The sequence below is a fragment of the Gigantopelta aegis genome, chromosome 15 (assembly GCF_016097555.1).
Source record: "Gigantopelta aegis isolate Gae_Host chromosome 15, Gae_host_genome, whole genome shotgun sequence".
Taxonomy (NCBI): domain Eukaryota; kingdom Metazoa; phylum Mollusca; class Gastropoda; order Neomphalida; family Peltospiridae; genus Gigantopelta; species Gigantopelta aegis.
The window spans coordinates 15,245,933-15,318,021 of record NC_054713.1 but is presented as its reverse complement, the minus strand read 5'-3'; the positions used below and the strand labels follow the sequence as shown (position 1 = coordinate 15,318,021).

The following is a 72,089-nucleotide window of genomic DNA, read 5'->3' as shown; positions in this document are numbered from 1 at the left end:
TGTGGGTGTTGTGTCACGGTGAAGTGATTAGCATATTGTGTAAACTAGACACCTAGAGATTAACTAATTAAGTGATCAGTTCTGGGTTGTTATTATTTGTTGTTGTTAATTAACTACTGCGGCAGTACATTTGTCAGCGTAGGTTAATACAGATTCCAAAGTGTATTGTGTTTTTGTTGTTTTCTAGTGAACTAAACGTACTATATTACATATACTTTATATAAGATCGTATCTCTGATCATACCTAGACGAGCCACACGCGGGTATAACTGCCCGTTACAGAGAGATCTAATAGATATACAGTTAGGAAAGATATTTGGATAATCGTGTTTCATTCAGTTACGGGTATTGTAGGATCCCCGTGACACCTACTTTGAACTTGGAGGAGTTTTACATGCATATATACCACAAAGGTTCCAAGCATGCCCATCACGGGCTTAGTCTCTGACAACGTCAGTGGCTAAGTCTGGGAGAGGATGGTCCTACACCTATGCTTCAAACTGTTCATGAGTGTCCAGTGGTTCTGCATTCAGCGCACCAGGCATGTCCATAGAGTCTGTCGTAGTAGGTTTGGTTACGATTGGTTGTTTCAGGAAATTGGTGATGTTAAAACAAAATTTCAAAAATCCCTAAAATTGAGATTGACAGATGTATATTTCCAAGAATTGTTAACAGATATAAAGAAAAGTGACAGACATGAATTGGTCAATCGTTTAAGTCAACTATACTTTTAGAAACATAACGAATGGTAATATATTTACTTCTTTAATTGTTGATAGAGATCCATTAATCACTGATGTCACGATACCCCCTAATTCCAATCCCTTTCGTGGTTTTAGAACAAATTAATGTTTTAACTGCTTACTATCTCGTTCTTTCAGCATCATTTGGCGGTTTACTTGGACTGTTCTTGGGGTTAAGTTTGCTGTCTCTATTTGAAGTGGTCGAATTCATTTTCCTAGTGATAGCAAGTCTTGCGAAAAAGGTGGAAGAAAAGGTGGTATGAAGCAGTGTCACGGGGATTCTATAATTCCCGTAACCGAATAAAACACGATTATCAATATGTCTCTCCTACTTGTATATCTATTAGATCTCTCTGTAACAGGCTGTTAAACCTAGTATGGCTCGTCTCTAGGTATGATCAGAGATACGATCTTATATAAAGTATATATAATATAGCACGTTAGTTCTCTAGAAAACACAACAAAAACACAATACACTTTGGAATCTGTATTAATCTACGCTGACAAATGTACAGCCGTAGTAGTCAATTAATAACAACAATAATAACAACCCAGAACTGATCACTTAATTAGTTAATCTCTAGGTGTCTAGTTACACAATATGCGAATCACTTCACCGTTACACCACACCCGCACGTGTGATAATTGAGAAACGCTTACAGGAGAAGTTAATTAATAAATTAATTAATTACAACACCATTCCTAACTGGTTAATTGTTTATTAACCCTTACTACTCGTTCAGTAACGTGTGATAATTTAGGAACGCTTCTTGGGGAACTTAATTAATAAAGGAATTACAGCTCTATTCCTAACGGGTTAATTTTTAATTAACCCTAACTACTCTTCAGTAATCTTGTAACACAGAATTAATACTTATCACAATAAAGACAATAACCTACAGTTTACCCAGGTCGGCTGGGATGACTGGCTAAGCTTTATATTACCAAATACTCATATAATGTTAGAACAATAAGTCTACGATTTACTTCGTCAGATGACCGAAGACACTGTCTAAAGAATATTGGTATAATACAGTATTAAAATATTTAAGTCACATCAATCACATCAAGGTTATACACAGAGCAGAAATGATATTTACCAAAGTCCAAACGGACTAACGTTCCCAGGAGCCGTCCTAAATTCGTTCTCCTCGATATCTCTAAATCCTAGCTATTTATTCCAAAATCAGAATTGGCCTGGGGGAACAAGGCGGCACCTCACGTATCATCTCATACTTCATCTCTCCTAGCGTAGGTATTATTTCTCTCTGGTCGTCAGACTACTGACGCCATCGTCGCCAAAATCACGGTTGTAAAACCGCACTCGCAGAGGTATTACGTAACTACTCGCCACATGGCCTCCACACCTCGCTAAGTGCATATTGGAACGCAAGAATCGCGCGAGAAGTATTACGTAACAAGTTGTCCACCTGGGCTACGGGCAATAAACTGCACACGGCACCCTAACACAATTAAAATCGCCACAGGCGAAACAAATTAAGAGCATGTACCGTGACAAGCAGTCATAAAAATCAGTTATAAAACTAAATTCATAATTTATCTTTATTTACTAACATCAATATCAGATACTAAAAAAACCATAAGTAATTAAAAATAATTACTGCATTGGTTTTTGCTTTTCATACGTTTATGCTACCCGACGACAAATAACATAATGACTATTCACTTTAAAAACTGTTAAAACTGCTTCATTAAATATAATTTCAGGAGGGTGACTAACAATATTAGGCAGCTTAGAGATCCATCCATAATGTATGATGGGTGAAATGTTTGGTTAAGGAACGTACCGTGGAAACACAGACCTTGGACAAACGATACCAGATACCATGGACCAAATATGCTGTGTCAGAAGAAGATTAATATGCACTCTTGGAGTAGAAATAACTGCGATTCGACCAGATATGGGGGAAGTGCATTATAGGTCGGCAGGATCGCTTAGCTGTATTAGGAATTATAGTTCGTTTTCGTCAATATATATATATATATATATATATATATATATATATATATATATATATATAATTACAAACTTTCCGAATTTATACGATTTACTGTATTCTGATTGGCTGACGTCACTAAAAAACCAAGCGTTATCCTTCCATAAACCTCATAAAAATACGTCATCACGGAAGACCAAGATCGAAATAACCGCACAACATCAACAGTCACTACACGTAAACAAAAGTTAATATCAAGGTCACTTTGCGATAGAAAAACACAAGACAAATCTGCACATGAAATTGTTTCATTTTTTAAAAAGAAGTTATAATAAAGATATATACACTGTTTTTGTTGATTCAATACTTATTTTTATTTTTAGCGGACAATTTCCAATAGTATGTATACATGTATTCCTACGCATATTTACAGAACATGGTTGACGGTAAGAACGAAAGAAATTATTTTTGAGTGTTTTAAGGTACACTTCTTATACTGTTTGTAATTATAAGAATTGTTTCTCATTTTTTAGGAATTTATCGATGTATAAAAGTCACAAATGGTATAAAATCGCGTAGCGTAGCGAAGCGATTTTATACCATTTGTGACTTTTATACATCGATAAATTCCTAAAAAATGAGGAACAATTCTTATATATATATATATTAATATAGTATATATAGATTTTATTTAAAGGGACATTCCTGAGTTTGCTGCACGTTTTAAGATGTTATCTACTAACAGAGACTTTTTAACCATCGTAAATACATATCAAATATATTTTTCTGCATAAAATATTAATGGCTGTATATTAAACGTGTTTCTGATCGTTCTAATATTTGTACTAGGTTAAATTTCATCTTATTTCCTAAAATATTGTTTTTTTGTACGTACGAAATTATTTGAAGACAAAATCCAGTTTGGGCTTCTTACAAATATTAAGACGACCAGAAACACACTGAATATACATACACTGATATTCTAAACAAGAAAATGTATTTGATATGTAAGTTTAATCGTAGAATTATTTTATTAGTCGGAAACATCTTACAATGTAACAAACTCAGGAATGTCCCTTTAAGGTATTATTTTAATGTCAGTCTCTCGTAATTCCGAATGGCTTGTATACTTTTATTACTGTATTTTTTAATTTTAATGTTTTTAAACCTGTGTACACATGGTGAGACTTAAATAAAAATATCTGTCTGCAACTCTTTAATGAGTAATCTTAAAACTTATATTAAAACATATTGTTGAGTTTTAAACCCATACCAACTCAAAATAACATTTTTACCAAATATTTCTACGTAAATAACAAAGTTTCTTAACAAATTACCATCACATTATAGAGATTAAATATCATTTTAATACAGGGGTGAAGCCAAAATGCTAGAACAGCCAGGAAATCAATAATGCAATACAAAGAAACTAACGGTAGAACTGAACGTGCTCTACCTCGGATGATCCATCAGTTGTCGTCATACCAGTATATATATATAAACAATTTAACCTATGCAATTTGATGGTAATTTGCAAAGAAACATTTTTATTTTCAACAATTTTGTTTCCAAAAATGTCGTTTGCCTTGGTATGAGTTTAAACTTAATAGTATGTTTTTATATGAATTTTAAAATTATTCGTTTTAGATTCACAGGTATAAGGCAAGTCATCGGTTCCCCTTTGATGCAAACGGACTATAATAAGGGTATTAACCGGCCTCGTTAGCCCAGTAGTTTAGTCATCTGGTTGAAAGTTTATGTTTAACGACACCACTAGAGCACATTGATATATTAATCATCGGGTATTGGATGTGAAACATTTGATAATTTTGACATATAGTCTTAGAAAGAAAACCCGCTACATTTTTCCATTTGTAGCAAGGGATCTTTTTTATGCACCATCCTACAGACAGGATAGCACATACAACGGCCTTTGATATACCAGTGGTGGTGCACTGACTGAAACTAGATATAGCCCAATGGGCACACCATCTGGTTTAATACTGGTAGGTTCAGGGTTCTCTTCCCATTACTGACTCCAACCCAGTGTGACATTGCACCATGTTCTCTCTTGCTGATCATCAACAACAACAAAACAGTAGTCTCTGTTCAAGACAGACGGCTCAGATAGCCGAGGTGTGTACCCAGAAGAACGTGCTTATACCTTCATTGTATACACCCAAGAACATTAACGAATTACAATAACCAGTCTATCGTTTCAGCCATTAACATCCGTTGCCTCGTTTTCGGTACAACAGGTTTTTGTGAACAATTTTTCGAGACTCTTATTTTGACAGGGACATGGTCAAACGGAGTGATTAGATAGGTTGACGTTTAAGAAGCGAATGGTTTGTGGAAAGTTATAGATTTGAATTACAGGATGACAATAGACAGCCATAAAGAACTTTCGTGTTGTCTTTGATCAAGATATTCTAACCTTAATATAGGCAACCAAATCATCTGGCATGTCCAGATGTTTTAGACAGAATAGTTAATTCCTGTCGACCACCAGCACCAGTTTGCTTGCTAAACAGTGACGCTATATGTCCCAATGGAGATTACCCAACAAGCTACTGAAGGAAGAAGAAGAAGGAAATGTCTTATTTAACGACGCACTCAACACATTTTATTTACGGTTATATAGCGTCAGACATATGGTTAAGGACCACACAGATATTGAAGGAGGAAACCCGCTGTCGCCACTTCATGGGCTACTCTTTTCGATCAGCAGCAAGGGATCTTTTATATGCACCACCCCACAGACAGGGTAGTACATACCACGGCCTTTGATATACCAGTCGTGGTGCACTGGCTGGAACGAGAAATAGCCCAATGGGCCCACCGACGGGGCTCGATCCCACACCAGGTCGTGTTGCACGTGGTTATATATACTAAATGGTAGATGTGGAAAAGATAAATATGCAGGTGATGTAACTAGTAAAGACTGTAGCCTAACTGATTATGTTATTGGTTCTCATCATATTTTTGAAATTGTAAAAAAAATTGAAGTCTGTGAATTTGACCCACTTCTCTCTGATATCCACTGTGCATTAAGTTTTGTACTTACCTGTAACAGTACAGATAACACGAATAGACAAGACACAAATAAAGAAAGAAAAAAGAAAGAAATGTTTTATTTAACGACGCACTCAACACATTTTATTTACGGTTATATGGCGTCAGACATATGGTTAAGGACCACACAGATTGTTTTAGAGGAAACCCGCTGTCGCCACATAGGCTACTCTTTTACGACAGGCAGCAAGGGATCTTTTATTTGCGCTTCCCACAGGCAGGATAGCACAAACCATGGCCTTTGTTGAACCAGTTATGGATCACTGGTCGGTGCAAGTGGTTTACACCTACCCATTGAGCCTTGCGGAGCACTCACTCAGGGTTTGGAGTCGGTATCTGGATTAAACCCAGTACCTACCAGCCTGTAGACCGATGGCCTGCCACGACGCCACCGAGGCCGGTACACAAATAACGAATGGATACATGAAGAAACAATACCTGTTAAGATACGTAGATGATTCCCAATAAACGAGAAGCATTTATTAATAACACTGATACAAACCTATTTCAAACAATTTCAGTAATTTTAGACAACGAATCTGTTAATATCCAAACAAGTGTCAAACAAAAGCCACTACATTGAAAAATCTATTTTTAGACTGCCGCGATAACTTTCGGTCACGTGCACGCACGCTTCAACAGCCGTGGCAAACGGCCAAACAGTAAGCGACCTTGGTTTGGTAAAATGTGTCAGAAAATGTGTCAGAATCTACGAACAAAATATCAGTCGAAAAAGAAGATTGCAATAAATAAAAATATAGCTAACAAAGTTAGATGAACAAATGCTATTAAATCTTATAAAAAGTGTATAGCAAAAGCCATTTCAAAAAGTAAATTCATTACGGAAAAGAAAATGCGACAACTACGTTCCGATGACCCAAAGGAATTTTATAAAATATTTAAGGGACCGAAAACACCAGAAAAACATACACTTTCAGCGGATGACTTTTTAAATTTTTTCAGTGATCTAAATAAGAGTGACCAAAATGATAATGTATCAGATTTTAATATAAACGAAGTAATTGATGAAGTAAATAATAATGAAATCATAAACGGAACATTTAGCGAGACGAAATTAAAGGGGCCATAAAGCAACTGAAAAATAACAAGGCGGCCGGCACCGACCAAGTAATTAATGAATATATTAAATCTACTGCTGACTTATTCATTCCAGTTTACGTTAAATTGTTTAATACAATACTAGATCATTCCATTTTCCCAGACGAATGGCTTAAAGGTACAATTATTCCAATCTATAAAAATAAAGGAGACCGTTCATTACCTGAAAATTATCGACCCATAACATTACTCTGCTGTTCTAAATTATTTACATCTATACTAAATAATCGCTTAAAAACATTTATTGAAGAAAATGATATTATGAGTGAAGCGCAGATAGCTTTTTGAAAAGGATATTCAACAATAGACCATATATTCACATTACATACTTTGATAGATATTTAAAAAAAAAAAAAACGCAAATTATTCTGCAACTTGGTCGATTTCCAGAAAGCTTTGGATATGGTATCTCGTACACACTTATGGCATAAGCTACTGGATTATAGCATAGACGGTATATTATTACTATTTTTTTAAATCTACCAAATGTATCAAGGCATAAAATCATTAATATATGCAAACAATCAGAAATCTTCATTATTTCCATGCAACAACGGTGTCCGTCAGGGTGAAAATGTATCCCCAGTCTTATTTTCCTTATATCTAAATGACCTAGAAAAATATGTAATAAATCTTGGGTGTAAAGGAGTTTCCCCCATCGATGAAAACCAACAAAACCCACTCGACATCGGCATTCACTTACTTTGCTTACTTTACGCAGATGATACTGCTATATTAGCTACCAATGCCGCTGATTTACAACACACACTAAACGTATTCGATCAGTACGGTAACAAATGGAAACTAAAGATAAATATCTCAAAAACTAAAGTTTTAATTTTCATTGGAAATGCCAGAGATTATAAATATACTTTAAAAATTGGAAAATATGTTCTTGAAAATGTTAAGGAATTTAAATACCTTGGGGTAACTTTTAGCAAATTAAATAATTTTAAAACGACTAAGGCCCAATTAAAACAACAAGCAACTAAAGCTATGTATTTTGTATTGGTGAAATCTAAAGACAATAATCTATCGATTGAGTGTGAACTTAAAATGTTTGAATCAATGGTTCTCCCAATCTTGTTATACGATTGCGAAATTTGGGGATATGGAAAAAACGATATATGTGATTCTGTTCAAATAAAAAATTTCCAACACATCTTGCTAACCAAAAAATCCACCCCATTATTTATGTTATACGGAGAATTGGGGAAGGTACCCGTGGAATTAAATATTCAAAGAAGAATGGTTTGTTATTGGGCTCGCGTTATTTCAGGGAAACAATCAAAACTATCATTCCTTCTATACAGATTTATGTTGACAGCTCATGTCACAAATAGATTAAATTATAATAGGCTCACTAGTATTAAAAATATTTTGGAGCATTTAGGAATGAGCGATGTTTGGATATCACATACTTTTCTATCGTTAACCTGGCTCTCACAACAAATTAAAGTTAGACAAAATGATCAATATTTACAAACATGCAATAATAGTATATCAATGTCATCAAGAGGCAAAACCTATCAACTTTTTAAAGAAGAACTTATTTTTGAAATTTTTTAAAATATAATTCCCGAAAGGTTGTGGAGATTAATTATAAAATTTAGAACGTCAAATCACTAATTACCTGTCGAAACTGGAAGGTGGAATAACATATTATTTGAAGACAGATTGTGTACTTTATGTGATGAAAGTGACATCGGTGATGAATTTCATTATTTATTTGTATGTACATTTTTTCATAATTCCCGAGTAATGTTTCTACATCTCTATTATTATACAAGACCAAGCACCTACAAATTCAAAGAACTAATGAGCAGTAAGAAAATAAGTGTATTAAAGAAGTTGGCGAAATTTATAAATGTAATTTGCCAGGTTTTTAAACGCCCTGGTAACTGAATAACTCATGTCACAAGCAAAACTGTTTCCTAGCTATATTACAATTATTATTGTTATTATTATTATTATTATTATTATTACTGAACCAGATACTACCATTACCATTATTATTATTATTATTATTATTATTATTATTATTATTATTATTATCAATATTATTATACTACGACTACTATTACTGCTAGCACAATTATTATTATTATTACTATTATTATTACTATTATTATTACTATTACTATTATTATTATTATTATTATTATTATTATTATTATTATTATTATTATTATTATTATTATTATTATTATCAATATTATTATACTACGACTACTATTACTACTATTATTATTATTACTATTATTATTATTATTATTATTATTATTATTATTATTATTATTATTATTATTATTATTATTATTTATTATTATTATTATTATTATTATTATTATTATTATCAATATTATTATACTACGACTACTATTACTGCTAGCACAATTATTATTATTATTACTATTATTATTATTATTATTATTATTATTATTATTATTATTATTATTATTATTATTATTATTATTATTATTATTATTATTATTATTATTATTATTATTATTATCAATATTATTATACTATACTATTACTATTATTATTATTATTTATTATTATTATTATTATTATTATTATTATTATTATTATTATTATTATTATTATTATTATTATTATTATTATTATTATTATTATTATTATTATTATTATTATTATTATTATTATTATATTACTACTACTATTACTGCTAGCACAATTATTATTATTATTATTATTATTATTATTATTATTATTATTATTATTATTATTATTATACTACGACTACTATTACTGTTATTACTATTATTATTATTATTATTATTATTATTATTATTATTATTATTATTATTATTATTATTATTATTATTATTATTATTATTATTATCAATATTATTATACTACGACTACTATTACTGCTAGCACAATTATTATTATTATTACTATTATTATTATTATTATTATTATTATTATTATTATTATTATTATTATTATTATTATTATTATTATTATTATACTACGACTACTATTACTGCTAGCACAATTATTATTATTATTACTAGTATTATTATTATTATTATTACTATTATTATTATTATTATTGTTAACTATTATTAATTATTATTATTATCACTAGTACTACTACTGTTACAGTTACTGTCAATTAATACCATGTACAGGTAAACACATGTACATTATGTATTATCATATGTTATTATTTCATCCTCCTGTAAACCATCTTGTCATGTTTATTATATTTATTATGTATGTTCCTCTAATGCCGTTGTGGAACGGCCAGAGTGAAATAAAGTTCTGTTGGAACAAAAGGCCCACCGTCGGGGATCGATCTCAGACCGATCGCGCACCAAGCTGGCACTTTACCACTGGACTACGTCCCGCCCCTACCACGAAATAAGGTTATATAACTCTGGCTGAACGGAGAAACACTGACTGACAAAATTTGGAGTACCAAAAAAAGACTTCATATAGCCAACGGTATTTTTCAACACAACCGAACTCAAAACTTGAACGCAGAAAAGAAGAACACCTTAAATATAATTTTAAATAATTTATTCTTTTTCTTCTTCTTCTTTTTAAAGTATTCCATTCTATCAACATTTCAGATTAGAAATATAAACTGTATTATTGTCAACAATCATACATGTGCAGGTATTACGTAGAAAACACCAAGAAAAGTTGACCAATCCATTTTTAACTTATAAATTTTTTCACTAAATTGACGATTTTGTTTGTTCATAGGTAAAGGAAGCTGCTCGCCAAATTTAGTTGGAAATTATCAAAAATTTGTTTTGTTTAACGACCCCACTAGAGCACATTTTTTTATTACTCCTCGGCTATTGGATGTCAAACATTTGGAAATTTTAACACATAGTCTGAGAGAGGAAACCCGCTACCTTTTTTTTCCATTAGTAGCACGGGATCTTTTATATACACCATCACACAGACAGGATAGCACATACCACGACCTTTGGTATACCAGTCGCTGTGCACTGGCTGGGACGAGAAATAGCCCAATGGGTCCACCGACGGAGATCGATCCCACACAGAGCGCTTTACCACTGGGCTACGTTCCGCCTCGACACCAAAAAACGACTTGATACAGCCAATGGTATTTTTCAACACAACCGAACACTAAACCATTGTCTGCTCGGTCTGAACTCGGTCCACGTATACTACCGGGAATATTATAAAGTGGAGTGGAGATTTAGATCTGATTTCAGTCATACTGAGTAACCGTTAATTTGATACATTCCGAAATAATAATAAAACATTGTTTGTTTACAAACATCACCAGAATACAAAGAAAGAAAGAAATGTTTTATTTAACGACGCACTCAACACATTTTATTTACGGTTATATGGCGTCAGACATATGGTTAAGGACCACACAGATTTTGAGAGGAAACCCGCTGTCGCCACTACATGGGCTACTCTTCCGATTAGCAGAAAGGGATCTTTTATTTGCACTTCCCATAGGCAGGATAGCACAAACCATGGCCTTTGTTGAACCAGTTATGGATCACTGGTCGGTGCAAGTGGTTTACACCTACCCATTAAGCCTTGCGGAGCACTCACTCAGGGTTTGGAGTCGGTATCTGGATTAAAAATACCATGCCTCGACTGGGATCTGACCCCAGTACCTATCGGCCTGTAGACCGATGGCCTAACCATGACGCCACCGAGGCCGGTCACCAGAATACATTGATTAATTGGTCGGGATTTAGCTCAGTCGGTTGAGTGCTCGTTTGAGGTGCTTGTGTCGCAGTATCGAACCATTTCGGTGGATCCATTCAACTGATTGTGTTTTTTCTTAGTCCAGCCAGTGCACCACAACTGGTCAAAGGCCGTGGTATGTACTTTCCTGCCTGTGGGAAAGTGTATATAAAAATCCCATACCAGTATGAGATTGAGGATGGGACGAGAGAATAAAACACCTCAATTGTTTCACCGATGGAGTTAGATCGTACAACTCGTTCACCCCAGGCGAGTGCCCTACCAACTGGGCTAGATCTGAAATACATTCAGTTTAATGGTGTATCTACTCTCGTTTACGACCAATGTAATTACATGCATTGTTATGACGAATGGAGTAGATGTTAGTCCAATCACTAAAGCACCATGTTTCATTTTAATACATTTAATGGACCTATTTTTTTGTATATTTGCTTCGTTTGTATTGCATTCTGTTAATGTTGATTGCAACTGGGAATTAATCCCGTGCATCATCATCGAATCAATGCATCCTGGTTGTTAGATAAAGTGATAAAGTGATGTCGGTAATCTAAATATTCCCAAGGATTAAGAGCGATGGTGCATACATAAAGAGGGTCCATGACAACACAATCGGTGAATTACCTACCATCATGTGCAGACACAACTCGCGTCTGTGACTGCCGCTGATGAGAGTGAATCAGTACGACCAGAACACAACTAAGAACAATTTACATACAGGTGTTATGTTATGTTATTAATTATTTAAGAACTATTAACAAAACAAACCCCAACAACCTAGCAGCAACAACGTCAATAAAAACACCTTTTTATGAATTAACGCGATCTCAGTTTGTGTGAGGACGTTTCAAATATTTAATCACTGTTACGATTTTAACATGGTGATACCGGACGAACGGAAGATGCCATCTTGGAAAAATATTACAGCTACGTTTGCTGCGGATTCAACAATACACGGTGTCAACAAAATGGGCGCCAGGAATTTGTATCCCGGAAGGAGGTAAATTAATTTATTTTTTTTACATATGATTGTATCCACAGGCCACATTTTCTAACAGTTTCATTTCTTTCCTTTTTTTTGTTTCGTCTGTGGGAACCATAACTAATTTCGTCTTGTGGTTTTGGCATCACATCCTTTTTTTCTTAATGCATAACCCAAACCTTGCAATTGTCTTTCCAACCGAAACAATCCTTGCGTGTCAAAAAATGGAATATAAAATTTGTGATATGCAATATCCTGTTTGACAGCTAATTTGTAAATGTATTTTAATTGAATAAAAACAAAAAAGCTAGGAGCCATTTCACAAAACATCATTTATGTACGTGTCTCGACTAGAAAGAAAGAAGTGTTTTATTTAACGACGCACTCAACACATTTTATTTACGGTTATATGGCGTCAGACATATGGTTAAGGACCACACAGATTTTTTTAGAGGAAACCCGCTGTCGCCACATAGGCTACTCTTTTTACGACAGGCAGCAAAGGATCTTTTATTTGCGCTTCCCACAGGCAGGATAGCACAAACCATGGCCTTTGTTGAACCAGTTATGGATCACTGGTCGGTGCAAGTGGTTTACACCTACCCATTGAGCCTTGCGGAGCACTCACTCAGGGTTTGGAGTCGGTATCTGGATTAAAAATCCCATGCCTCGACTGGGATCCGAACTCAGTACCTACCAGCCTGTAGACAGATGGCCTAACCACTACGCCACCGAGGCCGGTCATGTCTCGACTAGCGTTATACCGGTTTCTGTGTTTGACATCTATTCCATGCAGAAAATTACATCATTACGGAAGATGGAGCATTTTGAGTATAAAGAAACTGAAATATGTGTACTTCAAACTATTTTAGTTAATAGTAATAAGAACTGTAGTTTAGTCGTAGATTTAAGTTTACGCGCAAAACTAGGCTCTGGCCTCCATTACGATGGTGTTGATGATGACGTCGATAACCATCATAGTCGCCACCATTATCAACCTCAGTCGGATCCTATTACTCTGAATTTGAAATTATCCACTAGACTAATTCCAAATAATTTATTTTACTCGACCAATCAAAACACTGCTGACAAAAATCTTTCATCAGCTTATGGCATTAAGAATGATTGCTAATAACAGGTCCTCACTTGAACACAAATTGTTGTCTTATCACAGACCCACTAACGGTAACCGTGACCTTATAAAGAGTTTCTTGTCTGTTTTTAGATTATTCTGGCTCTCGCTGGTCCTCGTAGCGGTGTCAACGCTGTCCGTCCTTCTTTACCTGGAACTGGTTGATTATTATGCTCGACCAACGCTGATAAAAGAAGTCTTCAGGTTTGCAAACCATGACGACTTCCCGGCCATGACCATATGTCCTTTGAAAACGTATGAAGGACGATTCGAGGATCTTCAAGTTCCACCTTACGGCGAAGACGTACTGCGCGATGTAATGCATGCGGATTCCTATTTGGCAGCATCAGCTCTGAACCATATTCATTCAAAATCAGAAACACGTCCACCGACGAATATTTCCAGCTGGTACCACGATGTAATTTCTGGACAAGCCATGGTTAACTGGACGACGTCCAGTACGTTGGTGACTCCGATTGCCTGTCCTAAGTTTAAAGGCATGCATATCATATCCTTGCCTTGCTGTGATGACATTCTGGAGAAGGTTCTCACGGAAGTAGGATCCTGCTACACGATCAACACGACTAAAGTGTTCAAGTATCGATACCAGTCGGCAAAAAACAGGCGTCTGGTAATAGCCTTCTCTCTCAAGTTAGAGCCCAAACTTGAAATCTTATCAGCGAGTGGGATACAGGTAGGTGGATTGACATGCTGCTTAATTAATGATCAGTCACTTCTGTAGACAGGGTAGTGGGTTAGTTACGTAATTAGTTAAGCAGGTAGATTGGTAGTTTAATGAATATTATTTTTGTTGTACTTAAATCCAAAGACATTCCGGCAAGTTTGATGCAGTAAAGCCTCAAAATCATTTTGCCAGAGTGAACAAGAATTCAATATCATTTGGCTCTCATCCAAATGGAAAATCCAATGACAGATTTCAATTTAAATTTATTTATTTTTCGACACAGACTAAATCTATTAGTGGCATCGCTAAACTGTCTTGAGACTAACAGCACAATATAACGTGAAAGGACAGACCAAAACCTGAGATGCGGAAAACGCTGTGTCAATACTTCACTCAAAGGACACAATTCTGCATTACACCTAATCTGATTTACTGCATACATTTACATTATTAGCTTATTAAAGTTAGGGAAACAATGAAGTGAACTGTGGTTATATTTATTATTTTCATTGTCTAAGGTTATAGTTCACGACCGGAGGGAACCGCCATTGCCATCAACGAGAGGAGACTTTGTAACGTTAAACACCATCAGCACATTGCAAGTGAAAAAGTATGAGGTACGTTAGTTTACCTTGTGTATTAGAATGTGTATCGGCCGGCTATTTGCTTCTCAAAGGTTTGCCAATGACCCTAGACTTCATTATTTAAACAGGCACTTTTTAAAATGTATTTTTTTCAATTTGCAGTGTATCTTTCAGTATATTTTGAAGAGTCTCAGTTCCTCTGGCTGTTTGGATTTTCAATATATATATATATATATATATATATATATATATATATATATATATATATATACACACACACACACACACACACACACACACACACACACACACACAAAATAATGATTAGCCAACTATCTTTGTTATTACCAATGCCAAACATGACCGTGTTTTTTTTTGTCTAATAAAATATGTTTTCCCTCGATAGATGTCCACTGTTCGATAGATTCCCTGCGCAAGTCTTTATCCGACCCATACGCTTCCTTCTGTGCTGAACAACATCATCAGCATCATCATCATCATTATCATCATCATCATCATCACCATCATATTCATCTCATCATCATCATCATCATCATCGTCGTCGTCGTCATCAGCGCAATCATCAATTGCACATTATAATACAACCTAATCATCATATCTATGCATTTTAGAGTCAATCACTATCCGACCCCTACGTTTCATTCGGTATCACACAATGTGTCCATGCTACTTCGCCTGAATTTACAAACCCAATACATCGATATGGAAACGGAGATGACATTTATACAGTGGAGACGTGCGAGATGGAATGTTTCGTCAATTTTTCTATAGCCGCCTGTGGTTGTCGACATCCCTGGCATCCAGGTATGTGAAATAGTTGAGTGTAACTGGTGTTTAGTTGTCATTCACTGAGGGGCAGGGTGTAGTCCATAGGTAAAACGCTGGCCTGAAGCACAATGGGTCGTGGGATTTGCATGTAACTGGTGTTTATATTTCTCTCATCCTCGGGTATATAGAACAGAGCTGTCCCATGAAGGAAAGCTATGATTTTGTTTTAGTTTTCTCATCGTCAGTTATATAGGATAGAAATATCCTATGAAAACCCCCACATGAAAGACACCTGTTTCTCTCATTATCAGGTATAGAGGACAGAGTTATTCCATGAAGGAAATCTATCATAGAAATTTCTTTTTCTCATCCTCAGGTATATAGGACAGGGCTATTCCATAAAAAAAGCTATGAAAGACATTTCTATCTTCCATGGGAAATCACGTGCTTGCGCTTAACATGACGTCGTTTGTAATATATAACGTCATATTATGAAGTGTACTTCAAACTATATTTGTTGCAATACGAATTGTGGTTTAGTCGTATATTTACGTTATTATATATCTGACTATATTGTTTTGGATGTAATAAACGTAATTATTGCATATTTTCAGGTACAGAAGAATTATGCAGTATTATGGATGTTTACGACTGTTTCGTGCATGTTAAAGACAGTAAGCACGAATGTTTGCTACCATTATCCAGGGCCGTAGCGACAAAATCCGAAAAAAAATCCGGAAAATTGTAGAAACTTAAAGAAACGTTTAAGGTGTTTTAGACTATTAACTACTCATGAATTGGCTTGTCTCTGACCTGTATAGAGGTTTAATTTATCTAGTTATGAAATAGTTGTATATAATAATACGTTCGTAAAATCAATCACGAACGCAGTTCCTGCGGTGCTCCAAAGACAACAGAGGAATTTACAACCAAATGACCAACTCGATCATGGCTGAAAATACAGAAAGTTGTGCTTCAAAGAAACCACGTGCCTACACGTATTTACTAGTTATTGATACTGACGTTTTACGCATGCAACCTCCCCGAAATGGCTGCAGAATGATATTTGTGTGTGTGTGTGTGTGTGTGTGTGTGTGTGTTTCCCTACCGGGGTGTCGTTAAACATTCTTTCATTCATTCATTATCTGTGTGTTTCTGTCTCTCTATATTTCTCCCCCCCCCCCCCCCCCCGTCTGTCTCTCTTCCCCTATCTGTATCTTTCCGTTATCTCTCCCCCTCTTGGTTTTTTCCTCCCCCCCCCCCCCCCCCCCTCTCTCTCTCTCTCTCTCTCTCTCTCTCTCTTTCCCTCTCTGTTTCTGTTTCTCTTTGTTTCTTTGTCTTTATTTCTATCTCCACCCCCTACGGTCGAAATAACCATATTAGACTTGGAATAGCCGTAATTTGAGTTGTGCTGAGGCGTTGTTAAACAAATATTGCTTTCCTTTCTAGATTATATCATTGAGAATGACACCAAATGTAACTGTCCTCAAGTCTGCGCCAGGACCACTTTTTCCGCCACAGTAACCACCAACATGTTGAAAATTCCAAACCTGAATCTGCCAACAAAACCACTCAAACGAAACATTTACTCAGAAAACACCTGCTTATATAAAGTTTTACCTGAGATTTTGTAAGTATCAGCTATAATACATGTACAGTCGAGCACTGTTGTGTCGATATTGCGAGGACCACATACATATATCGAGTTAACCAAATATCGAAGTCCAAAGTCCAAACAAAAACGATACAAACAAAAAATGTCATGTATTGATATATATATAAATATATCTAAATGTATTTGTATCGAATCGCTGATTTTTTGTTAATTAACAACTAATTAACCTGCTTTTACCAGTCATCAAAACCACAAGTCATGTAACTATTTAGTTGCATTCTTTAACAATCGTTGTGTGCTTGCATTTTGTTTTATGTTCGATGAGACTATTCAATACATTGTTCTATGTTTTAGATAACACTAATATCATTCCTTCATCTCACATGTGAACTAATACAGTAACCACAAATGATATGTTTACTGTCAAATGCAGTGCCGTATTAACCCATGGCAGGGCCTTTAGGCTTCGAGCTTCTTTGGGCCCCTCGACATAGTATTAACATTTAACACTAAAAGAAAAAAAAAAGGTTGCATGGGTGTGAAAGCCCAAGATGTCCCAATTGCCCAAGATGTTCCACTTGGGACATCTTGGGCGGACAGCGGCCCAAGATGTCCCAATTGAGACATCTTGGGCCGGACACTGGCCCAAAATGTCCCAACTGATGAATAGTGTGTTGAAGCAGAAACATATATAGTAGAGGCAAAATAATAGGATTCCGTGACCAATTCACGGGGACCAAGGTTTGGAGGTGTTTTTCACAACTTCAATGCCTTCTTAATAAAATTAGAGGGGGTGACCCTCTCAAAAATGTGGGCTAACTCCGACAGGTGGCAAAATCCAAGGTGGCCGCCAAAATTACTAAAATATAACGTTTTCAGCTTCTGCTTTATGTATGAAGATGATTTTGATCTCTGAATATATGTCTTGAGGGTCCGAGATTTGAATTATATACACTAGATTAGTATAACATAACAACTTTTAATGAAATTCAAGATGTCCGCCAAAATGAATGAAACCTGTTTCTTATATTCTGCTTATCGTAAGAAGTAGATTTTGATGTCCGAATATATGTTTTGAATTTCGGAGAATTGATTTCTACAAACTAGAACAGCATAAGATAAAAACTGATAATGAAATCCAAGATGGCCGCCAAAATGAATAGACTTATTTCACCGACTAGGTTATCAGCTTCTATTTGTCATTTGAAAATGGTATTGATGTTCGAATCTATGTTTTGAGGGTCAAAATCTACTTCTTACGATAAGCAGAAGGTAAGCAGCAAGGCGTCTTTTATATGCTCTTTACCACAGACAAGACAGCACATACCACAACCTTTGGTGAACCAATTGTGGACCACTGGTTGGAAGATATCCACTGAGCTTCACTGAGGAGGTTCGATCCTGTGATCGTGGCACCTCAAGCGAGCACTCAACCGACTGAGCTAAATCCCGCTCCTATTGTATCTGAAGATGTGGACATATGATAACTGGCACTGGCTTATATGTACATGTGTATATATTTCTGTTTGAATATCTCTCTTGTATGTATGTTCGAATTTTAACTTACACACACATATACACAGAGAGAGAGAGGGGGGGGGGGGGGAGGGAGGGAGATAGGGAGGGAGGAAGTGGAGGGAGGAAGTGGAGGGAGGGAGCGAGGGTGGAGAGAGAGAGAGAGAGAGAGAGAGAGAGAGAGAGAGAGAGAGAGAGAGAGAGAGAGAGAGAGAGAGTCCAGTTTTTTCTTTAACTTCCAAAGTATATAACCTAGTCGGTGAATTTGATTGTTTGGTTGTCTTTTTAAGTTAATTAAATATATACCTCACCTGGTGCCAAGGCTGCAATATGAAACAAGTGTTACCCCCACTTCCACTACATACACACCCCTGGACATTTTACTATTCTTTTGTCGGTTGCATCAAACGTACGGTTTTGAAGATTGCCGTGGATCGGACCAACTGGAAGGCCATTGCTGAGTTATGTTTTTACTTAATTTAGTACTGAGAAAAGATTGGTCATTCCGAGACTGGAGATCAGCAGTGTCAACAGCTAGAAAAAGGTACAGTATACTATTATTCTCTATTTTTATTTACAATTTTTATAAGTATTATCGAATATTGTTCTGTAGATTGCTCAACTGACATATTTGTATTAAATTTGTTTTAAAGTGACAAACCCTAGTTTTTAAACAATTTGACTTTTTTGTTTTACTTTTAACGTCATTTTTAACATTTTAAAAATTATTTAGAATATTTATTTTCGTACACCTGAAATGGTTCTGGTCAACCAGATTTTTATAATACCCTGAAATGCATTTTAAAAAATATATAATTCTACAAATGCAAGTTCGTCTTAGAAATAATGGTTATCGAGACAAGGTCTAGTTTGTTTTTGATGGTATTTACCTGTTTAAACATCACACGCTAAATAGCTTCTCTCTCTCTTATAACCTTATCCAGATGTGTTGCATGATTGTATATTAACTAAACTTAGTGTACATTTTCACGGGCTGAAACTAGTGTATCCGTCTTTAACAGTATGCTATGTTAGGGTTTAAAAAAATGTGCGTTGCCAGGAACGTTATGAAAAAACAACAATTAGGTATGATCGGTTGGCGTTTAAAATTATCTTTAACTACATTTTTACTCTTTTCACCTATATATTAATTTTTTTAATCGAAACAAAAAAGGGAAAAAATGGGTTCGGCCGACTTTTAAGCCTTAATACAATAATACATCAATTAATTTGTACATGAATTTTCCGTGACAGTAATAGTAAAGAAGTAAATATATACTATATTTTTATGTTTTGTATAACACCAAAAAAAACCCCCCAGATATGCACATTACACTTATTTATGCAGCATAATAATACATATTATTCGAATGACAATACAGATGCATAGTAAATTTATATGGATACACAATGGCTTGAACGTTAGACAGTTGTTCGTAAAACAATATTACTTTTTAAGAAAAGAGAAACCAAAAAGGATGTTTTTCGGAAAATTTACATACGTGTATATGTCAGTGCCTTTAATTCCATAATATATAATGCCGCCCATCCCCAGAAGAACACCCCAGTTATAATTAATTACAAAAAGAGTTGTGTACTATGATTTCCCGATATAATTATTCCGAATTTACGCTCATGTTACCCTTAGGCATTATAGTTAGGCAGTTATGTGATATGATTGTGGCTTTTGTGGTAAAAGCACCAAAATTGGCACAGTTGATGATCATGACATACTAAATGATTTCAGATATAGGGCCAAGCACATTTTTTTCCTTTTACAGCCATAAAGTGGGGAAATCCAAGATGGCCGCCATATGAATCGTGAAAATCTATTTTACGTCATATCTTTCTGAATATATATCACATAGACATGAATAACATATCGTTTTATATGTTTTCACACATAAGGAAGCCAATGGCACCACTCATTTGTCGCTAAAAGGTATTAAAATCCCGATTAAGCTGATATTCTTGATAAATATAAGTCATTGTAATACTGGTAAGTGTTTCGTTGGATTTTAGTATTCGCTATGTCGATTCTACTTCTAAATATTGTCTCAGTGCCTTCACGTTAATATAGTTCTATCCGCATGTAAACTGTAATTGCTGTTTCAATTAGTTATAATTTCTGGATATTTAGTGGATAACATTGACCACAATCCCAGCTCGAACACTGCTCGTGATTCCTTTCATGGCACTGGCATATCGCTGTTCCAAAATCGTAAAAAAGAGACTGATGGCACCAAGCGAGAAAGAGCTAACTTACAACCAGGGACAGCAAACAAGAAGATACCACAACTTCCGGAAACCTACAGTGGCATTTCAAAAGAAAGATCCAGATATCCCAGAGACGACAGGTCCACTCACATGTAACACTGCTCCTCTGGAGGCGGCTCTTGAAGACGAGACGAAATGGCAGAAAAACACACAGCGACTCGTAAACCAACAGGTCCAAAATATTGATGATCCAATTGCTTGGGCTGCATTCCACTCGAATGAAAAACAATCACGTAACTTCGATGTCACCATCACATCACTTCTGCCATTGTTTCCGGGCGATTCAAAATCAGTGGCCATGATTCGTCATTCGATGGATGTTATCAAACAAGCTGTCGAACATCTGAACCCTGGACAGATTCCTGTGCTCACAGTAGATTAGCCTTTGTTCATAATCGCAAAGCTCATCCAATGGAACAGGCCAGAAGTGTACGGCGAAGAGAACTTTGTCATCCTACTTGGAGGGTTGCATATAGAAATGGCTGCTTTGACCACTCTCGGGGATTTGCTGGATGGCAGTGGCTGGACTAATGTTCTTACCCAAGCAGGTATTGCGACAGCAGGAACGGCTGACTCGTTTCTCAAAGGTGCCCATGTCAAGCGCACTAGACATGCACACCAAGTCACCTCCAGTGCATTATAAAGTTTGCTCCACACAGCTTATGATGTGTATAGCATGGAAACAAGTGCACCACTGTCATTTGATGATTGGTGTGTGAAGAAAGCTGAGGTTTCTCCACAGTTCCACTACTGGTATATGGTCATGCACCTTGAATGTCTCCTCCTGGTCTATGTGCAGTCACTTCGTGATGGTAACGTTTTACTCTACGTTCCTGTGCTGAAGGCATTAGCTCCATGGTTCTTTGCCTTGGACCACACTCACTATGCCCGATGGGTTCCCGTGCACACACGTGATATGACAACACTACACCAACGACTTCCCCATATAGCGAAGGAGTTCGATCAAGGCAGCTTCATTGTTCATAAGACGACTCGCCCCTTCTCAGCCATGGCTATCGACAAGGCACATGAACAAAACAACAAAATCGTCAAGGGAGATGGTGGGGCAATCGGGTTGATGCAAAATCCTAGAGCTCTACTGAGGTGGATGGTAGCTGGACCAGAAATCGCGAGGGCCATAGACAGTTTCGAAACAGTTTGCTCGGATAACAACACTGGGAAAGACCAAGTCAGGCATCATGAGCATACACCATCCGCACAAGTCTCCTTTGCCAGCGAGGTCAGGGCTCTTGTGCAAGTAATCAAAAACCTCGGTAATCCATTCATGGAAGACAGTGGCGACCTTCTAGTTCTAGATACCAGAGACATCCCAGATCAAGCTGTAGTTAAAACTTTTCATGAGATAGAGAAGCTGGGTCAGGACCAATATGACAGCTATGTCACTCAGCGGATAATTGAGCGAACAACACCTGTATCGGATACGATTCCCAAAAACAGATTGGCCTTGTTCAGCCGGCCACCCACAAGGACTCCATCCAAAGCGACACAGATGGTAGCATCGCTCAAGAGTGACTGTGCACTGTTCTCCAGGCTTTACATCGCATGCCAAACACGTGACGGTGATTTGGAAAACTTCTTCAAACATGAAAACCATGCATACCTGCCAGCCTTGTCTCAGTTGGGAAAACTACGGCTTGGTACCAAAGCGGATCTAACCGACTGTCTAGAGAAACTTTGTACATCTGAAGGCGAGCCGCCAACAGTCGACGTCATCATACTGGATGGAGCTGCTATCGTCAATATGCTGAGGCCAGTGGGAGCGAAAACCTTCCAAGACTATGCCACACTAGTGTTCCTGCCGTACATCAAGGCAGTTGGCAAAATCCAACAGAGCTGACATTATTTGGGATGTGTATCGCCAAGATAGTCTAAAGTATACAACAAGAGAGAAACGAAGAAAGGGCGTCAGAAGGCGTGTCACAACAGCCAACTCAATACCAGGAAACTGGCAGGAGTTTCTGAGAATAGATGATAACAAGACTGAGCTCTTTGATTTCTTGGCACATCAAGTGGTGGAAAATCTTTCGACAGAGAAGGAAGTGATCTCAACATGCGGCCAGAATGTGCTTTGTTCTCGTGTTCATCAGGATGTCTCATCGTTGGCACCGTGTACTCACGATGAGGCCGACACCAGGATGTTTCTGCATGTCATGGATGCAGCAGAGAAAGGTTATCGCAGGCTGATACTGCCTACAGTGGACACGGATGTCGTCATCCTGGCTGTCTCGACTGTTATGCAACTCGAGAACACGCAACTTTGGATAGCATTTGGTACTGGCAAACACCTTCGATACATCCCATCTTATCAAATCGCCACATCTTTGGGTGCAGAAAAGGCACGAGCTCTTCCCATGTTCCACGCATTCACCGGTTGTGACACGGTCTCTTCCTTTGCTGGAAGGGGCAAGACAACTGCCTTTGACACATGGAAATCATTCAATGCAGTTACTGCTGTATTTTCGAAACTTGTTGCAAAGCCAGCAAGCTTCAATGATGATTGTATGTCAGTACTAGAGTCGTACGTAGTGTTGCTATATGACAGAACGAGTTTTGAAGCTACCGCTGACTCAGCCAGGAGACATCTATTCACTACCAAAGCAAGATCTATCGATGCCATCCCACCAACTAGCACAGCGCTTTTGCAGCACGCAAAACGTGCCATTTACCAGGGCGGACATGTTTGGGGGCAGGCACACATACAAGCTCCAGATGTTCCTTCGCCAGAGTCATGGGGATGCAAAACGAATACTTCAGGAGGATGGGAGCCATTGTGGACATTGTTGCCAGAAGCAGCAGTGTCCTGTTCAGAGTTGCTACGGTGTGGCTGTAAGAAGGGATGCAGGGGACTCTGCAAATGTGTCACAGCTGAGCTGAAGTGCACGTCACTCTGCAACTGCGCTGGTAATTGTGATAACAATAATAGCCATTAAGTTGTGTTGTTTAGTTGTTCCGTTGCTAACTATTCTTGATTTGTGTGGACACGTAGATCTACACGTATGTAATTACCAAATGATTCGTATTGTAGGTTTTGTCCAGTTATTAGTATCAGTTATAATTATATACAAAAATTACGTTCTTTTGTACAATAAATGTGTCAATAAGTGTGCCACTCAGAGCTAGATTTTTTCTTTGATATATATGGTCTATTCAACATTTTGTTTTGCTTATTTTGTTGATATGCTGTTTTGTTCCTCATCTGGACACATTAAAAAAATATTGTTTCATTTCTATGTTAGTGTTTTGAATAACGATATACATGTATGGGATAAGGTATACACACATGGTTATATATTATGGTGTCATATTCTTTGACAGTAAACTATGTGATTTTTGTACATTTTGTTAAATTATTTCCTAAACCTTGAAAAATTGCTGCATTTTCCATTTTATCGTGAGCTAATTTACATTTTTTGTCTGACATATTGATTTGTGTATATGTTATCATCAAAACGATGATTCCTCATAGCTGAAAACATATAAATAGATGCTTTATTCGTCTTGTTATGTCATTTATTGGCGAAGATATTAGACTTCATAATTTCTCAAAATTTGAAGGCGGCCATATTGGATTTTGTCATTTCTGGGCATCCAGGGGAAAAATTGAGCGTGGCCGTATATCTGAAATCGTTTAGTATATAATAACCTTCAAATGTGCCAATTTTCGTGCTTTTACCACCAAAGCCACAATCCTCCTATATTTGGCCACATATCCGCCTTACTATAAAACAAATGCATCCAATCACGGCCGATTTGTTCTGTTAAATATTTAGTTTTTTGTTGTTTGTTTGTGTGTGTGTGTGTGTGTGTGTGTGTGTGCGCGCGCGTGCGTACGTGTTTTAAGTTTGTGTATCTATTCCATATTCGGGGGTCGGGGATGTGGCCTAGTGGTATTAAAGCACTTGCTTGATGCATGGTCGGTTTTGGATCGATCCCTGTCGGTGGGCTATTTCTCGTTACAGCCAGTATACCACGACTGGTATACCAAAGGCCGTGGTATGTGTTGTCATGTCTTTGGGATGGTGCATATAAAAGATCCCTTGCTACTAATGTAAAAATGTAGCCGGTTTTCTCTCCAAGACTGTTGGTCAAAATTACCAAATGTTTGACATCCAACAGCCGATGATTAATGAATCAAGGTGCTTCAGTGGTGTTGTTAAACAAAATAAACTTCAACTATTCCAAATTCCGACCACCTTAAACTTGCCCCTCCATCCCCACCCGTGATCCATCAGCTGGCGGTGTGAGAAGTTGGACCCGTGGTGCCGCGTGTGAATCTCAAGTGGATATACACACTGTTATCAGTGAACTCTGACCTTTACCCTGACCCGCCTCGGTAGCGTAGTGGTCAAGCCATCAACTTAAAGGCGCAACACATTTGGATACGATTATAACACAGAGAAACTAAAGTCTGTGATGTTTAAACGGAAAAATATCGTCTAAAAATAACTAGAGCTCGTCTTGATAACCATTATTTCATGGACGAACGTGCGTTTTTAGAATCATAAAAAATACATTTTGGTGAGTTACAAAAACCTGTATAGTTCCAGCCAGTGAAAATAGACAATAAGTTTAGTTAATCTACACAAAGGAAACACATTTGGATACGATTATAACAGAGAAACTAAAGTGTGTGATGTTTAAACGGAAAAATATCGTCTAAAAATAACTAGAGCTCGTCTTGATAACCATTATTTCATGGACGAACGTGCGTTTTTAGAATTATTAAAAATACATTTTAGGGAGTTACAAAAACCTGTATAGTTCCAGCCAGTGAAAATAGACAATAAGTTTAGTTAATCTACACAAAGGAAACACATTTGGATACGATTATAACAGAGAAACTAAAGTGTGTGATGTTTAAACGGAAAAATATCGTCTTAAAAACAACTAGAGCTCGTCTTGATAACCATTATTTCATGGACGAACGTGCGTTTTTAGAATCATTAAAAATACATTTTGGCGAGTTACAAAAACCTGGATGACCAGAACCACTTCAGGTGTATGAAAATGAATATTCTAAATAATATTTCTAATTAAAATTATCAACAATACCAAAAAACCTGTTGTGTTTAAAGACTAGGGTCTGTTACTTTAATGCTGGTAGATACTGGGTTTAAATTCTGTTATTAATGGTTCCCAATCAAGAGATAGCGATGTAGCTCTTCGGTAAAGTGCTCGCCTGATGTCCCGATCAATCTAGGATCAATCCCCGTCAGTGGATCCTTTGAGCTATTTCTTGTTCTAGCCAGTTCCATAATTGGTGTAACAGGTCGTGCACTACATTGATTTTTCTTACTTAACTAAAATTAAAGTTTGTTTTGTTTAATGACACCACTAGAGCACACTGATTTATTCATCATTGGCTATTGGAAGGAAATGTTTTATTTAACGACACACTCAACACATTTTATTTACGGTTATATGGCATCAAACATATGGTTAAGGACCACACACATACTGAGAGAGGAAACCCGTTGTCGCCACTTCATGGGCTACTCTTTTTGATTAGCAGCAAGGGATCTTTCATTTGCACCATCCCACAGACAGGATAGCACATACTACGGCCTTTGATATACCAGTCGTGGTGCACTGGCTGGAACAAGAAATAGCCAGTCTGACAGGGATTGATGCCAGACTGACCGCGCATCAAGCGAGCACTTTACCATTGGGCTACGTCCCGCCCCCGGCTATTGGATGTCAAACATTTGGTAATTCTGACATAGAATTAGAGGAAGGGATCTACAGACAGGACAGTACATACCATGACCTTTGATATACCAGTTGTGGCGTGAGAAATAGCCCGAAGGAGATCGATCCTAGACCGACCATGCATCAGGTGAGCATTTTACCACTGGGTTGCGCCCCGCCCTGCCCCCACTTACAGCTAACCCAAAGTCAGATGTAGTGGCTTAGTGGGAGGAGTGGGTGGGGCGTAAAGCCATTACGACGACCTCTTTCTCACCAACTAACCACAAAGAATCTGAAACAGTCGCACTTTCCATATTACAAGGTGCTCGTTTGATGCATGGTCGGTTTGGCATTGATCCCCATTAGCAGGCCCATTGGGCTATTTCTCATTCCAGCCAGTGCACCATGACTCCTATATCAAATATCATGGTATATGCTATCCTGTCTATGGGATGGTGCATATAAAAGATCCCTTGCTGCTAATCGAAAAGAGTAGCCCATGAAGTGGCGGCAGCGGGTTTCCTCCCTCAATATCTGTGTGGTCCTTAACCATATGTCCAACACCATATAACTGGAAATAAAATGTGCCGAGTGCATCATTAAATAAAACATTTTCTTCTTTCCAGTAGTCAATGATTAATAAATCAATGTGCTGTAGACAGACAGCACATCACGCGAGCGTTTTACCACTGGGCTATATCCCTCCCCCTACTGCCAATAGGAGCACTTTCTACCAACACTACAACATAAGCACGATCATAGATTGAAAATAAAACCGTTCCTTGGACAGCCTATGCAGAAAAGTATCTTTCTACCATACCTTAGATAATATTCATGTACATTCTCCTTGGAAAAACCCACGTAAACACAACCAAAAACCCACACAAAAAAACACTCAAACAAAACACCCACAAAAATACAAACAAACACCCCACAAAAAAACCCCTCAAATCCAACTCCCACAAAGGAACAACAAAACACAAGTATGTAACATTGTGTAAAATATTTGTAGTTTATTTTTTCACCTCGACAATATATTAAGAAAAAGATGTGAGGCACAAATGACCAATAACTAGTTACTATAGCAACAGCATGTGGTCTGGTAGTAATAAAACTATATGCTTTGAATAATGGCAGTGTTTCTTCTTCACATACACCTACACAAACTGAGTGAATATTATTACACGGGGGGGGGGGGGGGGGGGAGGGAGAAACAAGAAGCAGCTGGTATGACATTTTATTATATAACATTTAGTGAAATATCTTAAAATATCAGTGAAATAAAAGTGTTATCAGTCACTCAGTGACGATAACACACTTTAAAGTGAAAATTTCACTATTTCACTCAAAAAACATTAAATGTCCTCTATTCAATGCATGGGTGAATCCAAGATTTTGCAAAGGGGGTGGAGGGTGTCAAAAATTCTAAAAATTAATGAATAAATGTTTAATGACGTCCCAGCACAAAAATACACATTGACTATTGGGTGTCAAAAAAGATAAGTATATGAAATTACCCTTTCCTGTCCTGGACGGAGGAGCCAGCATGGGTCGACACCTGCGCCCAAGACAGGTGTGCACAACAGCAGCTTGTTCTGAATGTGCAGTTAAACCCTATGGCCCAACCTGACCTGACCTGACATGATGTAGAATTAAAAAAGAAGAAGAAGAAAGTCATTAAAAAGGGACCCTCAAATGGCTGGGAGGGGTCACTGGGAGGGGTCACGTGATCCCTGTGAATCCCCTCCTGATCTGCTAAAGCACTGATTAAAATGACAAGGTCAAGTTTAAACATTTTAAACAACTGATATTAGTTAAAAATTATTAAAAAATTATAAATGTTTTTTTTTTCCTTCTGATTTATGGCTGCACATATTAATTCATTTACAGGCCACACTATTGATCTGTGGCATATGACAACTTTGTTGTTGGTTGGATCAAGTTCCTTTCCTCACAGACAAATGTATATTTGGTGGCCCAAAAACCTATAATCCTACTGAATATGGAATTATCTACACAGTATGAGGCCCAGTACCAACTCCCACCCAGAACAAGTTTTAACGACTCACTGGGTAGGTGTAAGACTACTACACCCTCTTCTCTCTCACTAACAACTAACCCACTGTCCTGGACAGACAGACCAGATAGCTGAGGTGTGTGTGCCCAGGACAGCATGCTTGAACCTTAATTGGATAAAAACACAAAAATAAGTTGAAATGAAATTAAATGTATTAACTTGTTTTGCATTTGTAAAAGTTGTTGAATGATGCAAAGGCAGGATAGGAACTTAGCCACACAAAACACAGTATTGCACATAACTGTTAAAAAACTTATAAGCAGGTTTTATCAATGTGTTCATATTAATAACAACAAAATATAAAAAATTTGATGAAGTGTTTTTAAATTAAAATTAAGGCATTGTCTTTTTTCTTTCAACTATTTATAAATTATATTTGGCATTTGGAAGGTACTAAGTATATGACTGGCAATACTTTTCTTTCATAAAAAAAAAACCCCATTTATTTATAACTGTGGTAGTACTTTTCTTCAGCTATTCATTTATGTAGTAAATTATGTTTAGAAATTAACTGAATGATGTGTGTTTTTTAACATTATTTTCCAGTTAAACATGTTAAATAATTTACCAATACTCCTCTGTAACATAACCATCCTGGAAAACGCGTTCACAATTTCACAGTGTTTTCAAACTCAACAAGTCCATGATATGTCAATTTGAAAAAACAAAAACAAAAAATGTCTTGTGTTTCAAACTATTCACAATTTTCAAAAAACTTGTCCAGTCAATATGTCAATTTGAAAAAAACAAAACAAACTTTTATGTTTCAGCTCAAAATGCATTCACAATTTTACAGTTTTTACAAAACTTGACAAGTCTGTCAAATTGAAAAAAAAACACACAACAAAAACAAGCTTCTATGTTTTGAACAATAAAACTTCATTATCTCCATATAAGGAGACTTAATCCATTTTAGAATAACCATTGCACATGTAATTTTGCACAAAATATCAAAAAGCAATTTTTTTTTTGATTTATGTAGGTTATCTCATTTCCCCCCATGTTTGGAGTTTTGATCAGTGTTTGGAGTTTACAAATGTTGTAAAAACACCAACCCAACTTTTCAAATAAGAACAAAAGGATTTGCAGTAGATTTTTAAGGATTTCCAGAATATATTGCAAACATGAAGGAGACAAAACAAAAATGCTTCCAGTACAACACTAAATGAGTAATGATTCACAGAATACTGCAGTTTATTATGGGAAGACAAATTTGACATTGAGTAAACCTTTTAGTGTGTCTGTAGAATATAACGAGTCATTATGATGCTAAGATTTACGGATTATGACATATTCGTTTGAGATGCTGCTAGGTGTTGCTAAGCACGGCCGATTCCAGGGAAGAAAAAGAGGTGTGTTTTTAGTGAGCGTGCTCATGTACGTATTTGTTTGAGATGTTTGTAGGTGTTGCTAAGCACAGCTGATTCCAGGGAAGAAAAAGAGGTGTGGTTTAGTGAGCGTGCTCATGTACATATTCGTTTGAGATGCTGCTAGGTGTAGCACAGCCTATTCCAGGGAAGAAAAAGAGGTGTGGTTTAGTGAGCGTGCTCATGTACATATTCGTTTGAGATGCTGCTAGGTGTTGCTAAGCACAGCCGATTCCAGGGAAGAAAAAGAGGTGTTTAGTGAGCGTGCTCATGTACGTATTCGTTTGAGATGCTGCTAGGTGTAGCACAGCCGATTCCAGGGAAGAAAAAGAGGTGTGGTTTAGTGAGCGTGCTCATGTACGTATTCGTTTGAGATGCTGCTAGGTGTTGCTAAGCACAGCCGATTCCAGGAGGAAAAAAAGAGATGTGGTTTAATGAGTGTGCTCAAGTATGTATTCGTTTTAGATGCTGCTAGGTGTTGCTAAACACAGCCGATTCCAGGGAAGAAAAAGAGGTGTGGTTTAGTGAGCGTGCTCATGTACGTATTTGTTTGAGATGCTGCTAGGTGTTGTTAAGCACAGCCGATTCCAGGGAAGAAAAAGAGGTGTGGTTTAGTGAGCGTGCTCATGTACGTATTCGTTTGAGATGCTGCTAGGTGTTGCTAAGCACAGCCGATTCCAGGGGAAAAAAAAAGAGTTGTGGTTTAGTGAGCGTGTTCATGTATGTATTTGTTTTAGATGCTGCTAGGTGTTGCTAAACACAGCCGATTCCAGGGAAGAAAAAGGTGTTTTTAGTGAGCGTGCTCATGTATGTATTTGTTCGAGATGCTGCTAGGTGTTGCTAAGCACGGCCGATTCCAGGGAAGAAAAAGAGGTGTGTTTTTAGTGAGCGTGCTCATGTATGTATTTGTTTGAGATGCTGCTAGGTGTTGCTAAGCACAGCTGATTCCAGGGAAGAAAAAGAGGTGTGTTTTTAGTGAGCGTGCTCATGTATGTATTTGTTTGAGATGCTGCTAGGTGTTGCTAAGCACGGCCGATTCCAGGGAAGAAAAAGAGGTGTGTTTTTAGTGAGCGTGCTCATGTATGTATTTGTTTGAGATGCTGCTAGGTGTTGCTAAGCACAGCTGATTCCAGGGAAGAAAAAGAGGTGTGTTTTTAGTGAGCGTGCTAATGTACGTATTTGTTTGAGATGTTTGTAGGTGTTGCTAAGCACAGCTGATTCCAGGGAAGAAAAAGAGGTGTGGTTTAGTGAGCGTGCTCATGTACATATTCGTTTGAGATGCTGCTAGGTGTAGCACAGCCTATTCCAGGGAAGAAAAAGAGGTGTGGTTTAGTGAGCGTGCTCATGTACATATTCGTTTGAGATGCTGCTAGGTGTTGCTAAGCACAGCCGATTCCAGGGAAGAAAAAGAGGTGTTTAGTGAGCGTGCTCATGTACGTATTCGTTTGAGATGCTGCTAGGTGTAGCACAGCCGATTCCAGGGAAGAAAAAGAGGTGTGGTTTAGTGAGCGTGCTCATGTACGTATTCGTTTGAGATGCTGCTAGGTGTTGCTAAGCACAGCCGATTCCAGGAGGAAAAAAAGAGATGTGGTTTAATGAGTGTGCTCAAGTATGTATTCGTTTTAGATGCTGCTAGGTGTTGCTAAACACAGCCGATTCCAGGGAAGAAAAAGAGGTGTGGTTTAGTGAGCGTGCTCATGTACGTATTTGTTTGAGATGCTGCTAGGTGTTGTTAAGCACAGCCGATTCCAGGGAAGAAAAAGAGGTGTGGTTTAGTGAGCGTGCTCATGTACGTATTCGTTTGAGATGCTGCTAGGTGTTGCTAAGCACAGCCGATTCCAGGGGAAAAAAAAAGAGTTGTGGTTTAGTGAGCGTGTTCATGTATGTATTTGTTTTAGATGCTGCTAGGTGTTGCTAAACACAGCCGATTCCAGGGAAGAAAAAGGTGTTTTTAGTGAGCGTGCTCATGTATGTATTTGTTCGAGATGCTGCTAGGTGTTGCTAAGCACGGCCGATTCCAGGGAAGAAAAAGAGGTGTGTTTTTAGTGAGCGTGCTCATGTATGTATTTGTTTGAGATGCTGCTAGGTGTTGCTAAGCACAGCTGATTCCAGGGAAGAAAAAGAGGTGTGTTTTTAGTGAGCGTGCTCATGTATGTATTTGTTTGAGATGCTGCTAGGTGTTGCTAAGCACGGCCGATTCCAGGGAAGAAAAAGAGGTGTGTTTTTAGTGAGCGTGCTCATGTATGTATTTGTTTGAGATGCTGCTAGGTGTTGCTAAGCACAGCTGATTCCAGGGAAGAAAAAGAGGTGTGTTTTTAGTGAGCGTGCTCATGTAGGTATTTGTTTGAGATGCTGCTAGGTGTTGCTAAGCACAGCTGATTCCAGGGAAGAAAAAGAGGTGTGTTTTTAGTGAGCGTGCTCATGTAGGTATTTGTTTGAGATGTTTCTAGGTGTTGCTAAGGACAGCCGATTCCAGGGAAGAAAAAGAGGTGTGGTTTAGTGAGCGTGCTCTTGTATTCAGACATCTGACACATGCGGTCCATCTCAATCTGGGGACAGCGGGACACCTTAGAGGAGACGACACGATTCACCTGAAAAAACAAATCAATGAATCAATACGTGTGTGTGTGTGTGTTACTTTTAATCATGCTCATATACCACAGAGGTTTCGAGCATGTCTGTCCCGGGTTCCGCCTCAGGATAGCCCGAAACCCAACCCGCGTATGGTTTTTGTCAAAAATTAATCCATTTAAAATTAATGTCAGGTTAAAATTACAATTTACTTACATTTTCTTGCTTAGAATATGATAAATGGGTGAGCAGAAAATTTTGCCAAATTATCTACTAAACTTCAAAAAATGCAAAACACAATAATTTTGACATAAAATTTCTTCCAATTGATTTATCCTTTACACTACTGGATTATATGTGAAAAGGTAAATATTATTTTTGTAAGTTCTTAAAAAAAGTCAATAAAATCAGGCCTATTGTAACCAGATATCTTTCGGCTACATGTGAGAATGATCAAAGTTTGATATCCATTAACTGAGGATTTAAAAAATCAACACTTTACATTCAACAGTGCTGGGACATAGCCCAGTGGTAAAGCACTTTCCTTATGCACGAGCAGTCTAGGATCAATCCCCTTCTGTGGATTTGATGGTTTTAATTGTTCAGTGATAAAGTGCTCACATCATGCGTGGTCGGTTTGGGTAGGCTCATTTGGCTATTTCTTCTTCCAGCCCAGTGGTAAAGCGCTCTTCTTATATAAAGTTGGTCAAGGATCGATCCCCAGCTGTGGGATGGTGCATATAAAAGATCCCTTGCTACTAATGGAAAACTGTAGCAGGTGTCCCTCTCTGAGACTATATGTCAAAATTGCTAAATGTTTGACATCCAATAGCCGATGATTAATAAATCAATGTGCTCTCAGGGACGGCACAGTGTAAAAAATAGTGGTACAGCTCAAGGTTGCCAGACTCTCCTTTTAAATTCACCTGTGAAGGACATTTACACAGATACAACAAATACACACACACACAGATATAATATATACACACACACACACACACACTATATATATATATATTAAGAGTTCAGGCGCAAAACGCAATATAAACCATTTTCTTTCTTTTTTTTAAAGTTAAAGCCATTATTGTATGTTAGTAAGGGCTAATCGTAGGCCCGCTGATTTGCTGCAAAACGTGATTCATCCTTATGAAATTGTATTGGGTAAATCCCGTTTTTTTATTATTATCAAAACGTGATATACGCCAATTAAAAAAAGTCACTTTTACTAAAAATGAAAAATGGATATATCGCGTTTTGCACCTAAACTCTTCATATATATAAAGGGGTACGGCTATGGTCTGTGCCGCTCCTGGCTCTAGTGATGTCGTTAAACAAAACAAACCTTACATTTAACTTTCATTAATGTACAAACAACTCACCCGATTTAACATGGTACAGATGTCTTCGTTCTTGGCATGTCTCATGAACACCTGGACGATTGCTTCAATGTACCAGCTGCCGCGCTCACAATTCCTCCACGCGTAGTAACCTGTCATATTAAAAACACTCGTACAAATAGTGATGGCATCCTCCACTTCTGAAGGGAACATTTTATTTTCAAAATCTGGATTAGTGATAACTGAAAATTCTAATCCACTCTGCGTATAACGTGGAATTTGATTGGCTAATCAGATTCATTTGCGGCAGTCGGAAATTTGCTGGTAGAACTCAATATGCGACTGTAAAACCAGCATGAATGTCCGCAAATGGTCAAATACAACATAGTTATCCCCATATTGATTAGCAATTACTGGTTAATGTTTTAAACTTGTGTAACCAATCGTGACGCGATACTGAACAAAATGTTTCCATTTTTACGATTACATTTATAAATTAAACAGAATAATTTTTGACGATCATGCAAGTATGAAACACAGAACCGCTTTACACACTATATGAACGAAGTAGAGTGTAAGCGCAAAGCCGTTCATACATCAGTGTGTAAAATAGTTCTGTGCTTCATACTTGCGTGAACGTCAAAAGTTTTCATGTTCAATTTATATACATGTAATTCCAAGTGTATAATTATTTTATTAACAGAAAATACAAACAAACTTTTTTTTTCAGGAAATTAATACACAGAAAAAGGGTAATCCCCATACTGTGGTTCAGTGTTTTCCCCGTTAGTAGCTGATTCAGGGTATTCTCAAATTCTTTCACACATTAATACAAACTATTTTAAACAATAAAAGAAAGAAAGAAATGTTTTATTTAATGATGCACTCAACACATTTCAATTACGGTTATATGGTGTCGGACATACGGTTAAGGACCACACAGATATTGAGATAGGAAACCCGCATTTTAAACAATAAACAACATTTACTGATTCCACATTAACAACTAACATGAACAGTCATTTTATTAATTGAAATAAAGAAAAACACTGAAATGATCTTTTTGTTTGTTTTCTAAGCATTGTCTTCAAAAGTAGTACAAAACTGAGATTCATGTAGCTATGAATGTTGGTTTTTTAAGTCGCATGATATTATTTAGATCAATCCAACCATTTATAACAAAAATGTATTTACACACTGGAATTGTATTCAAATAAAAGGGAATATCAGCCCTAGTAAGACTTCCATTTGTTCCCCCAACAAAATTAATACACATACTACTTCTTTTATATTTTTAAAACACTATCTTACCTTAACATGTTTCAAATTTGAAGCATTATATGAATAAATACATTTATAATCACCTTTTGCTGAAATATCAAATATTTTGTTTGACTGTTGTAAGAAATAATAAATTGGTACATATGAAATTATTTTAAACAAAAAATGACACTTACATACTACAAAACATTATGATGTCCAGAAATGAATAGGTTATAAGATATTCATATTCTAAGCAAGAAAATGTAAGTAACTTGTCATCTTAATAATGTAAAAATATTTTATTTGCCAAAAGTATGCGATGACACTACTACAATGGTAAAACTTCACATACTTACTGAATGACCCTTTGTCTTACCGTGTTGTGTGGGGTAACAGATAACAGTGTCAGACATGGTGGGAATCTGCCTGGAAGTCTCCGGTCTGACCGGTGGTCGTCCGTCTATCTCGCCCGCATCCTGCATAAATGAAACACCTTTATCGAACGCACCTGTAATGAGATAAAAAAAAACAAATATATTATGGCCAGTCTGACAGGGCTAGCTCTGGGAGAGTAGAACATTTTGCCAAACTATCTCCATAAATACAAAAAGCACAATCCTTTTCCAATAATATATATAAAAAATTACATATTTTTTGTCATATTTAAATAAAAGTTCTTAAAATTACCCATTGGGTAATATTTCTTGTTCCAGCCAGTGCACCACAACTGGTATATCAAAGGATATGGTATGTGCTATCCTGTCTGTGGGATGGTGCATATAAATGATACCTTGCTACTAATGGAAAATTGTTCTAGTGGTGTTGTTAAACAAAACAAACTTTAACTTTAAAAGTAAAGAAAAAGAACATTTGCTTGATGACATCTCAGCACGTTTTAAATGGTGTTTAATATATATTTATTTTAACACACTTGCAGGACTTACCATTCCCAATGCAAAGTACACGTAACAGGGATAAAATCCACTGAAATATACAAATCGTTTTCTTCTCGCACTATCATTGTAAGTGAATTTATGAACCACACACACTTTTTCACAATTAGGAACCACCATAGACCATAATGTATGAATTCTATCTCAGAAGATAACTGTGTAATGAGACCTAAAAATTCCACTCCTATCAAACAACTGTAAGACTTACCTCCCCTGCATGCCTGGATAATGAACACCTTGGGTTTCCCCAAGAGACCTCTGCACCTGCTGTTGTCGTACATTTCAAATATTTCATCCATGGGGATCTTCTTCCCGTCTGTTCCGAAGATGAACCCTTCATCCCCGTGACTGAGCAGACAAATCACACAGCCGTCAGATTCCTGGTGTTCAGGCAGGCCTGAAAATTTCTTCAGCTTCGACCGGAGATCCTACATTGAAATAAAAATAAATGTAATTAGTCTGCTCCCATTAGTAGCAAGGGATCTTTTATATGCACCATCCCATAGACAGGATAGCACATACCACGGACTTTGATATACCAGTTGCTACATTTTTCCACTATTAGCAGCAAGGGATCTTTTATATGCAACATCCCATAGACAGGATAGCACATACCACGGTCTTTGATATACCCGTCGTGGTGCACTGGCTGGAACAAGAAATAGCCCAGTGGGCCCAACGACGGCAATCGATCCCACACCGACCATGTATCAAGTGAGCACTTTACCACTGGGCTATTTCCGCCCAATTAAGGCAAGATTGCGCTAGACTATTGAGACATGGTGCTGCACCATGCTAAAACAAGCTAGGGAAAACACTTCAACGGCATTAATCTGTAAATAACACACCTCCAAAACAAGTCTATATCGAAGAAATAGAGAATAATAAACAAGTTACCAGTTGTTATTATCAAATTATATCCCTCGTGAAATAATTTTCAGTTGTCACAAGCTTTAGGGAGTGACAAATAAAAATTATTTCATGAGGGACATAAATTTGATAATAACTGGTACTGAGTTTGTTATTCTATTTATTACCTCAGCTATTTTTTTCTCGAAAAGCCTTTATTTTTGACGCACATGCATGAAGGCCAACCTGTATAGAAACGATGTAAACCACTTTACGCACTGCTGAGAATTGCTATAACTTTATAACTTAATCACGTTCATAGATAATTTTCAAAAACAAAAGTACTTTTTATTCTGTTACAAAATCTATAATGAATTGCATTAAAATGACATTTTGTTATAAATTTAACACCAAAAACAGAGCCGTAAACGCAAACTCTTTAAACTACATAACGTCATTTTGTGTGTTTGCCAAATCGTGATGACGTCATATTTAGTACCGACAATGTCATTGGTTTGTAATAAGCATCAAATTGTCCAATAGTATTGTTCGTTAGACCAATGCAGAATATTTCTCACTGAGAAAATATGTTCCCTGTTATGAGTGAACGCTGGGGTAATAAATAATGAATATTAAGATTTAATGTCAACAGATAACGGTGTTATATTTGTCACACTCTCTATAATAGCTACACTACAAACCTCGGCGGTCAATCCGTCGCTGTCGTTGTAGACGATGGTGTCGAAGTGAAGCTGCTTTAGCAGATTACACAGGTTGTCGCGGTCGATGTCCGTCCCGTGCCGAGGCGGCTTACCCAACACTTCATTCACATTCACTATCAACGCCTTGCCCCGCGGAAGTTTCTTCATCGGGTACGACTGAAAAGTGAAATAAAAAAGGTACAAATATTTTGAAATTGAAAGGTGAGAAGGTTAAACACGAGACATACATATATGAACAATTACAAACTTCCATCTGTTATATGATTTACTCTATTCTGATGGACGATGTCATTAAAAAACTGAATGTTAACCTTGGATAAACCTCAGAAAATGACGACATTACATCAATTGGGATGTCATTACACAAAACAGGCCATGGAAAGGATGTTATAAACTGATTTGCAGGGCTCAAACTTAATGACGGCACCAACGGCAATTGTCGTCGCTGAGATAAAAATTGATGTCACTGAAATATAAATTGCTCTAAGTCAAGGATATCACCGATGGAACAAAAGTGCCATCGGTAAAACTCCTCAATGATGGCAAAATGGTTTACATTATATGCCAGTATATAACACTAGTACATTTAAAATATGTCTACATACAGCAAAATAATCTTTCAGTCTTATCTATTTGCTTCAAAAGTTTTGTTTTTTAATTGCCATGGGCAGGCTTTAAATTGCCGTGGGAGACAAATTCTTAAAGGGACAGACACTAGTTTCAACCCGTGGAAATTAACACTTAAGTTTAGTTAATCTACAAACCTGTAACACATTTGGATAAAGATACAATACAGTAAAACATTAGTCTGTGACTTTGAAATGGTGAAACACACTCTAAAATTAGACTAAAACTTGACTCTATAGTGTTACATCTCAGACGCACGAGCTTTTTAAATGCATTTTGTGATATTAAAAACACCAGGATGAACAAAAACACTTCGAATGTACAGAAATGGATAATCTAAACAATAAAATCTAAGTAAAGTATGATTTCTGTTATCAAAAATGGCTCTAATAGTAAAAAATATGCCTTAGTGTTTAAAAACTAGGGTATGTCCCTTTAAGTTTGAGCTCTGGATTTGTGAGTATTTTTAACTACGTAAGTCATGTTGTTTATAATTATACGAATTTCATGTCCTTTTTTGGTGAATTTATTGATATATACTCTTCAAAAGAAGAAACGCAAAACCACATTGTCGTAACATTTGGAGAATTGATTTAATTATTGAATGGTGAGTCCGATAATTACCAAATGTTGCAGGATTGTTCACAATTCACTCTAGTCCATTGTGAGTAAGTGATAGGACACACCACCAAGTCAAGGTCATCTGGAGTCAATACCGGGTGTGGCCTCCGCGTGTGTTGACAACTGCCTGGCACCGCCTGCCCATTGAAGCAACCAGAGTACGGATGACGTCCCGGGGGATGGTGGCCCACTCGGCCTGCAAGGCTGCTGCCAGCTCGGGCAGGGTCTGGGGCTGTGGTTGTCGCTGTCGGAGGCGTCGGTCCAACTCGTCCCATAGATGCTCAATTGGGTTCAAATCCGGTGATATCGATGGCCAAGGAAGAACATTAATGTTGTTGTTCTGTAGGAAAGCCGTTGTGAGACGTGCTGTGTGAGGCCTGGCGTTGTCATGTTGGAACACTGCGTTGGCGTTGGCCATAACTGGAACGATGTGTGGCCGGAGGATCTGGTCAATGTAGCCCTGTGCATTCAGGTTGCCCTGCACGTGGACCAGGTCAGTTCTGCCAGTGTGTGAGATGGCTGCCCACACCATGACACTACCCCCGCCGAATCTGTCCACTTCCTGCACGCAGTTTGCCGCATAACGTTCACCACGACGCCTATACACGCGACATCTTCCATCATGATGTCGGAGCAGAAATCGGGACTCGTCACTGAACCACACCTGTCTCCATCGCAGTTGAGGCCATTGTCGATGAATCTGGCACCACTGCAGTCGGAGTCGACGGTGTTGTGGTGTTAAGATGACACCTCGAACTGGACGTCTGGCACGAATTCCTACCTCACGTAGGCGGTTCCGTACGGTCTGGTCGGATATCCTACGCAAACCTGGTATTGCTGCGGCTGTGGAGGTGGCAGTAGTCAATCGTTCCCGAAGGTGGCGTACCCGGATGTAGCGGTCCTGCCCGGGGGTAGTGACCCATGGTCGACCGGATCTAGGGAGGTCACGTGTTGATCCATGTTGCTGGTACCGGTCCCACAGTCTGGAGATGGTGCTTGGGGACACATGGAATGCCCTGGCAACGGCCGTTCTGGATTCGCCTGCGTCTAGTCGGCCGATGGCATTGTTTCTCTGCGGTTCACTGAGACGTGGCATGTCCTGGATTGTCAACTGTCGGCCAGATACAGAGGCCAGGCAAGCGAACACCCTGCACTTTTATATTGTCGGTGTTCATGTTGCATGTGCAGACAACGCACATGCAGTGGTGACATGGTTTGCACGTGGCTGCGTTTTTGCGAATATTCACATTTTGGAACTTTATTGTACAGTAGCTGCGTTTTATCAAATGTAACCGTGGGAATGTGTTTGGGACATGCAATGACCTTATATTCACAAAGCATGAACCGGTAGGAAACATAAAATCGGAGTTATAACCCATTTGTACCCTTTTGCGTTTCTTTTTTTGAAGAGTATATAACAGTCACAAATATTGCACAAAACTGTTTAGTTAAATGTATGTTGTGTGATTTTACACAATTTGTGACTGTTGTACATCAATAATTTCACCCAAAATGACAAACAATTCTTATATTGTTCAATACCCGAGCAGGCCTCCCAGCCACTTGTACATATTAAAATATAGGAAATATAGGAATTTGCATACCAAAATATAGGAATTTTATAGGAATTTTGAGGTCAAATATAGGAGTTTTATAGGAATTTTGAGGTCAAATATAGGAGTTTAATATGAAAATTTGAACTGATTATCATGATTATAGGCATTTTACACGGATTTCTAAAGACATTTACATTTACATATTTTATTCATTGGCATTTTGGCAAAGCAATTGAGTCAAATATATAAAATGAATCTCCATATAGGATCCTATAAAAATATATAGGCAATATAGGTCTGGGAGGCCTGCCCGAGGCATTGAACATGGCAGCAACAGGAGGGACAGAACTCTATTATAACTGACCTTTCAACTGAGGGGCTGCATAACCTTCAGTGTTAGGTGGGTGTGGGTGGCACTAATCCCCTGCTTCCAACAACTATCATTATGTATCAGAGCAACAGCTCACTTAAAAGTATATCTAGTCTTCAAAACATACAAGTGGGTCTTTCTAATTAAAATGTACAATTTCTTGCTGAGAATAGTTATCAGTGTACTAGTTAACTGAAGGCTTGCTTTAAAAGCTATTTATGAGTTATGCAAACATTTTTACAGGTAATCCATTTTATTTTGCATAACCCAATACAACAATTTATATGTTGTCCTACTAGTACCTTAAAATTTGATGTACAAATGAAAAATGAATTAAGAAAAAAACAAAAAACATTAGACTTGCATGAGTGTCAGACGAACAAAACTACTGCCGTTTTTTAGAGGCCTGTTTAACATGCTACTGTTTCAATCCTTACATTTTGACACACACAACTGCCATCGCTTGTGTCTACTTACACATAAGGATTTGTGTGTGGGATAAAAAATGTTCGCCTCATCACACACCAATATCGCCAATTTATTCACTAAAAATTACTCTTAATTCATACACCGAGTGCAAATGGTCTATATATTTCAAGAGCAGCCCTAAAAAAAATTAATTAACTTGTGACGGCACTTTAGTACCCGTAGATATTAACACATTAAATACCTGATAATAATAAAAATTCCATTGCAGATCAATCTTTTAACAGCTTTTTGTAACGGCACTGCTAATTGACGTCACAAATTTCTAGGACAACAGGCGAGCAGTTTATTGCTCACCATCAATCAATTTTCAAACCGTAAGCACCGCTGTGTTTAGAAGACGAACCTTTTTGTGGTTAGTGAGATAGAACTGTCTGCTGGACATCGCAACCTGGACACATACCGGTCCGTCAGTGAGATCAATATTCAGGTCCTCCGTCTCGTCAAATAATACTGGGTCGGGCTCGATGGACGGAGAGACTGAAAAAACAAAAACATGGTTTAAATCGCCATCCAACTCCACATGTCAGTCCTTGTACAACAGTGTCTTTCTCTTGTTGTTTATTGAAAACGATATAGTACAACTCAACATACCAGTCCTTGTCTATTCAAGCACAACAAAGTGTCTATATCTTGTTGTTTATTAAAAATGATATAGTACAACTCAACATGCCAGTCCTTGTCTCTCCAAGCACAACAAAGTCTTTCTCTTGTTGTTTATTGAAAATGATATAGTACAACTCAACATGCCAGTCCTTGTCTCTCCAAGCACAACAAAGTCTTTTTCTTATTGTTTATTGAAAATGTAATAGTACAACTCAACATACCAGTCCTTTTTTCTCTCCAAGTAAAACAGTGTCTTTTTTCTTATTGTTTATTGAAAATTATATAGTACAACTCAACATACCAGTCCTTGCATCTTCAAGAACAACAAAATGTCTATTTATTATCGTTTATGAAAAATGATATAGTACACCACAACATGCCAGTCCTTGTCTCTTCAAAGTGTTTATCTCTTGTGTTTTAATTTTATAAATATAGTACCGGCTGTTCACGTTACAAGTTTACACAAACTACCATTCAGATACAAGGTGAATCGCTACATTTCAAAATTTAGAATTTTAAAATTAAGGATCACCAGAATTTTATTAAAGTATTCTAAATTCTAAAAATACATGCATTCTATACTCTTTTTGGATCCTGATGTGCAGCAGTTAAAGTGTAGCTCGGCGGTTATGTAAATACAATTCACATAATCAAACAATCGGTTACTAGGTAAAAATCACGTACACTGTCTTCTGGCTACCTAAGATTTGGAAGGGGTTCAATGGGCTAACAGGAATGCAGAAGTAAACTGGTAATTATGCCTGCATTTAGATCTATCAAAACAGAATTATTGTGCAAAACTGTATCTTTGTACAAGACAGAAAACAAGTAATATTCTTTGAAGGCAATTTATATAGTTACTAAGCCACTTACCTGTGGAATGGGAAGACATTGGAACGTTTGTATTTTTATGCATTGTATCTGAAAGTAACAAAAGGGAGATAACTGGTGCTGTGAAACAAATATCTACTGATCTAAGATCGAACTTATGGAATAAGCATCAATAAATTCCACAAACTCTGCATAGTCTGAGTCTACATAACCTGAAGAAAAAAGTAAAGCTCCCCAAAAATGTGAATAAGCTATTTAGGTTTGGACACAAAATAAAAGAAGCTTTTGTAAGAATGGTCACTCAGTGTACTTTTCAGAGCCTCGACAAATACCAGTTAACATAGACTTGGTTGATATTTTACATATGAAAAAAAACACTCATGACAAATCCTCTATTTTTGCACCCCTACATATTCCTAAAGTTCTAATCTTCATTTTAATGCAATATTTAAATCTACTACGTTCTGCCTTCCAAAGTAATGTGTGTCACTAATTTTAAGGACATTCAATTACCGTAGTTGGCCATACTTTCTAATATGGAAAGTGCGACTGTTTAAAAATCCTTACCTATAGTATCACATCTTGTAAAGGAGACCCTCTCGGTGTACGCCTGTGGAAGAAAACCCACGTGCGTCGTGGACGGAGATTCGGAATGTTTTTTCAGAGCCACCGGAATAAACGGGTCCACAAAGCCACTCACTGGGGATGAGACATAATGCTTCATGTTCAGCCGGACTTCTCCCGGGAACTCACTGAAAGAACTCTCACAGCTGCTGAAACTGTGGCTCTTCTTCGCTGGAAGACCTTGTGACAAATACTTCAGCACCACTTCATTACTAGTACCGTCTTTAAAACAGATAATGGTTGGTGACGGCGACCGGGGTCGTTTCTTGACCCCGGTGCCGTCACCGTCTTTGTCCGAGCATTGCTCCGATTTTTTTTTGTCCCCGCTGGTTTTTGACTGTATTTTGAGGTAAAGGTCGACCACGTGTTGCTGGTCGTCGGCGATTAGCGCATCGCAGAATTTCGAGAAGGCGTCGGGTCCTCGTGTCGGAATGATCGTCAGAAGTTCCTCGGCCTGCTGGTCTGGGGAATGATTATGCTGAAATTATACAGAAAATAATGACGTAGGATTTTTTTTTTTTTTTTTTTTTTTTTAATCCCACTGCCCCCTTTCCTTTCTCTCCTTTGAATTCCATCTCATTTCTTCTTGATCAGGCAACACCTATCTTTTAACTTCTTTCGCTATCCACCTCCACATCCCAGTCCTTGTCTCTCCAACGGCGACAGGTGATTGATCCACGCACCTGCCATTCCCAATCAGCTTTTAGCTGTGGGCTTAGTCTGACCATTTCGGGGAGTGTTCAGTAGTTACTTCTGGCATTGTTAAGAGGCACTTGTAACCACCTACTATGCATCCCTACTACCGGCAGTCGTTAGTTAGTGCTGTCGGTCAGAGCAGCTTTATTAGGGGCAGAGGACGAGGATGCCAGGTGGGTGCAGGGAAGTACACAGAGTCTGCACCCGATGAGAATGTTGAGACAGGTAAGCGATGGTGTGGACAGCTCAGAAGACAGAGTCGAAGGAAACTGATTTAGGATATTGGCTTTATCCTGTGACGCCCCTGCGCGTGCTGTAACCTCACCGTGGTGCAGGGGTGTAACATTCTCTTTGAGAATGGCCAATACAGCACAAATTGAAGTTTAGAGTAAAATTCAGTATCCGTAAAATTCTGTGATATTTGTATTTGTATTTTTGGCACAGTTCTTTACACTGTTTTTGTTTAAACCTTGAATTTTTATATTGATGTTGATCATCACTTTATTTATTTGCATTATCATAGTTTGACACCCAATAGCCGATGTATTTTTCGTGATGGGGTGTCGTTAAACATTCATTCATTCATTCATTCATTATCCTGTGCCGGTAAAAACAGGAAATTTCTCAATCAGCCTGAACAGGATAAAGCTGATATCTTACGTCATTAACTAGATATTATTTTTATCCTGTAGACAATAAAAGTTAAGGGGCAAAGCTATTAATTTTGTTAATTCAGCTACATTGTATGATGACCTAGAGGTCAAATGAGTGATGTTGCAATCAAGCTATGCACATGACGTCAAAAGTCATAATCTGCTACTATACGTCTATGATTTAATTGGCGGGATTTAGCTCAGTCGGTGGATCCATTTAACTGATTGGTTTTTTACAACCAGTGCATCACAACTGGTCAAAGGCCGTGGTATGTGCTCTCCTGTTTGTGGGAAAGTGCATATAAAAGATCCCTTGCTACTAATGAAAAAATGAAGCAGGTTTTCTCTCTATGACTTGAGTTACCAAATGTTTGACATCCAATAGCTGATGATTAATTAATCAATGTGCTTTAGTGATGTTTTATTAAACTAAACAAACTTTAAGTTTAACTTTATTGATGTACATATTCAACAATTGAATAAAGCATAGCGAAGTGATTTTATACTAAATTTTTAAGTTACTCATTAATAAATTCATAACAAATTCAGCTACATTGTACGATGACCTAGAGGTCAAATGAGCGATGTTGTAATCAAGCTACGCGCATGTCGTCACGTGAGTGACGTCAAAAGTCATAATCTGCTAGTATACAGTTTTGACTTCGATTTAATAGGTGGGATTTAGCTCAGTCAGTTGTGTCGCAGGATCGAACCTCCTAGGTGGATCCATTCAACTGATTGGTTTTTTTCTTGTTCCAACCTGGGCACCACAACTAGTCAAAGGCCGTGGTATGTGCTTTTCTGTCTGTGGGAAAGTGCATGTAAAAGATCTCTTGCTACTAATGAAAAAATTATGCAGGTTTCCTCTCTAAGATTACCAAATGTTTGTCATACAATAACTGATAATTAATTAATCAATGTGCTCCAGTGTTGTCATTAAACAAAACAAACTAACTTTATTGATGTATTCACAAATTGAATAAAGCATAGCGAAGCCATTTTATACTAAATTTTTAATCATTAATCATTAAGCATTGATAAATTCATAAAAAATTACAAACAATTCTAATTATTACCAAAAAACAAATTATTTAGTTAAAAATACACATAAATCAGTTTTAAATGTCCTTTCCTTTCTAGTGGTGTCGCTAAACAAGACAAAAACTTTTAATCTAGGTGAAATAAAAAATGCATTACTTCACTAATTGTAAAGCGCTCGCTTGCTGCACGGTCGGTTTGGGATCGATCCCCGTCAGTGGGCCCATTGGGCTATTTCTCGCTCCAGTCAGTGCACCACGACTGGTACATCAAAGGCTGTGGTATGTGCTATCCTGCCTATGGGATGGTGCATATAAAAGATCCCTTGCTGCCAATCGAAAAGAGTAGCCCATGAAGTGGCGACAGCGGGTTTCCTCCTTCAATATCTGTGTGGTCCTTAACCATATGTCTGACGCTATATAACCGTAAATAAAATGTGTTGAGTGCGTCGTTAAATAAAACATTTCCTTCCTTCCTTCCTTCACTATATATGATCAATTCATGGGAAGCTTTCTCTACCAGTTTGAAATGTGCTGGGGTTGTTGAATATAAACATTTGTTTGTATTAATTCAACCAGTGCCCCACAACTGTGACGTTGTGGTATGTGCTGTCCTGTCTGCTAATGGAAAAATGTAGTGTGGTTTCCTTTGATGACTACACATCAAGGGCCTATTTCACTAAGGTCTCACTAACACAGATCACTTCCAGGTGAGAGTTCATTCATCACGGTCCACTATAGTTCCTAATTGTGGCACATGTTATGGTTCACATATTCACTTCTAGGAAATGGTGAAGAATTAAAACAATATGTATGTTTAATGGTAAGCCTTCTGGCTGTATTTTGCCCATGTTATTTTGTAATATTGTGCATCGACCTTTTGGGACATGGGTATATAGCGCAAGTGACAGCCGGAGTGAATCGGTTAATGAACCACTTGTTCGGACCGGTACTACAGCCAGATGCGGTCATATAGCAAAACACTGAGACGGAAATGTTCACAATTTTGGAATGAATATAAATGCTTATATAATGTATGTTTGCAATGGTGTATGTTGTTAGTGCCAACGAGAACCCATTCTATTGGCAATCTTCGCTTGAAGTTTGGCAGTTTAACATGGGTTTCAATGGCAGATGACATCTGTGTAGTGAGACCTAAACATTGTAAGTTACGTTTTGCACGTAAACGTAAATCTACGACTGAAGAGCATTCCACAAAGAAGTGTAAGGCCGTCCATAATTTTCAACATTTTCACGAGCGTACAAACTGTACGCAGGGGAGGGGGGGTTAAGGGGCCAGTGTACACTTTTTTTGAAAATGAAAAATGTTGATCAACATTTTTCATTTGGGGAATGTACTTTTAGGGGGGTGGTCAAAAGCGTACGGTTTGTACGCTCGTGAAAATGTTGAAAATTATGGACGGCCCATAAACGTAAGTTACGAGTAAAGTTATACATCCATTAGTCAATTATTTTTTTAATCAACATGCTCAAAAGTACCCAATTTTGGACATTCAATAGCCGATGATTAATTTGTTTTTTAGTAATGTTGTTAAAAAAAACCTCACTGTAATTAATAACAGACACTTATTTGTCCTTTGTCCTATCTGCAATTAATTCTAAATCATTTATTTAAATTTTGAAATAAAAATAAAAATTATGTGTTACCCATCACAGCATCTAGCGGTAAGTTTCATCTCTTGGAATTAAATAAAGAGAAACCACATGTTTCTGGTCATCAGCTAAAAGTGCTTCACAGAACCGCTGAAATGCCAGTGGCCCTCTTGTGGGCAAAATATTCAACAATTCTTCAGTTTGTTGGTCGGATGTTCGATTGTACTGCAAAATAGTCAAAAGAACGCTTTTTGGTTTGGTTTTTGTTTAAGATCTTTTTTAACAGTTCCAAATTGGCTAAACAAAAAGTGTCAATTGATTAAAATTTTGCAAATATAGTCCAAGGCCCTGTTCCACAAAGTGATCTAATTCTCGGCAAGAAGATCACCTGAAATGCATAAAGTACTTATGCACTTCAGGTGATCTTAGCACTAAGATCGCTTCGTGAAACAGGGATCAGGACTATGTACCTTTTTGTCTAAAATATGGATGTCAAAATTCCAAATGTTAATGTACATCTAACAGAAGAGGCGTACCAACAAAGGAAATACACACCCCAGCACATTATCAAAGCTGCAAGTTACTACTAGGTGTCTAACATACATGTAAGCAGGCCTCGAAATTAACACAGTGTCATGTGTTACCACAAAATACAAACCTGGTCACCAATAAGTTATGAAAGTTAAAGTTTGTTTTGTTTAACAACACCACTAGAACACACTGATTTATTAATTATATTGTTTATTGGATGTGAAATATTTGGTAATTTCAGGGGTGGGAATTGGTGAACTGTAAAAAAAAAGGAAATCTAGAGGGGTCCTGGAAATTCTTGAAATCCTAGGTTAAAATCTGTGCCATCTGACACATTTTGGAGGAAAGGATGATTAAAATGCGAGGAAACGCAATGTTCCATGAGAGGAAAACAGCTGATCTGAGGAGAATTCTCACCCCGGTAATATATTACTCGTAGTCTTAGGGAAAACCCACTATCATTTTTCCATCAGCAGCAAGGTATCTTTTTACATACTTTCCCACAGACAGGCTGGGACTGGGAAAACCCCAGAGAATAGATCCACTGATCAATGTGGTTCGATCTTTAGACTAAAGGATAAAACTATTTCTCTCATCCTCAGTTATATGAAACCGAGCTACCCCAAGAAAGAAAGCCACGTAAGAAAATTTCTATCTTACATGGGATATCACGCACTTGCGTTTAACATGACGTCGTTGGTAATATATGACGTCATATTAATGTGATGTGGTGACGTGAGGTCATCAGACACTGTTTTAAATTAATATTTTGTTATTAAAACCTTCATTTTAAAAGCATGAAACAAACACGGCAAATACGATAGTGTAGTTTATTTATGACAAAATGATCAAATAAAAAAGTTACTTGTTCAGCCATCTTTGTCTGTTCGTGTAAAATAATGGTTTATTTACCGAATGAATGAGAGAAAAAGACTCCATCATATGCAAGCCTCGTCCCAGGTCGAAATTTTCACCACCTTGGGTGTACTTTTTCTATCCCACATGACCGCATATGATGGAGTCTTATAGTCTTGACTAGAAAATGAGAATCTTGATGATGCAGTAAGGCGTTACAGCTAATCACAGCACTCAATTATGCTGCACCCAATATATTTGCATTATAAGCTATCCCAGACCCAACACGCTATGATGACATGATTTAATAAAATTATAAAAAAAATTGTATTTTAATTTTCTAGTCAAGACATAGTTTTATCCTTTAGTCTTTCATTCTATGATGCGGAGATGAAACCTATAGTTCCCTCCGGTTGGACCGGTAGAGGACTAATAATATCTTCAACATGGCAGAGTTCATACCATCCTGACATTGAGGAATACCTTGACAACCCCCCCAATCCGCCCCTGAAGACTAACCTGAATAGTTCACACCATCCTGGTGTTGAGGACCTGCGCGTGATGAGCTGTGTTACAGTGTATACAGGCCGTCCCAGATGTTGAGATTCTCAACAAGATTCGCCTGCTCCCCCTCCCCCAATCCACCCCTTAAAACTGCCAAGACATCAACTAACCTGAATAGTTCACACCATCCTGGCATTGAGGACCCCGCGTGTGATTAGCTGTGTGTACCGGCCGTCCCGGATGTCGAGATTCTCAACAAGATTGGCCCACTCCCCCCAATCCACCCTTGAAGACTGCTGATTCGTGGACTAACCTGAATAGTTCGCACCATCCTGGTATTGAGGACGCCGCGTGTGATGAGCTGTGTGTACAGGCCATCCCGGATGTTGAGATTCTCCACCAGATTTGCCCGCTGCGTGATCAGAATATTCTTGTGCTGCGGATCCATGGTGTTTTCCTCACTACTCCTGCGTAGCTCCGGTCATGAATACATGTTCTTCATCACTCTAAGAAAAAAAGAAAATAAAGGAATATTCTGTACACAGGTCTTTACATAAAACACACTTTTTATCGTTCCAACCAAAACACCACAACTGGTGAAAGGCTGTGGTATGTGCTTTCCTGTTTATGGAAAAACTACATATAAAAGATCCCCTGATGCATTAGAAAAAAATATAGCAGGTTTCGTCTGATGACTACGTGTCAAAATTACCAAATGTTTAATATCCAAAAGCCAATGATTAATAAATCAGTGTGCTCTAGTGGTGTCGTTAAACAAAACCAACTTTTTGTTAACATCAACACTCAATATTCACAGCTACGTCCCATTCCAGGCAGGCCTCCACAATTGGTGCGGTATGTACGATACTGTCTGTTAACTATATGGTGCATATAAAATTAAAAGATATTTGAAAAGCGTAGCCCAAATAATTTGAGGACGAGATGTAGCCCAGTGGTAAAGTGCTCGCCTGTTGAGCAGTCAGTCTAGGATCGATTCCCCGACGGGGCCCCATTGGGCTATTTGTCGTTCCAGCCAGTACACAACTAGTATATAATCAAAGACTGTGGTATGTGTTATCATATCTCTATTCGGTTATTCAGTGATTAATTTCATTTGTTATTTACACTTATTTTTGTGCTTACATCCTATTAAGGTTTAACCACGCTGTCCTGGGCATACACCTCAGCTATCTGGACTGTCTGTCCAGGACAGTGGGTTAGTGAGACAGAATTTGGTGTTGTGGCCTTACACCTATTAAACTCACTCTGGGTGGGAGCCAGTACTGGTATGATAACCCAGGGCTCGAACTTAAGAATTTGTCTCCCACAGCAATTTTGAACCTGTCTATAACAAAAACAATTTAATTGACTGAAAGATTATTTTTCTGTATGTAGACATATTTCAAAAGTGCAAATGTTAAATACTGGCAGATAGTGTACACCAGGTGTATACATACATTTAGCCATTGTTGAGGAGCTTTACTGGTGACTCTGGTGATGCTCCCTACCTATGGTAATTTATATCTCAATGACGGAAATTGCCGTCGTTAAATTCGAACCCTGTAACCCAGCACCTATCAGCCTCAGACCTGAGAATTGAAAATTTGCGTAAACCATTTATGGGTTACGAAAAGCAAATTCTGGTAACCCATTTAGTTTTTAGGTAACCGATCATTGAGATAAAAAAAAAAAAATTCAGGTAACCCATTTAATTTTCACGTAACCCATCATGAACATGTAAATTATGTTATAAATTCAATGCGCTAACAAAAAGTGGGTTACGCAAACTATACTTGTGTGAGCTACACGCGAATGAATCTATTGCTCTCGCAATTTTCAGAGGCCTGCAGCCTAAAGAGATACGCTAAGGGTTCCTATTAGTATTCCTCAGTGATAAAGAAGAAGATGTTTCTTTTGTTTAACGACACCACTAGAGTACATTGATTAATTAATCATCGGCTATTGGATGTCAAACATTTAGTAATTATGACTCACTGTCATCAGACTCAGAGGAAACCCGCTACATTACCCGTAATGCAGCTTGGGATCTTTTATATGCACTTTCCTTTAAACAGGAAAGCACATACCGATACCACAGCCTTTAACCCACTGTGGTCACAGTGGTGCATTGATTGGAAGAGGAGAAAAAATAATCAGTTGAACGGATCCATTGAGGTGGTTCGATCCCACGAAGCAAGCACCTCAGGTGAGCACTCAACCAACTGAACTAAATCCAGCCCCCACAGTGATAAAAGTAAAAGATCCCTTACTGCTATTGGGTGTGAGCAACCTGGCATTATCCAGAGTTGGTGCCGGTAAAAATTGTCCGACCCTGGTAGCCCAGAACAAATAAAAGATACCTCATCACTGTAGAATTGTACCACCAGCTTGACATAAAGGCTATAAAGCAACATGTACTGCAAATCTAGGTAAATTCTCTGTCCGACATCATCGATAAACGAATTTTTTGTGGATGAAATAAATGGGGTCAAAATGTACCAAGATGGTGGATGAATAATAAGACTCCCGCATTTAAAATTTCCCTGGAGAATCCACAATAAAGTCATAATAAGGACATGTTTAAAGAAATAAACGGTTAATTAATTATCATAATACCTGTAAATAATTATTATGCAAACATCATGTAAGTAGTTTTTCTAATGATCATGTTTCGACAGGTAAACTGTCCCGCTTTTCCAACAGGTGCCCCAAGGGAGATAACTGCGTTGTAGCTCAGGGTCGTTTCACTAAAAAAAATCAAAAAAATCATAGGTGTAGGAAGTGGGGGTACAGGCATGAGGGCAACCCACCCGACTCCCCTAAAGATAATACATTGCTTCCCCGAACTGAAAATCAAATTAACATTTAACTGTTTCCCCAAACTACTGTCATATTTTTGACGCCTACGTAAATTGGACGTAATCCCAAAAATCACCAACGTTTTACGTCCGACTACGACTAAATTGGACGTAGAAATATTTATCAAAAGTGGTATAATATAGTACAATATTGATTTTCTGAAATCAAGTTGTAGGAGAAACATAAAACCCTATCCCCATCTCCGAAAGCATCGGAAGTCATGGGGTGGCTGCTAGGGCACTGCCCCATCAAGTGAGTGTAGCACGGGATACTGGCCCCACCTGGTTTGAACATAACTATTCTGCTGAGGAAAAACAATATATTTTACCCCACCCAAGTAAAAAATGTACCCTAGCAGTCTTCTTCTCCAGACATGTAAAAAGGGTAGTTTGTCATGTTTAGCCTATCTGGTCTCCAACCTCTATGGTTAAATGGTAGGCTAGTTTTGCTCACTAGAAACTGAATGTTTTTTAGGTGTTTTTTTGTGTTTTTTTTATCCCACTGCCCCCTTTCCTTTTACTCCTTTGAATTGCATCTCTTATCTTCCCGATCTGGCAACTCCTATCTTTCAACTTCTTTTGTTGTCCACCTCCACATCCCAGTCCTTGTCTCTCCAAATGAGACAGGTGGTCGTCTCTTGTGGCTACGGTATCTGTGCCACACACCTGTCATTTCCCAACCAACCAATCAATGTTTATTTACATGCTCATATACCACTAGAGTTTCGAGCATGTCTGTCCTAGGTCCAGTCTCTGGACAGCCATCAACTCTTAGCTGTGGGCTTAAGTCTGACCACTTCGTAGTGTTCAGTAGTTACTTCTGGCATTGTCAAGAGGCATCTACTATGGTCCTCTACTACTGGCGGTCATTAATGCCATGGGTCAGACCAGAAACTGAATAATGTTACATGGAACCCTTCAACAATTACACAACACAAAATCCGTATATTTTTTGGTGTCCACTCTCCCCATATTGTTTTGTAATGCCGATCCCACAATCCTTCCCCCAATTTATTGAACACTCTATGAACTAGTCCGAAGGGATGTATAAAGTGTTTTTCTTTCTACATCTGAATATTGTTACATACCCTATATATAGCTGGTATTCAACCGTTTCTCAACCGGAATAGTACAACATATGGACACGCAAACCAAAAATGTATAACCTACCGTATTCACTAAATCCCAATTGAAAGAAAGAAAGAAAGGTTTTATTTAGCTACGCACTCAACACATTTTATTTACTGTTATATGGCATCAGACATATGGTTAAGGTCCACACAGATTTTGAGAGGAAACTCGCTGTCGCCACTACATGGGCTACTCTTTCTGATTAGCAGCAAGGGATCTTTTATTTGCACATCCCACAGGCAGGATAGCACAAACCATGGCCTTTGTTGAACCAGTTATGGATCACTGGTTGGTGCAAGTGGTTTACACCTACCCATTGAGCCTTGCAGCACACTCACTCAGGATTTGGAGTCAGTATCTGGATTAAAAATCCCATGCCTCGACTGGGATCCGAACCCAGTACCTACCAGCCTGTAGACCGATGGCCTAACTATGACGCCACCGAGGCCGGTTAAAATCCCAATTGAAGTACTTGCATCATTAACAAAATAAGTCTTCCAACAACATAAAAAATGTCCCCGTCATTTTAAATTTGCTAAATACAGGGAAGCAACTCGCCCTGCATATTATGGAAAGTACTGACTTAATGTACGCCATGCACTATCTATGAACAGACCTGTACTTTCAATTCACTAAGCAGGTACTGGCATAGGAATATTTTGTGTCCCCCCCCCCCCCCCCCCCCCCCTTTTGGCACCTTCCTATGCCACTGGCAGGTCTCCGAGAATTGAGGAACCTATTTCATTTTTGTATAACTTGTTATGTTCACATAAATGATATTCGTAAATGCGTAAATGAAAAACAGGTTACGCAAAATTAGATTTGTGTGTTCGACACGCAAACAAAATTATCGTTGTCGCAATTTTCAAACATTAACTGCTTTTTGTTTGCATCCGTGATAGAAAAATTGCTGTGACACATGGTTTTGAAAATACCACCTTTACTCTTGAAAATCACCCACTCCCCCATAATCTCCCCTCTACTCTATAGCATTTACCTACTTGTTGAAGAGACTCCACCTCCAAGGGCATTTAAAGAAAAACTAGATGCTTAAGTTTTAGGATAAAAAAATATCCAACATGGTCTGTTTAACAACAACAACAACAAAAACAACTTGTTTGGAATGTTTATTACAATAACCAAAATATGGCAAAAGCCTTTTAATAAAATATTCCCATAACAAACCTGCGTAAACAATCACCTTTCAGTAAACAACCACTGTAATAAGAGGGCATCATATTATAATCTTATGGTACAAACTGATTGCGTAACAGACATGATACCCATTTAGAAATAAAAGATGAAATCATTTATTACTGCGTAATTTTTTTCTACCTTATTTAAATAAAATAATTTTTAGCATTTCCAATCAAATTCAGTGTACTTTGTGCACTTTATTCTACACGAAAAAGAGAGAGAGCTAAAACCCGATTTTAAAAAAGGTCTAAAAACACATCCCTGCTAACAGTAATTAACCAGTGCCCCATGACTGGTGTATCAAAGATCATGGTATGTGCTATCCTGTATATGGGAATAACAGTAAAGATCCCTTGCTGCTAACAAAGCAGGACATGTAACAGCCGTTAATATAACAATTATGGGGCACTGATTGGGATGGGGGAATAAAACAATGGGTATGCTGAGGTGGTTCGATTAATGACCAAGCACATTGCCCCAAGTTTTAAGCAGAAATAAGATGTAAGAGGAACAATTATCTTTAAGATTCCACTGGAAAGGAATGGAATGTTTGTTTAACAACACCTCATTTTAGACAACTACTATTTGGTGTCCTAACATATTGTTAATTCAACATTTTATTAATACAGAGAAAGAGAAAACCTGCCATTACCACATGCAGTGGGCTACACCTAAAATAAAACAGCAAAAGATCTTTCATATGTATTTTTCCAAAGACAGAATAGTATATACCACAGCTGTTGATGTACCAATCATGAGGAACTGGTTGGGACGGAAAAAAATACCTCGAGACCATTGAGGACAATCGGTCCTGTGACCCACTGCATCTGAGCTTACATCATGTCGTAAGGTGGCAAATTATCACAGATTTAACCCTAAAAAATATTCAAATCCCATATGTACATATACCATAAATCGCCAGCCTCTCGGCATAATAGCTCAACTCATTTTTCGAGCTATTGAGAAGAAGAAAACACAAACTGATTTTTAATCAAACAGAAATTAATTCTTTAAAAGTTATTTGAAGAAGAACTAAATTTGTTGTTCTTGTTCTTGTTTAAGTAATTTTTAAAGAATAAATTTCTGTTTGGTTAAAATTAGGGATTTTTTTTCAGTTTTTCTCAAAAGCTCTGGAAATGAGTTTGGCAAATTATACAATTAGAGGCTGATGATATAAAAATAAAAAATAAAAAATAAACCCACTAGTATAGCCAGGAACATTTACACTGGAGTATTTCCTGGATAACAAATAGAGATTATTAAACGAGCTTGTGTGTCTTTATGAAACTAGTGTCAGGATTTTTGTATTGTCCGAGCAAGAGCGAGGGTAATACATGAATCCTGACATGAGTTTCGTAAATGAGTACGACTCATAATTTCTTTATTATTCAAATTATTGTTGTTTTCTTTATGAATAACAAGACCCAGTTCAAAATGTTTCAGCCATAGCTAGAAGACGATGACGAAATGACGTCATATTTCAAATGCACAGTCCGAGTTAGGACTGAGGAAGCAACGTCATGTTATGACATTGCTTCCCAAGATTACGTCATTAAACTTGTTATTACACGAGTGCTTTGTATAATTATTATTAACTCGGTTATGTTGAACCACGTGGATAATAATTAATGTAACTACATCCACCACAAAAGCATATTTAATAGTAGTTAATGACGAAGAATATAAGTTTTTATCATGTGGAAGCAAGAATGGAGAATTCCCTTTGACAACATGATAAAACCCCTATTCTACAGTCTCAACTAGTTGTGACCTTTATCCTATAATGTATCTAAAACTGAGGAAGATCATATTTTATTATTTGTTTAACTCAAGAATAGTATACAATTAAGAAAAGTAAATTAACTCTATTGATATACGCAGGGCATACATCAAGTGACTAGTTTATCACAAACCGTAATAGGATGTAAAATGTAATAAACTATACAACTGGTTTTCACCGTATTCGTGAACCATAACAATTATTTAGTTATAATAACATATTGAACAAATTTTATATTTAAAAAACAGCAATGCTTGAAGCAGGGATAGCTAGATCAGCAGACAATTTCGCCAAATTATCCATTAAACTTCAAAATTTTATAGATACTCGGTTATTTTGTAACAAAATATCAATTAATACTTGAAATTCTTTCGCTAAATTAAAAAACATTTCGCCAATTGTTTTCAAAATTTGCAATTGGCAAATTTAGCGAATGCCAGAGCTAGCCCTGAGGCTTGAAAAAGACAAATCGAGGCTACCGTGAACATTTTGTTTTAAACAATTAAACATATACATGTACTATATGTACATATATATTGGAATTATTTTAAAACGAAAAATACTAGAGACTAAGTTGCTCTATAAAAACAACTATATATTATTTACTTATTAAGAAAACTGAGAACAAATATTGATGGCCAGTTATATATATCATGTTATATTTTCGTTTAAACGTTTACAAATTTAATAAACGTTTAGATTGCCTGAACGAATCTATGCTATTTAAACGTGACAGCCCTAGCTGTAAATATATAATCAATCTCACAATCAACTGTCAAAGCTGTATCAACAGAGGTTAAGTACCGTAACCTACATGGTATACGTACACTAGTACTTGTACATCCATGCATGTACACACGCACACACACGCACACCTGTAAACATCTGGGACCTAATTCACAAAGCTCTCTATAGGCTCTGCTAGACAACAAAGCATCCTCTTTGCAAGTCTTTTAGCATTGCACTGCGAGATCGCAAAGTTGCGAGAGTTTAGGGAATCAGGTTCCTGATTTGTTACACATAAATGTATTTTTTAAAACTAAAATAACATATTCTTTGTGGAAGTGGTATTGGTATTTAGCATTACCAATTTTTGTTTTTAAAATTAATAAAAATTATTTTTGTAACAAATACAAATTAACAGTATATTCATTAAATACATACATTAAAATGAACACATCTTGATTTTACAATTAAAAAAGTAAAAAATCTGCTTTTCCTAATGATACCACTAGAGCACATTGTCTCATTAATCATTGGTTATTGGATTATCAAACATTTGGTAATTTGTTTACTCAAAGCCACTTCCGCAGAAAGGGATCTTTTTTCCACTTCCACAGACAGAACAGCACATACCACAATCTTTTATATACCGGTACTAGTCAGGCAGTATTACATGGTTTGGTTTTTTTTCAGATGGAGATGTCAGTGTTACTTTAAAATAAAAAATAATTATACAAATAGTCCATAGTAAAAATAGGTACATGGGTCCTACAAAATATAGTTTCTTAAAGGTTGCATACATTTGTACAAAATAAGATCAAATAATATCAGGAACACACAACACTCTTGCAAAAAATATCCATACAAATAAATACAATATAAATTGTTTTTAAGTCCATTATAATAAGTTCAGGAAACACATTCTCTTGTAGACAAACCACAACTCATATCCAAGATGGATGTGCTGGAATCTTATGGATATGGGCACATCTATATAGTTTCCTGACCCAGGAAATACTGATACAGAGTAGTTGTTTTTCTGTGTTTGTGATATCCCAATAACAACAATACTGAGACAAGTACAATGCCTTTTTAAGCACAGGGCCTGGGTCCATATTTTTCAGAGCAATCTTAGCATTATGAAATCGTAAAACCATCGTAAGCTATGACGTCACTATGGCGTATGCTGTGGTGACGTCACAACATACGATGGTTTTACGATTTCGTACCACTAAGAGAGCTTTGAAAATATGGTCCTTGTGTATATTATGCTGACTACAAGCAATCACATAATAATTAAATTTGTATTACATTCATTACAATTTAAAGCCATGCCAATGGTCCAGCAAAAGCAACACAAGTTTATACATATCTCAATGAACGTACAAATAACATCGTCAGTGAACGTCATAACTGATGACATCACTTTATAATGTCACTTTATCGGTACTCGTTATTGTTATGGACCAAAAAAAACAATTCAAAACAAAATATGAACTTTTAGGGTTGTTAAAAATTATTACCGTACTATTAGTATGTTTTAAATTTAATTTTAAGGATTGTCTGTTATTTCTTTTACGTTCATCGGGTAATGAACAGAAGAAATCATCCGCAAAATTATGTGCGACCGGCTTCGTCGATTCACAGTTTGTGCAGGGATTTATCAAGGATTTTTTTTCCATGATCCCATGACTGGGAAAATTAGCACGAGTAAATCATAATTGGGGATATATTTTTCAGGCCACTGAATGATGCAGTACACTACTGTTAAATTAATCTATTACAAGAGAAATAGAAGGAAGGAAATGTTTTATTTAACGACGCACTCAACACATTGTATTTACAGTTATATGGCATCAGACATATGGTTAAGGACCACACAGATATATAGAGAGGAAACCCGCTGTCACCACTTCATGGGCTACTCTTTTCAATTACCAGCAAGGGATCTTTTATATGCACCATCCCACAGACAGGATAGCACATACCAGTCGTGGTGCACTGACTAGAATGAGAAATAGCTCAATGGGCCCACTGACGGGAATCGATCCCAGACCGACCGCGCATCAAGCGAGCGTTTTACCACTGGGCTATGTCTCGCCCTTATAACAGAAATAGATTAAATATAATATTATATATAATCTATTTCTGTTGTTGTAACAGATTAATTTAACAATACTGTTCTGCTTCATTCAGTGTTACATATTGGGATTTTTTCCCTCCATACTTTTAACAAAGAAATTTGCAATTTTCAGCACCACTTTCTTTTGTGAAGGGGCCTATGTTGGGACCCACAGAATGCCTGGATCAATCGAATTAAAATTAGCTCCACTATTACATGTGGATCTAACAGCAGCCCCTTGGAGATCATGTCCAGTTGATAATTTTTTCATTCGATAAACCTAATTACAAAAACCTTACTTTGCATAATCATTTAAACAGCCATGACATATAAAAAATATAACAATTGAAAATAATTCGAAAACATTCAGTGGTATAATAATATGCCAGTACAGGCAATATACTTAATAATATACAATTCAAAAATAGGATGCATCTTATTTACATTTGTAAACAGAATAATACATTAAAACATCAATAGTTAAATTAATTTAAGTATGTAAGTATGGGCCGGCACTAACTAAATGTATGTTATCAAAATGATTTATATCCAAAAATTTGTTTAACGACACCGTCCCGGCTTTTGGATGTCAAACATATGGTAATTCTGACTCGGAAAAATCGGCTAGGTTGGAATAACATCTGTGCCATCTGACAACATTTAGGCAAGGGCTCAACCAACTGAGGCCCTCTCCCAACTGTATATAACGTACTTTGTAGTATGGCATATTATCAGGGGTGGGAGTTGGAACTGTAAAAAAAAAAAAGGACGAATTAAAATCCGAGGAAACGCAATGTTCCATGAGAGGAAAACAGCTGATCCGAGGAGAATTCCCACCCCTGATTTATGTACACCCGTACATGGCAAGGTGGGTGTAAACTGTAATATTCAATCAAATGTACAAAGAGTGTACATGTGGGAATGGGATAAAAACAATCCCAGATTTTGAGCATATGCATGTGCACTATCTGGATAAGTATGATACAGGTTTGATGATCTTATATGAACTGATAAGAAAAATAGGCTCCGAGAACAAAACAAAAAGTTTACAGATGGATGCCGTACCATAAGACCCATCGAAAAATTAAAGGTGGGTGTATAAAAACGGTAGAGACCTTCAGGCAAAATGAGCTGACCTGAAAACTTCTACACATATTTCCATCATTCTACTCACAATATTAGTGGTAAATAATAATAAGTTCATTTATATAGCGCTAAACTCCACACTAATGTATGCTCAAAGTGCATTACATAAGTAAAATGACATGGTTAAAACAATAACATTGTAAAACAATTGGTAGGATAATACTAAAATAACAAATAAATACGAGTTATTATATAATGCTTAAAAAGCAGGGAGATAAAGTCAAACTGGATAATTAAAAGTACTGGATAAACAAATGTGTTTTAATTTAAGAAGTTTTTTTAAATGATATAAGATTTGGGGCATTTTTAACAGTGTCTGGCAGTTCATTCCATTTCTTCACAGCACTCGCACTAAAGGAACAGGAGCCAAAAGACTTCCATCCTGAGACACCCAGTAGGTTTTGCTGGCTAGAACGAAGATACCTAGATGGTTGATAGACCTATAGGAGCTCACACAGATAAATAGGAGCAGTTTCATGGACACACTGGTATGCAATGGACAAAATCTTATAGTCCACTCATGCTGGGATTGGTAGCCAGTGAAGAGTCTTTAACAGAGATGATGAACTTGTGTCTTTAGACGATCTTGTAACCATGCGTGCAGCCTTATTTTGGATATGCTTTAACTGTTGGTGCATGTATGTAATCCATGTAAAAATGTGTAGTGGTTCATTCTGGAGCCTATACATGTATTTGTTTGGTACTAATGCACTTTCATGTACGAATAAATATTGTTATGCAGATTCGGGCATTTTTGTTCACTAGTAATTCCAGCAGAAATCAGCCTGCCACCTCCACTCCCACCCACCAAATGGGAGCCTGTATGCCTATGGGTGTTGTAACATTTTATTTCGGACTAGATATTTGCAGGAAACAATTGATCACAATTTGCTGTGTACAAGTTTCAGAAAGCATTACATACTAAGTTTATTTTTGTTTAAAGACACCACTAGAGCACATTGATTTATTAATCATCGGTTATTGGATGTCAAACATTTGGTAATTCTGACATATGGTCTAAGAGAGGAAACCTGCTACATTTTCCCATTAGTAGCAAGGGATCTTTTATATGCACCATCCCAAAGACAGGATAGGACATACCACAGCTTTTGATATACCAGTCGTGGTGCACTGGCTGGAACGAGAAATAGCCCAATGAGCCCAGGGCTTCTGGAATGTTTATAAAATCTACTAGCCACAATTAAAAATTCACTAGCCCTACTTTACTTTAAGTTAACACAATTTTACTAATAGTAATAATGTTGCCTAATGAGTGAGAGAGAGCTTAAAAATACTAAGATTGAGGGATGGGTTAGGGGGGCAAGATATTCATATTTACAAAATATACTTAAATGCAGCATTTGACAACTTTTTTTTCACTAGCTGTCGGGCATAGCAATGGTAGTTATTTACTAGCCCAACATTGAATATCACTAGCCATGGGAGTGGGGCTACCATAATCTAGAAGCTCTGTCGGGCATGGCAATAGTAGTTATTTACTAGCCCAAAATTGAATATCACTAGCCATGGGAGTGGGGCTACCATAATCTAAAAGCCCTGGGGCCCACCGACGGGGATCGATCCCAGATCATCAAGTGAGCGCTTTACCACTGGGCTACGACCCGTCCCCTACATACTTCTAATATGTTACATAGATGGGTACATGTAGTGGCTGATCAATTTTAAAACTGATTAGCCACTGTTGCTTATCAAAGTTTTGAACACAAAATGTTTCCTGACTCGTGACTATTTTCAAATAGACTAGTGTTAAGACAATGTCATTAAAATCACATGACTGTCGTGTGCAAGTACATTCAGGCATCGAACTAAATTATTACAGGAATTTATTTTGACAAATTGAAATAAAAAATCTCCACTTATTAAAAATTCACAAATGGCGAATTTGGCAAGTGCCAGAGCTAGCCCTGGAACCGATTGTGCGAGTCTTATATTTTAATATTATATTTTTCAACTTTCTCGACATGTGGCAACCTAGTTACGGTATTGTAATGGAAACGTTTGATTTTGTCGATGTCATGTTATCGTATCTAGTGGTAAGCATGTAACCCGAACGATCCTTCTAGACTTATTTTGATGCCTGTGCGATGACATGTAAGTAAAGGGAATCACATTCCCCAATTCACACAAGTAGAGCCCTGCTGTAATAAAAGGTTGTTTCTTTAACGACACCACTAGAGCACACTGATAATTTATTAATCATTGGCTCTTGGATGTCAAACATTTGGTAATTTGGACATAGTTTTAAGAAAAAACCTGCTACATTTTTCCATTAGTAGCAAGGAATCTTTTATATATGCACCCGGCAGCACCGTCCCACAAACAGGATAGCAGATACCAAAGCCTTCGATATACCAGTTGTAGTGCATGGCTAAAATGAGAAATAGCCAATGGACCCACCGACAGGGATCGATCTCAAAGCGACTGTGCATCAAGCAAGCACTTTACCCCTGGGCTACATCCCGCTCCAATACTCGCTCTAGTCAGTGCACCACGACTGGTATATCAAACACTGTGGTATGTGTTATCCTGTCTGTGGGATGTTGCATATAAAAGATCCCTTGCTGCTAATCAAAAACAGTAGCCCATGAAGTGGCGACAGCGGGTTTCTCTCTCAATATCTGTGTGATCCGTAACCATATGTCCGATGCCATAATACCAAAATAAAATGTGTTGAGTGCATTGTTAAATAAAACATTTCCTTCCTTCTCAGTGCATTCTGATGCACTTCAAAGTTCAAGATGTTGCTTCACAGAAAGAAATGTTTTATTTAACGACGCACTCAACACATTTCATTTACATTTCTTTCTTTCGTTCTTTTTTCCATGCTCGAATGATGCCATTTTATGTGCATACATTAAGTTCATTTTTGAACACTTGGTCTAAAGGACAATTCATCATCCGGTCCAACCTTGAAACCATTCTGTCGATACACATTCATGGGTTCCTCACTAGCGGACGGCATCTTCACAACCCTGGAACTGTTCTGTTCTTTATACTTGAGATAGGAGTACGTCAGAATTCCCGAAATCACAAACAGATTACCCACCCACCACATGAACGTCTTGTGTTCGTTGTTCACGACTATTGCTATCAGCGTCTGTGTCAACGACTTTGTGTTAATACTGATGTGATGCGTCATGGGCGACGTGTACCGGATCTGCAGCGCACTGATCCACCCGATGAGCAGACTCATGACCCCCGAGAACGTCAAGAACATCCACAAGGAAGGGTCGGAGAAGAACTCGGAATTGTAGAGGTGGGACAGCTGGTTCGTGCTGATCACCAGCGGGAAGAACATCACCATGCTGTTGAAATTGTTCACGTATGCCAGCTTCAGAGAACTGCCACCGCAAGCGGCTTCGCCCTTCTTAAAATAAATCCCGCACAGCGCGCACGTGAAACTGGCCAGAAGTCCGTAAATACACCCCCAGGCAGTTATCGAGCCGGACGCCTCCTCCTGGTCGATACCAATGAAGAAGCCGCAGACGATGAGAAGACAGGAAAAGGTCACCTTCAGGCTGACGATCTGCCGCAGCATGCATGACGTCATGCCGATGGTGAAGATGAGCGTGAAAGATCGTGCGATCTGGTAGAACGAGATCCCAATGTGTTTCAGCATCAGGTTGTTCAAAGTCAGACTGCCGATGAAGGTCAGGCTCAGTGCCAGCATGTCCGGGTTGAAGATCGTCTCGGCGTCGAGCCGCGGGACTTCTATACCAAAGCGGAACAGCCTCCCGAAGAACCCGACCCCAAAAATCACTGCCACAGTGACGCAGCTCTGGTACCAGGAGATGAAGATGGACAGGTCCTGGTTGCCGTAGTGACCGCTGAGCAGATGTTTCATGACAAACACCAGCGAGATGGACACGGTCCAGTAAAGGAGGACAACTCCCATTACCTTGAACACACTGCGTTTCTTGTCCCCAGACATTGTTCTTCTTCGTGGAGAGTGATGCAGGGGAAATAACTCAACTTTCAAAGTTGAGCAGTGTTCAATCTTGTGATATGATACCCATTTCCAGGGGTTGAATAAAAGTGAATCTGAAAAAGGTGAAACAAATTTAAGACACAAGAAAATAGTTTTTAAACTTCATATTTAATTATGGTTGAGAAACTTGAGATATAGAATTGTGTTTCAAGCCTGTTGGGTTATTTAGAAAACAATATTAAAAAGTAGGACAAGATGTTTGGATAGGCGCACACTAATCACACCACCTTTATTCCCCATTAAGATTTATATTTGCCTGTCACCCCAAAACACGAATCACAGACAGTGTGGGTCCCCCATCCGTGAATATTAGATCTTGGCTGTGAATATGCATGCATTAAACCTGCTGAATGCGGACATGAATTACAAAGGAAGGAAGGAAGGAAATGTTTTATTTAATGACACACTCAACACATTTTATTTACGGTTATATGGCACCAGACATATGGTTAAAGACCTGACAGAAATATATAGAGAGAAAACCTTCTGTTGCCACTTCATGGGCTACTCTTTTTTCCATTAGCAGCAAGGGATCTTTTATATGCACCAAACCATAGACAGGATAGCACATACAATAGCCTTTGATATACCAGTCGTGGTGCACTGGCTGGAACAAGAAATAGCCCAATGGGACAACGGCGGGGATCGATCCCAGACCGAATTACAACGGTCGCAGTTTATTACAAACATTTACTCATTTCAACAGAATAAACCCAAACTGGCAAAATAAACTGAACTCCATTCAAAAGATACCACCCAATTTTTAGCTGTTGCTATCGCATGTGTGAGGATGCTATAGAACACACAATAACCCTGTCAGTGTGTACTATTTTTGAGTTATTTATAAATTGCTTACCTGAATACATCCAGTTAAATACAAAATCAGTTAAAGGTACATATTGCGCCGAATTTACAAAGCCTGTTTAATATGTCTTATATGTGTGTAACTACATACATTTTTAATGCATCTAAGAAAAACAGGCTTCATAAATTTGGCTCACTATTTTTTTTTTCTCATATCCTTTTTACAACACTATAAATCTGGTGGTGCATTTTTAGTGAAGTTCAGTATATTTGACAGGATGAACCAATTTGTTACTAGTGTATTATATGTTCAGTCCTGGGGACAGGACGTAGCCACTATGATGTAGTTGGTATGGGATTGATTCCCATTTGTGGGCCCATTGGTCATTTCTCGTCCAGCCAGTGCACCATGACTGGTATATCAAAAGCTGTGGTATGTGCTATCCTGTTTGTGCAATGATGCATATAAAACAATCCCTTGCTATTAATTGAAAAATGTAGGAGGTTTCCTCTCTAAGACTATATGTCAAAATTACCAAATGTTTGACATCCAATAGTCTATGTAGGCCTCTGAAAATTTTGAGAACAGTTGTTTTGCTTGCCCGTTGCTCGCCCAAATTAATCTTGTGTAACCTATTTTGTGTTTGCGCAAAATTTGGAGCACCATTTACTTGGATATAACGGGTTACTTACACAAAAAGGAAATACGTTATGTAATAAAAAATTATTTTGGCACAGGCTTTTTTTAATTTTATTATGTGTACCATCGACGTCCCAAACTGCGTTCACCTAACGACAAAAACACGAATAAGATATTTACGGAAATACCATTCTACATTTTTGAGCTACAATACGTTAAACAAAATAGATTGCAATCAATTAACGTGAAAAATCAACAATGTGGATGTAAAGCAAATATATTCTAGTAAAGAAAAGTGAAACACCCTCCGGTAAACAGTGCGACGTTTCTAACTGCATTCAGGCGCATGCGTTTGCAAAAAGTGTCGTAGCGCGCATGTGCGATTCGTCATTTTCCATTTTCAATGCCACTATATGAACAAAAATATGTGTCTTAACTATGCACAGTTGTCGAACACTTAGTTTAATATGTTTTTAAAAGGAAAAATTCAATTCATCTTTCTCCAGTTTAAGTCGATTTCTACGAGTCATGTGGACCCGATATCGGTAATTTTAAGGAATAAACAAAAACGACTTAGTAAAATTAATGGTGTTAGGGGTTTGTAAAGTTTTGTATTTATATACTTACTTTTCTGAACTTTATTGTTAATGAAAATTTTCCTGAACTGTAAAGAAAAACCTCTCAAATGAACGACATGCTGATGAAAACAAATCGGATGTTGATTGCGCGAACCATGCACAAGAAAACAAAGTGAACGGAGTTGGAAGCATAACGCAGTTGGAAGCATAACGCAGTTGGGGACATTGACGATACACAAGACTGGATGCAGGGCTAGCTTTGGCTGAGCAGAAAATGTTGCCAAATTATTGATTAGACATCAAAAATAGCAAAAATCCATACTTTAATTTTACAACAAAATATCAATCAATGATTCTTTGAACTAAACTATTTTGCAAAATTAAAATAAAATACCCCGCTAGGTTAGTATTTAATGTGCTAGGCTACAGATATTAGCACTGTCAGAAGCAAAATAAAATTCCAACCCCTCACATACAAATTTTAACTAAAATATATTAGAAAATAAAGTGTCGAAATTAGCAGAGCATCGAAATCAGCATCCATCACGATATAAACTAAATTAGGTCATTGCACTGTAATGACATTATTTACAGCAACTACGCTTAGAATACTTTGTCTAACTCATATAATTATTTGCATTTTCTTAAATCAGTAAGTGGCATATATTTTCGTTTTGCATTGGCATTAAATGAACAACAATCAAAAGCTACTCAACCTACAGATTTATCAAGACAAGCTTGACAGGTTTTCAAGTGACCCCTCTTGACACACAAACAGGAAGACAACTTTCTCCCCGCACACAGCACGACGCAACGTGCCGAGACGGAAATGAGTCAGGTATGCCGACACGGGTTGTACCTTCGTGCGCCAATACACTAGAGTTACTTTGGCGCCGCCTTTTATTAAAGGACAGACAATTCAACTAGTGAACGTGTTAGACTTTCGTATGATCATTTTTCATGATATGATTAATTCAACTAAAAGTAATCTATGTAAAAAAAAACAAAAAAAAAACTACAAACAAGTTAACAAAAGATAATTGTATTCTATGCAGACAATTCATTATGAAAATAGGTGTCTGGATAATTATAATAAAAGGAAAAGGGATAGCTGATGCACTACTATAGTCTTTCCCACAGGGAACGCCTTTTTTCATACTATGAAATTTACTACAAGTTATTTATTTCTGAGCCGATTGTTTTCTAAACTGCAAAGAAAAATTGATGTTGTCGTTTTTTGTTTTTGTTCGTTTGTTTGTTTGTTTTTTGTTTTTTTTAAAAACACTGACTTTTTTCTTACGTCAAACCAAACTGACATTATTTACAAAACACAGTTTTGTAGGAGTATGGGACGGACTATAAAAATAAAATTATTAATTCATAGCCTGATTGATAATTGATCCGATGATGTACATTAATTATGCTATTTAATAATTACGTAACACAAAATTTAGCGCTTTTTTCATATCCTCCCCCATATAACACTAATTCTACTCCTCTCTAAATTGGCGTAACCAGGATTATAGGCGTACGGGCTCCCATTTTTGTAGGGGGTCGGGAGGGGGGGGGGGGGCGGGGGGTGAGGCTGATTTTTGCCCGAATTAAACAAAAATGTCCGAATCTGGATTTTCGTATTAGCATTACTGCCAAACAGCTATTATATAGTGTTGCCAACGATTCAGGACTTCTAGATTATGCTAGCCCAACTCCCATGACTAGTGATATTCAATGTTGGGCTAGTAAATAACTACTATTGCCATGCCCGACGGCTAGTAAAAAAAAAAGGAGTCAAATTTTGCAGTTGTCTATTTTGTAAATATAAATATCCTACCCCCAACCTCCAACGTTAGTGTGTTTCTTAAGCTATATCTTATTTTTACTATTATTTAGTAAAATTGTATTAACTTAAAAGTCAAATAGGGCTAGTGAATTTTTAATCATGGCAAGTATATTTTTTAAATCATTGATCCCATGGCTAGTGGATTTTATAAAAATTCTACAAGCCCTGTCATAGCCCTAAAATTACGTAAAGTTCGTCAGTAATCCTTGCCTTTCCTGTAATTTGGTTAGTAGCCTATCAGTGGTTTGTGTGTGTATGTATTTATGCTTAATTGGTTTGTAAATAAATATAAGATAAACAAAATAAAAATTGCCCAAGAACAAAATTATAAATAAAAATGAGGCCATTGTTTTTAAAACGTTGTGCAATTTGTTTTCTAAAAACAAACCTCCCTCCCCCATAACGTTTCGTAACGCAACCCTCTAGAGCGTTACGTTAATGTTGAACGCCCTCGCACCCCCCACCCCCCTCCATACCTCTCAGAATTAGAATATTGGTTATCGTTGCATTCTCAAAGTTGCGAGTGTCATATTTTACTATTTTTACCTGCCTTTCATTATAAAAAATCTACAAATCAATCGATGCCATAAATAATATTCATATAATTAACTAAAAATATCAATATATTAAATGTTCCGTCACTCGGCGTAAACGGTGGTTTCCTCAAAAATCCTTGAACAAGATATGAAACTATGAAATATTCAACGTGTATTCATTAAACTAGCAAACGGTTCTTTGCATATCTAATAGTCTATTAACAATAAATCAATGTGCTGTAGTGGTGTCAACGTCGTTAAACAACACTTGTAACTTTAATATGGAAAATTAATTATAAGCTTTTTACATTCTGAATGGAACAGTTCCATGTAGGTAAAATATCAGACACATCGAAATATTATGCATTCAAAATCATATCTCTATATCAGACGAAATTGAAAGAACATTTCAAGAAATGCTAATTAAGATGAATACAGAAAGCAACACACCCCTCCCTCGATTTAAAACGAAATTAATTAATCAATATTTTCATGAACAAAGTGATCAATGATTAAATATTTTAAATTCTGCTTCTTTTTTTTTTTTTTCAAAGAATAGATCATCTACATCGTTCTCTTTTCATGATGCGCCATTCTTTTATTTGTTTTATATCTTATCTACAATCTAGGCCACGTTTAATCGTATATCTAGTAAAATTGACAATGTGTGGTAGTCGCTGTACAATACAATGCGACTGCCGATTGTTTTTATTGTTTTAATTTTTAAAATTTAATTTTATTATTATTTATTATTTTTAAATGCAAATAATATTAATTTGTGATTTTAATAATCTCAGACACGGTGTCATTATTGCTGGTTGTAATCATAATAATTGTTCCATAATATTAGATGTACTGTTAATATTGAGCACATAATATACTGGTGTATTCAAAATCACGGTACATCTCTTTGAACGAAGACTAATGAAAATATATCACCTAGGCTGATACAATATAAATCAGGCTGTAAATGCAATTAAAAGTCATATCCCAGTTTTGATGCAATGCGCCTTTTAAAAAAATTATTAAAAAATCATTAGCATAATTATTATTTCAGTTTACAACTTTTACAAATTTTTATACTCCCCTCATCCCATGTAACATTTTTAAAATTACACAGCGCTTGTCAACACCAATTCTTCTCCTTATCCTGTCACCTGTTGTCTTAATTTGAGCAAAATTAGTTTTTTCGTTTTTAAATACTAGATAGAAAACCATATGTTAAGAAACGAAATGGTCATGACTGGCTGCATTTTAATTTATGAATAAAAATGAGACGTTGTTTTTAGAACGTTTTGACAAACACCCTATCCTGCCCCATAACATTTTGTAGTGTTACGGTGAGTAATTGTTGGACAGCCTCTTTTACTTATTTACTTTTGTTTATTTTGATTTGATTTTTTAAAAAGTAAATATATATTTTATTTTATTTCCAAAAGTTACGGCAAGCGTAAAATAACCAGTTCGAAATAATTCAATGGAATGAAACTCAAACACCCCAAAAAAAACCCAAAAAACGCTGAGCAAGTCTAGACGGTAACGTAATCTATCTCCATGCGAAGGGAAGTAACCACAGCAGTAGATGGAATTTTTGCGATCGATAACACGAAGGCAACCCCATTCCTTAGCGATCCGCCATTTTGGAAAGTACTGCAGAAGCCCTTCCCACCCAAAAGCCGAAATTTGCCAAGGAAGTGGAAGTAAGCATTAATCTTTGAAAATGTCTGGTGATCGGGAAAAAGCGTCGAAGGTCATAGAGATGTGTAAAACCACAGATGAGTTAGTACAGATGGCTAAAATGGCAGAGCAGGCCGAAAGATTCGACGACATGGCCCTGGCAATGAAAAAGGTAACGGAACAGGATAAGCAGTTGTCTACCGAAAAACGCAATCTTCTTTCCGTGGCTTACAAAAATGTCGTAGGTGCTCGTCGATCGTCGTGGCGAGTTGTCTGTATGATTGAGAAAACGAAAGCGGATAACCCAGCCAAGAAGGAGGCCGCCAAGGAATTCAAAAAGAAGATTGAGGAGGAATTAAACAAAACTTGTCATGAAGTTCTCCAGCTTTTGGATGAATATCTAATTAAAAATGTCACAGAACCTGATGGCAATGTGTTTTACCTGAAGATGAAGGGCGATTACTACCGGTACCTCGCAGAGTTTTCTGAAGATGACGCCAAAAGGAGTGTCATAGAAAATTCACAGGACGCCTATATGGCCGCTTACAAAATGGCATGTGATACGATGCCACCAACGCATCCAAGCCGCTTGGGATTGGCACTTAATTTTTCAGTGTTTTACTACGAAATTCTCGACTCGCCGGACAAGGCGTGCTCACTTGCAAAAGAAGCATTCGACAATGCGATTGGCCAGATTGATGAGTTAGATCAAGATTCTTATAAGGACAGTACCCTTATTATGCAGTTGCTAAGGGATAATCTCACACTGTGGACATCTGACAACGCAGCAGATAATGAACAAGAAGCCCAAGACTAGACTATAAACTATAAACTATAATAATTGTTCAAAAAAAAGAAAAAGAGAGGGACGGACATTATGTGACGGACATCAACACATGTGACAATATGACTTAATATAGTTCACAAGGAAAATGTTTTTCGCAGTAGTACTATAAACTAGCCACGAAAGCGCTTGGAATAGCCGCCGACTTTGGAGGCATTACTATTCTTCTTTCTGTTCTACCAGAATGCTTCCTGTTTTAATGCATGAGGGAAAGAAGCCCCTTGAAGGTATTGTGATCTGACAGGCCATTAACATGGCGATTTCTGGGTTTGATCCTATGCTCCAGGGCAGACAGTTATTCAGTATGTGCTTGAGGGTGCGCAGGCAGCTTTCATTGAAGAACATTTTAAAACTAATACATTTGCGCAAAGCAACTGCAGGATTGTGATTTTTTTTTTGTCATAAGATTGAAGAAACTTACTGTTTCATGTCTTATATTAATATGCTGTTTTGTTGTGCTGGAAAGAAGAAAAAAATCCATTACGCCAGCTGTGGACATCAAGATTATATTTACACTTTTTCATATCATTTTCCCCC

General features: G+C 37.3%; 3 protein-coding genes across 3 annotated transcripts in view; 1 reads left to right on the top strand and 2 right to left on the bottom strand.

Annotated features, from left to right (window-relative positions):
* Positions 1–31,286: 31,286 nt before the first annotated feature.
* LOC121390165 (caspase-2-like) lies at positions 31,287–52,380 on the bottom strand. Its single transcript, XM_041521913.1, has 10 exons — positions 52,284–52,380; positions 49,981–50,173; positions 43,721–44,255; positions 43,196–43,243; positions 42,063–42,196; positions 38,036–38,212; positions 36,694–36,913; positions 35,909–36,040; positions 34,312–34,421; positions 31,287–32,952 (listed from the first exon to the last, which is right to left on the bottom strand). The coding sequence occupies exons 2-10, from the start codon at positions 50,113–50,115 to the stop codon at positions 32,818–32,820; spliced, it is 1,626 nt and encodes a 541-aa protein (XP_041377847.1). The 5' UTR covers positions 50,116–50,173; positions 52,284–52,380; the 3' UTR covers positions 31,287–32,817.
* Positions 52,381–63,390: 11,010 nt separating this feature from the next.
* Positions 63,391–67,476, bottom strand: LOC121390615 (GDP-fucose transporter 1-like). Its single transcript, XM_041522475.1, has 2 exons — positions 67,376–67,476; positions 63,391–64,686 (listed from the first exon to the last, which is right to left on the bottom strand). The coding sequence occupies exon 2, from the start codon at positions 64,574–64,576 to the stop codon at positions 63,506–63,508; it is 1,071 nt and encodes a 356-aa protein (XP_041378409.1). The 5' UTR covers positions 64,577–64,686; positions 67,376–67,476; the 3' UTR covers positions 63,391–63,505.
* A 3,171-nt stretch (positions 67,477–70,647) lies between these two features.
* LOC121389627 (14-3-3 protein beta/alpha-1-like) overlaps positions 70,648–72,089 on the top strand; it is a 1,704-nt gene continuing 262 nt past the window's right edge. Inside the window, exon 1 of the mRNA XM_041521268.1 lies at positions 70,648–72,089. This exon is cut by the window's right edge and continues 262 nt beyond it. Within this exon, the coding sequence (XP_041377202.1) occupies positions 70,752–71,525 (774 nt within the window). The 5' untranslated portion in view covers positions 70,648–70,751 and the 3' untranslated portion in view covers positions 71,526–72,089.

What these genes read in the sequence shown, in the direction of transcription:
- LOC121390615 (XM_041522475.1), bottom strand. Translation starts at nt 64,576, where the DNA reads ATGTCTGGGGACAAGAAACGCAGTGTGTTCAAGGTAATGGGAGTTGTC.
- LOC121390165 (XM_041521913.1), bottom strand. Translation starts at nt 50,115, where the DNA reads ATGGATCCGCAGCACAAGAATATTCTGATCACGCAGCGGGCAAATCTG. An exon ending in ATCTCACTAACCACAAAAAG is followed by an intron (nt 38,213 to 42,062) that starts GTTCGTCTTCTA and finishes TTCACTTTTCAG; the next exon opens with TCGTACCCGATGAAGAAACT. An exon ending in CTGTTACCCCACACAACACG is followed by an intron (nt 34,422 to 35,908) that starts GTAAGACAAAGG and finishes TTAATATGACAG; the next exon opens with GTTACTACGCGTGGAGGAAT.